The sequence below is a fragment of the Mustela nigripes genome, chromosome 2, assembly GCF_022355385.1.
Source record: "Mustela nigripes isolate SB6536 chromosome 2, MUSNIG.SB6536, whole genome shotgun sequence".
Taxonomy (NCBI): Eukaryota; Metazoa; Chordata; class Mammalia; order Carnivora; family Mustelidae; genus Mustela; species Mustela nigripes.
Window position 1 is genome coordinate 135,660,631 of NC_081558.1, and position 72,089 is coordinate 135,732,719.

Here is a 72,089-nt window from a genome sequence, read left to right on the forward strand (position 1 = left end):
ATTGCTAGAACTCATACAAGAATTCAGCACCATGGCAGGATACAAAATCAATGCACAATAATCAGTTGCATTTCTATACACCAATGATATAACTAGAGAAAGAAGAATTAAGGAATTGATCCCAGTTACAATTGCACTAAAAACTATAAGACACCTAGGAATAAACCTAACCAAAGAGGTAAAGGATCTATACTCTGAAAACTACAGAATACTTATGAAAGAAATTGAGTAAGACACAAAGAGATGAAAAAACATTTCATGCTCATGGAATGGAAGAATAAACATCATGAAAATGTTTATGTTGCCCAGAGCAATCTACACATTCAATGCAATCTGTATCAAAATACCATTGACATTTTCTACAGAGTTGGAACAAACAATATTAAAATTGGTATGGAACCAGAAAAGACCCTGAATCACCAAGGAAAGGTTGAAAAAGAAAAACCAAGCTGGGGCATCACATTGCCTGATTTCAAGCTATATTACAAAGCTGTGTTCATCAAGGCAGCATGGTACTGGCACAAAAACTGATACATAGGTCAGAGGAACAGAACAGAGAGCCCAGATATGGACCCTCAACTCTGTGTTGAAATAATCTTCAACAACGCAGGAAAAGATATCCAAGTGAAACATGATAGTCTCTCCAATAAATGGTGCTGGGAAAACTGGACAGCTATATACAGAAGAATGAAATTTGAACATTTTCTTACACATAAAGATTAACTCAAAATGGATGAAAGACCTCAATGTGAGACAGGAATCCATCAAAATCCTAGAGGAGAACATAGGCATTAATCTCTCTGACATCAGCCACAACAACTTCTTTCAAGATACATCTCCAAAGGCAAGGGAAACAAAAAAAAAATAAACTTTTGGGACTTCATCAAGATCTAAAGCTTCTGCATAGCAAAGGAAACAGTGCATAAAACTAAGAGGCAGCACACGGAATAGGAGAAGATATTTGCAAATGACACTACAGATAAAGGACTGGTATCCAAGATCTATAAAGAACTTCTCAAACTCAACACCCAAAAAACAAATAATCCAGTCAAGAAATGGGCAGAAGATGTGAACAGACACTTCCCCAAAGAGGACATACAAATGGCCAACAGACACATGAGAAAAGTCTCCACGTCACCTGCCATCCAGAAAATACAAATCAAAACCACAACGGGATACCACCTTACACCAGACAGAATGGTTAAAATTAACAGGTCAGGGAACAACAAATATTGGCAAGGATGCTGGTGGGGCATGCAAGCTGGTACAGTCACTCTAGAAAACAGTATGGAGGTTCCTCAGGAAGTTAAAAATACAGCTACCCTACAACCCAGCAATTGCACTACTGGGTATTTACCCCAAAAATACAGATGCAGGGAAAAGAAGGGGCACATGTACCCCAATGTTCCAGAATAGCCAAACTGGAAGGAGCTAAGATGTCCTTCAACAGATAAATGGATAAAGATGTGATTCATATATACAATGTAATGTTACTCAGCCATCAAAAATACCTACCATTTATATATCAACATGGATGGAACTGGAGGGTATTATGCTAAGTGAAGTAAGTCAGTTGGAGAAAGACAATTATCATATGGTTTCACTCATATGTGAAATATAAGGAATAGTGCAGAGGATCACAGGGGAGCGGAGGGGAGAGAAAACTGAATGGGAAGAAATCAGGGAGGAAGCCAAACCATGAGACACTCTTGACTCAGGGAAACAAACTGAGGGTTGCTGGAGGGGAGGGGGGTGTGGGATGAGGTAATCCAGCGACGGAGATTAAGGAGGGCACGTGATGTGATACACACTGGGTGTTATAGGCACCTAATGATCACTGAACACTACACCAAAAACTAATGATGCATACATTTGACTAACTGAATTTAATTGAAAAAAAATAGAAAAATAATAAATAAATTAGTAAGTAAAGAAAGAAAGAAAGTTATAAACCATTCTTCTTTAGTGCTGCCTGCAGAAGTGGCTGACATCTTCTACTCACCATCATCACTGCCCTCAGACCTCTGATGAAGCCCAAGATTGTTAAAAAGAGGATCAAGAAGTTCATCCAGCCCCAGTGAGACCAATATGTCAAAATTAAGTGCAATGGGTGCAAACCTAGAGGCACTGACAGTAGGTTGCACAGAAGATTCAAGGGCCAGATCTTGAGGTCCAACACTGGTTACAGGAACAAAAAAACAAAACACATAGTGCCCAGTGGCTTCTGGAAGTTCCTTGTCCACAACATCAAGGAGTTTGAAGTGCTCCTGATGTGCAACAGATCTTACTGTGCAGAGACTGCTCACAGTGTCCCCTCCAAGAACCACAAAGCCATGTGGAAAGCAGCCAACTGTCTATAAGAGTCACCAATCCCAATGCTATGCTGCATAGCAATGAAAATTAAAAGCTTATGTGCATGTTGTATTTGTTAATAAAATTACATTAATTAATTAATTAATTAAAATTCTAAATAAAATTTTCAGAGAGATGGTCTTTTATAAATGTGCTAGGTTTCTAATACAAATTATAAAACATGTTTGTTTTATAATAGTCCTACATGGTAAGTAAAATACTTCTTGCAGGAAATTAAGCATTTGATAATTTAACAGTTTCAACCCTTTAGGGAAACAATTAGAGTAGTGGAGAGGGATTTGACATATTTATGAAGATGTAACTCTGTCTTCTCACTAGTACAACTTGTGCAAAAGCAGCGGCCTCCTTGGCTGGCAGAACTAGACTGAACACGTTCACGCTGTTCATGTTGAGATCAAAATATCCCGCTACTATTACACCTTTTTTTTTTTACATACTACAAAAGTACTAATGTTTATGACAGAAAATCTGGAAAATGGAGAAAAGCAAAAATAAAGACAATAAAAATCACCCATAATGCTTCTATCCAAAGATAACCACTGCAAACCTTCTGGTACATTTCCCTCTGGTGTCCATACTAGGCACACCACTAACAATAATAAGAGTCCGGGGGAAAGGAAGTAATGGTCCATCCCAAACCACAGAGAAAAAATAACAGTCAACAGGACATACGTTTATTTAATAATAGGAACATTTTTTTTTTTTAAGATTTTGTTTATTTGTCAGAGAGAGTGAGCACAGGCAGACAGAGTGGCAGGCAGAGGCAGAGGGAGAAGCAGGCTTCCCGCCGAGCAAGAAGCCCGATGTGGGACTCCATCCCAGGACGCCGGGACCATGACCCGAGCCGAAGGCAGCTGCTTAACCAACTGAGCCACCCAGGCGCCCCAATAATAGGAACATTTTTTAATATTTACTATTCTATGATTGCTTTTATATAAACTTGTATTGTTGCTCAATTTCATAGCTGATCTGTCCTTATTTCAGAGTCTAGAGTGCTAACCATTACACAGTGGAACCCCTGATCTGTCCTTATTTCAAATGAATCCTGTGTAGCATCTGTTTATCAGTAAGCAAATTATTCTCTCATTTTTCTAAAGAATCCAGCAAAATAGTCCAGACAATAAAAGCCAGCATTAGGCATAACTCTATTTCTACTCACCGGTCACCAGACATCACCATTCTCATGAACCCTGCCTTCACCCCCAACCCCATCAAGAGCACACCATAGTGTCACTCTCCTCCACTTCAGGCCAGGACCACTCTAGGCCAGAGATAACATCGTCATTACCCCTCAGTGCTTCAACCTCAATTCACAGCCACCCCTGTCAAGCCACAAATTAATATTATTTTCATAACTGATCTCTACGAGAAAATTGATATACTGTCATAGAGTGATTGAGTTATTCTGTATATCTAAAAGACAGAGGTCTCTAATATGTACATGCTTTCGATTATTTTAGAAATGCTACTCTTTGACTAGTATACCATGTATTATTATTTCTATTACTGTCCACCCAAAGCTTAATCTATCTCAGATAATTAAGTTGTATTTTATTTTATTTGGGGAAAAAAAGGGGGGATCAATCTATATCAATGTGCAGTATCTGTAACCTACTTTATTATTATTTTTTTTGCAACACTGGGATCATTCTGGTTTTGTGCTTACTGTTTTGTAACATATTGTTTTGGTTAATCAGAAACAGAAGTAATTAGAAACATAAATAAGAAAGCCAGTAGTTCTGAAAAAGATCTTTCACATGCTAATTGACCATTAGCATAAATTTTGAAGGAACTTGAATTTGCCTTCAGCAAAACTATACTTTTTCTTTACTTTACAGTACTAAAATAATAAGATGGTATGTGTTTCCATAACAAAACAAATACAACTGAGAAAAATTACTTCCTACTAAGTTTTTGTAGTTTTAAAAGAAGATTAGCCAAAGAACACAATGCTTAACCCAAAGTAGCAAATATCACAAAGTGGAATTTCCTGTACCCTAGAAATGGAAGAGATTCCTGGACAGGGCTTTCCTATGGCCCTCATATAATATCCACAAGGGACCGTCCACACTGTCTATACATAAATCAAATTCTGACATCCAGAACTAAACTGGGTGAAATTCTAAGAGTGCACATTAATATCTCTGGACACAATGTGTGACAATATTAATGCATTCTGGAAAACAAGCCTTCCTTCTAAAAGATGCATAGGCACTCAAATTATGCAAAATCCATCAGGTTGACATCAGAAAGCCACAAATGAATCAAGTTACTAAGCAAGAGGAATGCTATACTAAGCAAGAAGAATGCTAAAGAATATTGACTAAATTTTCATTGTTTAGCACAATTTAGTAGGAGATCACTGAAGTTTCAAATGGCAATGTGTTGGTTTTAGCCTATATGAGAAAGGTGGATATCTGAATGATTCAAAAATTAAACAATGGTTCAAAGGAATGTTTTCTATTTACTAAAATTTACCATAATGCATCTAATGTTCAGAATTGCAATAAAAATTCTCAAAGAGAAGCTAAAAAACAAATGTTCAAGTTTATTAAATGTTCCTTTTGCTCTTTACCACCTATTGCACTTACAGCTTAAAACCCAGCTAGAAAAATATTTGAATACCCAAGTGGTTATTGTAGAGATTCTGAAGGCACTAAGCTATGATTTCCTCAAGTGGAAAGTGTCATTTGACAGCCCTTACAAAACACTACAAGCATAAAAGTGGAAGGCTGGAACAAGCAATCTGCTCAGTCAATCTCCTAGACAGACTTCTCTGCTCCTTAAGGTAAGATTATTTGTCAAACCATTAGTCATGCCTTTAACCTGTTCAGTTCTTTTGGTAGTAGTGCTTCTGATATTCTTTAGATAATCAGACTTTTGAACAGAAAATTATAAGATACTTAGACCAATTAAGTAGACTTTTCCATCTATCTATAAAATACAGTATTTGCAAGTAGTTAATTACATACATGTGTTCTACCACAAATGTCATCTGCCTTAATAGGTGAGAATAATGGTAACATCTGTAGCCATCATATAAATAGAGAATACAAATAAAGTACGGTCATAAAACTCTCTCAACATGTTCTGGTTATACAGCAGTACCATGTTATCCTCGTTTTCATTCCCTCCAACAGTTATCTGATTTCAATTATGAGAAGCTGACAGAGAAAGACAAGATTCAACAAAAGATAAATATATACACAAGTAAAATGATGTTTAATATCTGCTCATTTTCAATGCTAGAGTTGTATTTATCAATGTAGTCTCTGTTGATTCTTACTCCAACATCAGCTCTGCCTATAAAATAATGACAGGCCTGTTTTCATTAGAGGTGTCAGTCTCATGGTTTGTTTGGTTTTTTTTCTATCATCATGTATCTTACAGTATCAGAGAATACTGTAATAATGACATGGGAAGAACACGATTAAAAAACTAAAGAGTGGGGGCACTTGAATGGTTCACTTAGTTAAGCATCTGCCTTTGGCTCAGGTCATGATTCCAGCGTTCTGGGATAGAATCCCAAGTCTGGCTCCCTGCTCAGTGGGGAGCCTGCTTCTCTCTCTCCTCCCTGCTGGTGCTTTCTGTCACTATCTCTGTCTCTCACTCAGATAAATAAGATCTTAAAAAAAAAAACAACAAAAAAAAAAAACCCTAAAGAGTGACCAGGTAGAATAAATACACTGCAACTATACTTAATTTCCACCAAACATGAGTATATTTCTGTTTTCTGTTAAATTAGACTGGATTGCATGGAGCACTGGGTGTGGTGCAAAAACAATGAATACTGTTACCCTGAAAATAAATTAAAAAAGAAAATTAGACTGGAAGGAAAAAGAATCCACACAGACTGTAGTTCTGTTGCTTCATTGCAAGAACATTTCAAATATAAAATGGAAGCATTCTCCGAGGGAAAAGAATCATTTCCTTCTGCTCTTAGAAAAACATAGTCCCCTAAACACTGTATCAGGATATTTCCCATCATATTCTTGCAGTCCAAATCACTGAAACATTCCAGTGTTCATTCAGCTCCCCACAGGTTTAAAAGAAGAACCCACTGATTCCACTTTCCAGCAGCAGAAGGGGGTGGGGTGGCCCGAGGCCAGGGTGGCTGGCTCCATAAAACATTTAAAAATAATCCTACTTGCCAAGTTCTCTTTATTTACTCAAGTTCATTTTCTGTACCACTTTCTAGTATCCACAGAGCCCAGCCCTATTCCTATAAAGAAGCTAAAAATTGTGTGAAAATATTTAAAAAAAATTAATCATTCCTTAATTTTGTTCCAGGGATAGAAGTCAGATACCCTAAATGGAAAGATAAAGCTTTTCCATGAAAATTATTCCTCTTGAAGGAAACAGTCATTCAATTTTAATCTTTTAATTACCTTTACCTTAATTACCTTTAAGTACCTTTGCTTATTAGATTCATTATGGATTAAAGAAAAAGAATAAACACTTTATGACTAAAAACAATGCACTTAGTACTAGTCTCCATGGGGATGTAAAAAAAAAAAAAAGTAAGAGGGCCTTCCCTTTCCCCTTAATGAGCCTACAGAAAAGATAGAGAATAAAATGCAACCAGATATTGCTAACTCTCAGGTCTAGTCAGTCCAGCCTAATGGCCCAATCAATCTGTGTGTCCCCCCTCCCCGTCACTAGCAATTGGTTTAAAGTCAAACAAATGTGTAAGGACGGCCAAACTTAAGTCTATCTAGAACTTTGGCTATGGGGCCTTTATCTGGGGTTGCCAAGCAGGCAGGTTCATTCATGTATGCATTCAGCAAATCTTTGTTAGATATCTACCCTTTCAGGTACCCTTCTAGATGGCAGATGTAAGCCCACAGAGGAAAACAAAAAGAAGGGAAGAAGGGAGACAGATGGTTGGAGCATCTGGATTAAGTCATGCCTAAAGTCAGATCAACCCCTGGACTTTTTAGTTATATGAGTCAGTAAATATCTTTTTAGTTTAAGGCAATCTAAGTTGGGGTTTCTACATATGCAACCAACAGTCCCAACCAGTACCCCCACCCCCACCCTCAGAGTCTAGGATTGGTAACTGGAATAAAATCTCACCTTCTTCTACTGGAGGCTTGCCTGCACCCAGTTATGGTCATAGACATAAAACCAGTTGGAATAGTCTCATGGCCCACTCCTCACCCCTTCCTAGCATTTCTCTACCTAATTTGTAATGACTCTCCAACTGTTAGACGGGTCCTAAAAATTTGGAGGTAACCTAAATTTGGAGGTGTCACTACCAAGACACCTCCTCCTACCTCTTATTCAAAACATGAATGCTGTCTTACTGCCCCTGGCTAAGAAATCAACCAGTCTCTGGTTAAATAGTTCCAAAACAGAAAGCTCACTACCTCAAGCACCATGTGTCCCAGTAATGGACAGCTTCTCTATCTGAGAAGTGTCATTATGATACCAAATAAAAAATTTCTCTTCCTGAAATTTTCATTGCTTTATGCTATTTCTGCTAAGTGAAGCAACAAAGAATAAGCTCCTTTCCTGTCTACTTGTCAGCTCTTCAAATATTTGAAGGCAATTAGCATGTCTCCCACTAGTATGTATTTTTCTATAGTTCCTTCAGTTATTTCTTAAAATACATAACTTCCAGATCCACTGATGTCCTAATTCCCCTTGTCTAGGTACACTCTAGTTTGTCAACAGCATCCCTTTTATAATGCTATCCCTCCCATCCACCCCACCCCACATCACACCACCCCTGAATGACCCTTGTGGTTGTCTGAAAGGCCCAGAAAACTATGGGCAAATAACTTCCCAAAGGGCTGAACACTGCATTTATGACAACAGATCTTAAGATTTCACAGGTTCTTTTTCTTAACCATTTTAGTATAATTCCTAACACATTCAGAAAGTTTGTGACATTGAAGGTCCTAATGATCAAAGCTTCCAGATTTTTTCCCAAGAACCTGCTGTATTGAGGATCTTTCTTCTCCATTCCCATTTTGGTGAGGGGTAGTTAGGTCTTTTTTTTTTTTTTAGCAGGACCCTAACAGAATTGTTCATCACTGTAAAGCCAGAACCTGAACAGTGTCTAGTACATGGTAGGAATTCAATAAAAGCCAGTGAATTAAATAAATCTCAATTTCAAAAACTCTCTCCATTGCTATTTACTTAATTTTTGAATCAGTCTTGAGATTCAGTTAGCTGAGGTCATTTGTGGTCTAAACTCAGCATTAGTTATACTTCTTAATTCATGCTCCCTCTAAATTTAATAAGTCTGTTTTGTTTAGCTATAGCTAAGACACTGATGAAAACACTGGACATGTTGGAGCCAAAGTTAGAGCCCTTTATATTAGCACTCAGCAAGACACACCAGTTAAGGTGACACTGAGCCATTAACCATATACTAGGGCTGAAGGAGCTAACTTGGGTTAGAGTTCATCATCTCATTCTTGGAAAGCTTTAAAAAAAAAATGCTTTGTTAATATCAAAACACAGTAGTCAGTAGGCTGAATTTTATTATGACAAAAATTTTCCAATATCACTAATTTCATGTGATTCAACCTAATTGAAAGTACCTCTAACAGCTAGCCAATGTTTTATTCCCTTAGAGAATCTATACTGGTTCTATTCTACCATGTGCAAAATCTATTGTTTTCTACCTCAGAGATCAAGATACTTGTCAAAGTGTTCTCCAACTAACAGCTCACCTGTTCAGTTCCTTCTTCACTTAAGTTTCCATTTGCTTGAACTTAGAGACCAAGACCTATTCAATGTAACCAAAAGGTTGTCTATGAATGCCTATGTGTATCTTGGGCTCTCCTCCCATTAGTGCTTTACCATTTATCACCTGAAGATGATTCTCTCTTTTCCCCAAAATAAATCCCGATTCCTCCTCAGTAGGTAAATGACATTTTGCAATGCCTCAAATTCTGAATATTAAGGCATTTCTATAAGTGTGTAGCAAGTTGATCTTGCTAATGACTGTTAACAGTACTAAGTCAAATGACTGTTAACAGTACTAAGCCAAAAGAAAGAAATTTCTTAAGATGGAACTGTATGTGACAAATATTATTGAGCATAGGTCCAAAGCTATTGAATATGTGATTTTGAAATGAATGCACCAATACATGGAATTATTTGAAAGTTATATATAGATTATATAGACATTTATCTGGAAAATATTAAGAAAAAAATTAGGTATAAAAAATTGTCTCAATGATTATCATTTTCAAAATCAATAGAAGCTGATTACTAAAGCTATATCCCATAATATTCTAATGTGATCCTGGCTCTTAAAAATGTAAATGGATTTTTAAAGTATGACATCCTGTACATGGTATGTCAGGTATGTCATAGAATTCACTCTCCTAGTCTTGTTTTTTGTTCATTTCGTATTTTGTAATTGGTGACAGTGGTCAGAGATGAAGACTGGAAGGAAAAAAACATCACCATCATTGGTAACATCACCAATTTACTATTTTTAAATACATGAAAGCAGTTTCAAAAAGCAAGTCAAATCTAAGATTTAATCAGGTGAAATATCAGTATTAGCATCTACTATTAAATCAGAGAAAAGGAGATTTTAAAATATCTAGAACTAGAAACGAGAATATTCTTAAAAGAGAACTTAGACAAATGAACTTTAGCAACAAAGATTCCAAATGAGACTTGTAAAAAGTTATTCCCTTGAACGGGCAGTCCAATCTGAACTGGGAAAGCTTCTACCACATAATTTCAAAAGTCACTTTTCCTCCCAGGAAAGTAATGCTGTGCCTCTGTACTTGGGGAAGCAAGCTTTTTCTGGACAGCACATGCAAAGTTTGCTAAGCTGTCAATTATTTGTCAAGTTTTCCAGTTTGTAGGTTCTCCAAAGCTCTTTGCTTCTCACCCACTTTGAGCCATATTCTTATGTCCTTGCTCATTAACAGTAACAGTATGCAATCAGATAGAGAAGGATGACCCTCAAGCTCTGTTGATGTAATTTGCAGAACCAATAAAATAGGCACTGGGGTGAAAAAATGAATATACAGTTTTCAACTAGGCTTTAGGGATCAAGTGTGGATTTGAGTTTTTTGATAACTTGGAAACACTGTAGAACATCTTGCTCACACTTGGTCACCTTTTTTCCTTTTTTTAACTAAAATTTTACTTAGTTAACATATGATGCAGTATTGTTTCTGGAGTAGAATTCAAAGATTCATCACTTACGTACAATACCCAGTGCTCATCACAACAAATGCCCTCAATACCCTTCACCCATCCAGCCCATCCCCCCACCCACCTCTCTCTATCAACTCTCAGTTTCTTCTCTATCTTTAGGAGTCTCTTACAGTTTATTTCTTTCTCTCTCTTTTCCAAAACCCTTCCCATATGTTCTGTTTTCTCTCTTAAATTCCACATGAGTGAGATCGTATGTTATCTTTCTCTGATTTAGTTCAGTTAGTCTTTCTCTGACTAAACTAGTCTTTCTCTGACTTATTTCACTTAGCTTAATACACCTTAGCTCCATCCATGTCATTGCAAATGGGAAGATTTCATTCTTTTTGATGGCTGAGTAATATTCCATCCTGTATATATTGCATCTTCTTTATCCATTCGTCATTTGATGGACATTTGGGCTCTCTCCATAGTTTGGTTACTATTGAATAATGCTTCTATAAACATCAGAGTGCATGTACCCCTTCAAATATGTATTTTTGTACCCTTTGTGTAAATACCTACCAGTGGAATTATTCTAACTTTTTTGAGGAACCTCCACACTATTCTCCAGAGTGGCTGCACCAGTTTACATTCCCACCAATAGGGTAAGAGGGTTCCCTTTTCTCTGCATCCTTGCCAACACTTGTTGTTTCTTGTGTTGTTAATTTTAGCCATCCTCACATGTGTGAGGTGATACCTCACTGTGGTTTTGATTTATATTTCCCTGATAATGAGCAAGTTGAGTATCTTTTCATGTGTCTGTTAACAATATGAATGTCTCCCTTGAAAAAAATCTTTTCTTCTGCCCATTTCTTACCTAGATTGTTTTTGGGGCACTAAATTTGATAATTTTTTTTGGATTTTGGATACTAACCCTTTATCCAGTATGTCATTTACAACACTGTGGAGAATTTTGCTCACCTTAAATTGGTCAGCTTTTATATTTAAAATATCTAGGTTTACTACTGCTTCGTCTTTTCAGAGAGTCAGGAAGCACATGTTTGGTCTATTGCCCTAAGTAACTTTCCAAAGGCAACTCGTTGAAAAGGATTTGCAGCTAGAACAAAGGTGACAAGATGACCTTTGCTGGCTGCAAAGACCTTTGTCATAATAATCAGCTGCTTTCTGGTCTGTAAGAGAATGATTCTTTTGGCTTTCATTTTATTGTTTCTAATATCAGGTCTCGGTCATTATAAATATTATTCTGCAAGTCTGCAAAGAACCAGGGTTTGAGTGATTATGCCCTTGAAATGGCCCAGACCTTAGTTTCAACTGGAAAAGTCAAGCTGTATATTTTGGAGGAAATGTTCACACTATTGGTAAATTAATCAATAAAACTGAGTTTCAGATAAAGATGTTAATCCTTATATATTTCCTATTTAAGCTTGTGATGCAATTTGCCTCAAAAGAGGCCCTCACTATAAATATTCTCCCAAGTTTTCCCCAAAAGACTGTGGCCATTTACTACAATGTCTATACAGTGAAAAAAGGAAATATCCAAATCTTTCAAAAATTACTAAACACTGGCTCTGAAATGACACTAATTTCTAAGAAACCAACAACATCACCATAAGCTATATGTGGGGCTCATAGTGCATATATGATAGATGGAGTATACTCTTACATAAATTTCAAATTACATTGGGTCCATCTCATCCATGGACCTACCTTGCAGTTATTCCTCAATTTCTAAATGTATAACTGGAATAGACACATTTGACAAATGGAAGTATGTCTATGGGGTTAAAATTATTGGAACTTCCCCTCCCTACCAAGACAGTAACCCAGGGGGAATTTCAAAGATTATTGCCACCATTAAAGTCTTGAAAGAAGTGATGGTGGTACCTATCACACATCCATTTAATTCACCAATGTGGCCTGTGCAGAAATCAGATAGATTTTGGAGAATGACTGTGGATTATCACAGTCTTAATCAAGTAGTGACTATAAATGTAGCTGCTGACCTAGATGAAGTATCTTTACTAAAATAAATAGTCTGTCACGTGGTATGTAATGCCTTTCCATAATAATTTGCAAAGACCATCAGAAATGGTTTTACTTCAAAGGGAAGACAGTATACCCTCATAGTCTTGCTTCAGGGAAACTATATTTCCTAGCTATTTAAATTTGTGATGAAATTTACCTCAAAAGAGACCATAATTTCTCGCTATAAATTCCTCCAAATCTTCCCCAAAAGATGTATAGTCATTTGCTAGAGTGTCTGCACACTGGAAGAAAAGGAAATACCTAATAAATTTTCTTGCTCTGTGCCATAATAAAACACATAAAGATCCTGTTTGCCTCGATGTCCCACTAACTTCACACTACACTGACAAGATTATGCTGATGGGATCTAATGAGCAGGAAGGAGCAAGTATTTAATGTCTTAGTAAGACATATGGACAATAAACCCTGGAAAATTTCAGAACCCCAACACCACCACCTCAGTGAAGTTTTTAGGGGTTTAACAGTCTGGAACAAGTTGAGATATTTCCTCCAAGATTAAAAATAAGCTCTTGCACTTCATACCACCTACTACCAAATAAAAGGCACAATGATTGAGAGGCCTTTCTTTAATTTTGGAAGCAACATATACCACCACATTTTAGTGGCTCTCCTCTAGAGAGCCACACACAAGTCTACCAATTTCAAGTGGGGCCAGAACAGGAAAAAGCACTGCAGTAGGTTCAAGATGCAGTACAAGCCTCTCTACCACTTGAACTTTATTATCCAGCCAAGCAAATCCAATGACAATTGAAATCTCTGAGGCAAATAGGGATGTTGGTTAGAACCTCTGGCAAGTACCAACAGGGGACTCACAATGCAAGCCAATAGGATTATTAAAAAAAAAAAAAATGCCCTTTTCTGTAGATAACTATTATCCTTTTGAGAAAAATCTTTTGGGTTGCTACTTGGCACTGATAGAGACTGAAAACTCCTAACCATAGGACAGCAGGTGAGCATGAGGCCTGAGCCTCCTATGATGAACTGAGTGCCATCTAGTCATAGGTTAAGCATGTGCAGTAGCAATCTACCTATCATAAACCAAAATGAAGCAAGTTTGGAAGGTATAAAAATGTTGTTCTTGGAAAGGCAGTCTCATGAGCACAGTCTTTTGACCTCTACCTAGTAGCCAAGTTAGAATGGGCCTTAGGTCTTGAACATACCCTTCTCAAAACATAAAGAGCTCTCATGCAGCCTGCGCTGGGCTTACTGCCTTGTGTGGTATTATCTTTTCCTGTTTTAGGCTCTATGTCTGCTTGTTTGTTCTCCTTAAGTGTGTGCATCAAGAATTATGTTCGCAGTCGGCACTGCGCCATCGTTGCTCGCCAACGCCAACACCGCCTCTAGCTTGCCAAGCTCCAGCCAAAGGAGAAGGGGGTTACGTATGGAGATTTCTGTACCGTGGCTCCTATAAAGCAGAAAGGCCGCAAATCGACCCGACCTGTGGTAAGGCAAAAAGGAAGCAACTGGCTATGAAAGCCGCTCGCAAGAGTGCGCCCTTTGCTGGAGGGGTGAAGAAACCTCATCATTAACAGGCCTGATACTGTGGCACTCCGTGAAATTAGATGTTATCAGAAGTCCACGGAACATCTGATCCAAAAACTTCCTTTCCGGTGTCTGGTGTGACAAATTTCTCAGGACTTCAAAACAGATCTACACTTCCAGAGTGCAGCTACTGGTGCTTTTCAGGAGGCAAGTGAGGTCTATCTGGTGGGCTTCTTTGAAGACACCAACCTATAACATATCCATGTCAAATGTGTCACAATTATGCCAAAAGACATCCAGCTAGCACACTGCATATATGGAGGACATGCTTAAGAATCCACTATGATGGAAAACATTTCATTCTTTAAAAAAAAAGAAAAAAATTTTCTCTTCTTCCTTTTATTGGTAGTTCTGAATGTTAGATATTTTTTTCTCATGAAGTCAAAAGGTAGCTAAGTATATGATTGCAAGTGGAAAAACTGGGGACAGAAATCAGGTATTGGCAGTTTTTCCATTTTTATTTGTGTGTGAATTTTTAATGTAAAAGCAGGGACATAAAACATTAATGCAAGACAAAATGTTTCAGCGAACACATTTCAGCAGTTCAAATTTATAACAATTATAAATAAACCTGTTAAATTTTTCTGGACAATGCCAGCATATGGATTTTTTTTAAAAACAAGTACATTTCTTATGACCGCAACTAATGGTGTTTGTAACATTTTTATCATACAGCGGATCCACCCATTCACTACAGTCTTCTGAGTTGTCCTATATCCAAGTACATGTTTTTAATGTTGCTCTCTTCTGTGCTGTTCCTGTAAGTTTGCTACTAAAATATATTAAGCTTTACAAAAAAAAAAAAAAATTGTGTGCATCAATAGCCCAAAGGCATGGCCCTAGCTTTCAGTATTTCAGATTCCATGGTGTTGGGGAAGAAATCCTTCTGCTAAGGCATGATAGAGGTGCATATAAGACACTCGCCCTCATTGGCTGCCAGGGAAGCCCCTCGCCATGAGAAGCACACTACCAGAGCTAATCCTGCTCTGTCCCTTCTCTATGTAAGAAAAGCACTGTTCTAACCAGTCCATAACAGTGTTGTTCTTCCTTGGTGACTCCAATGGCTAAGATATAGTGGGATAGAATTGTTTGAGTTCCATTTTTGGTGGCTGGCATTTGTGATGATCTTTGCTATTATCCAAGCAATTGTAGTCCTTCCCTGGTATTGGTTAGCAGTATAGTGTTCTATTCAACAAGCTGTATTAACAAGTCACTCAGACTTTAACACAACTCTAGCTGCTTTGCCTTCTCTCTCTCAACCCTTGGCTTCCTATGATGCCAGTAACTGAGAAAGATATTTGTGTTCCACAAGAATTCCCATACTTATCCACTATAGAGGAAGCTCTTGGTAATCAGATGGCAAAATGATGCCAGTCATTCTCTTTCCCCAGTTACCCCAGGGCTTTCTCACTGTGACCATGAACAAAGTGACTATGGGGGCTATGCATATGCTCAACAACATGGACTTTCCCTAGAAATGAAAAGGCTAAGTGTGATTAATCTGTTAAGAGTTGAGATTAGCCTTGACCACGAGTTAAGGCACCATTTTCCAGGAGTACAGACTACTACCAGGTGGCAGGTTGGTTACACTAAACTCCATCCAAAATGGATGGAGCATAAATTCATCATCACTGCAAGAGACATCTATTCTGAATATGGATTTGCCTGTCCTGCTGAAATGGGAAGGTGGCAGTGGAGCACTACAATCCATAAACCCAAAGAATACGTTATACATAGTCATAGCATTTTCTGTATTGTTGCTTCTGACCAATGAACTCATTCTGCAGCAAAGTGCAGCAATGGGCTTATACCCATAAAATAAACTGGCTATTGAAAGGTAAAGTAATTTACTGAAGACTCATAACTTAACTAGTTAGGACCCTACACATGGGAAGGGATCCGCTTATTACTATAACTAATAAATCACTCCCCAAATTGTTGCTTCTTGTCCTGGCAACATGAGCTCTGCTAATTTGGAGGTCTTAGTTCACAAGGAGGCAATGCTTCAAGCAGAGGGCACAACAATGGTTTCACTGAATTGGAAAATGAGATTGGCCATTTTAGGTCTGTGACACTAAACCAACAACAGGAAAAAGAAAGAAAGAAAGAAAAGAAAAGAAAAGAAAAGAAAAGATTACTCTTCTGGCTAGAGTGATTGATCCCAATCACCAAGGGAGAATTAGGCTGATGCTACAAATGAGGGCAAAAAGAACTCTTTCTGGAACACAGGAGATTCTTTACAGTGTCTCTCCATATGTCCAAGAACAACAGCAAAGCTTAATGTAAAAACTACAGCAACCAAACAAAATGCAGGATAATTGAGAAGTCAGTCTTCAGGAAGGCGTGGGTTACTCCACCAGATAAAGAACCCCAACCACCCGAGGTTCTAACAGGAAGGAAGAGGAAATATAATAACTGTAGTAGAAAAAAGAAGCCACTGGTATCAATTACAGGCTTAACACCATTTAGAAAAACAAGATTTAAAGTAGCTTTGCATATTTTCTCTTTGCTTGCCATATGTATGTGTATATTTATATATGCGAACAATATTCTTCTTCTACCTCCTCATCTTCATTTTATATATGAGCTGTTGGAGGTTAACTTTACAATTTCATTTGTAAGTAACAAAATATTCTGTGGGTCTTTGACAGAATTTTCTTTCTTCTTTGATAGAATTTGATGAGTAATGAATATAGTCAATGATAGATACAATGACTGTTAAGGCCGTGTGTCCCCTCATTTTGGGAAAAGGATAAGATCTTCTTCACTTGGGGGCGCCTGGGTGGCTCAGTGGGTTAAGCCGCTGCCTTCAGCTCAGGTCATGATCTCAGAGTCCTGGGATCGAGCCCCACATAGGGCTCTCTGCTCAGCAGGGAGCCTGCTTCCTCCTCTCTCTCTGCCTGCCTCTCTGCCTGCTTGTGATCTCTGTCTGTCAAATAAATAAATAAAATCTTTTAAAAAAAAAAAAAAGATCTTATTCACTTGTAAGAAGGGTTTGTTCATTGTTGTACGGAAGTTCAAATGTGTACAGAAGAGTGTATATGGAAGCAGAGTAACCAAAGAACTATACTGTAGCAATTATCAATGTGCTGTCCCTGAGGAGCAGATAGACCCATTATTGCCTCTTTTATGATACTGAGGTCTGTAAATATTTCTCCTTTGTCAGCTGGCGTAACAGGCTTAGTCACTTGATGGTTCTGGAGGCATAGTGAAGAAGGAAGCAATTCCTATTCTAGTCTGGTGTGCTCCTCTCATAAAGGTCCTACAGCATACATGGCCTCACTAGCATCTACTCCTATGACATAGGCAGCTTCTCCAGCACCCAGTTCCCATGATGTGTAGCATCTGGTAGTCCCCAGTGGCCAAAAGCTTTCCCCAGAACCCCATCAGGCAGCATCACATATGTCCATGAATGGCTTTCCCCAGCCTCCCTCTGGGTCACCTTGAGGCGAGTTCCAAGGTATGGTACCTTCCTATGGATGCTTTCCTAAAACTCAAAGGGCTTATTTCCAACAATTCTGCCAGCACAGCACAGCACCTAAGTTCTTAGATAAAGAAAGAGTGGGAGGGAGGGGCAGAGGGAGAGAGAGAATCCTAAGCAGGCTCCACGCTCAGCATGGAGCGAAACATGGGGATCAATCTCATGACCCAAAGATCATGCATAACCTAAGCCAAAATCAAGAGTTGGTCACATAACCATCAGCCACCAAGATGCCCCTGAATGATATATGGTTTTGATCCCTGTCTATTGTAAATATCCATATTAAGGTAAATTTTAAATGATGTGAAGCAGATATCTCGAAATATGACTCTACAAGCATTTTTGTTGTCCTCATCATCCAACTGATGTTCACATCTTTATTAGCTCTATACACACCTTGAAAAGGTAAAGAGCATTTCTTGAGCCTCTAGCAAAGGACAGGAACTCAATCCTCATAGAAAACCTACTACTGACCCATTTTATAGATGAGAACACTAGCTAGGGGAGCTTAAGCCATTTGATCAGTATCAAGTAGCTAATAAGCAGCCAAGCTAGAATATGAATCTTGGTCGTCATGGTTCTAAAGTCCAAAGAATTCTATAACCATGAAAAACAAATGAGAACAGAAGAAAAATAATCCAAAAATAATACTCTGCCCCTAAAAATGAGATCCACTTCAATTCAACTGTTCAACATTTGTCTGTTTATACTAAAGTAACATTTTAAGATGGCATCAAACCTTTTGTTCCAGAAATTCTGCTTTAAGGAATCCAAGTAAGCAAAGTCAATAAGGTGCAAACGTTTATGAACCAAAAACATGGGCAAACCCATATGTCTGTATACAGGTTGAATAAGTTACGGCACAGACCCAAAATCAAATATTATGTAGTCACTAAAAATAAACTTTTCTAGAAGTTTCAATGAAATAGAAAGTGAAGAAAATCATAATACAGAACACTGTAAAATGTAAAATTAATTATATAAACAGACAGCACATATATACACACATTATTTTTTAAAAAAATAAAAGGTCAGATTTACACAGATTAGTTCAGCCTAATGGGAATGCAAAGAAATTTTTTTTCTGTACAGTTGTCTGTTTTCTAAAATATCCATAGTAAGCATCATTATACTTATAATAATAAATGTAAGCTGTTCATAATAAAGTACTTTTCAAACTTTCTAAATAGGCAAATATTTTATTTTCCAAATAATTATTCTATAGGAAATAATTTTAGAGATGTGTATTTTTATTTATAAGGAATATTTACAAGACCTATATTCTAATGTTAGTTCAATTAATAGCCAAAATTTCCATTATCATATACAAAGCATGTATAAATTTAATCATAGCCCTCCTAATCAATTTATATATATGGACAACATCCTAGAAAACCTGACCTTAACCCATGATACAGAATTCTTATTTCAACTTCTGAGAACTGTGATAGTAAGCTCCAAGTCTCTCTCTTCAGTTCATTTCCTTGAGTTGAATTTTTGTTATAAAGAAAAACCCAGAAACTATTCTCTATGCCTGAATGCAGCCTTTCTCCCTGTTCCCCCTGATAATGGCATTCAGCTCAGGGCAATAGATTATGATAATTTAAACCACACACTTATTTTAATTACTTTCCACATTGTCCATTTGCCATCTTGTCAGAACAATGTATGAATCATAGTGAACAATTAGTGCACTGGAAGAAAAGATGTGCAAAGCTAAATGAAAGCCTAGCTCAGTTAGTTGCTCAGGCCAATGTCATGATGATTCTGACAGTCCCATTTCCTTAAGACTGAAGCCACCAAATTACATTTGACTTGTTCTTCACGAGAGAGAAGGTCTACTGATTCAACTACCAAGAGCTTCCTCTCACTTTTCCTAGGTTTTTGAGGAACCACACACAGCAAAGCCATGTACTAAGAAAACTTCTTCAGGACTAACCTAGGACTTACCTTCCCATCTTCACGTTGCCTAGTGCAGCCCCTGCACAAAGCTGGTATTCATATATGCTGAGAAGATTAACCTACATGGCGTACTCCTTTGGTGAGGGAGAAAAGCTGTTTGCAGCAGTCTAGGATTTCTTCCTTGTTCTCAACAATAAAAGATCAATGTGTTTATGTCTCGTGGAATATGCAATTGCCAGCTGACTGGTTTAGTTCTAAGAAAAGAAAGGCTTTGTTGCTTAGGTTTTCTCAACTGGGAATAAATTCTATTTTTGTAAAGCTATAGAACCATTGGGCTTTTTCTGGTGGCTTTCACTTATTTAATTCAGGAACCATGAGCAAGAGAATTTTTACTCTGTTAATATTTGGGATTCTAAATAAGACCTGGATATGAGTAAATAACTAGCCAAAATGGCAACTGAAGGGCAACAAAACCCTTCCTACTGAAACCTTATTATTGATAATCTTTCCAGATTCCAATAAATTACTCCACTGTTTACTGCTTTGGATTCAATCCCTGAAAGCATCTGATAAAAAGGCAAGAGTATAATCTGAAACCTGGTGATTCACAGACCTGTACCCCTGGGGATAAAAATATATGTTTATAAAAAATAAAAAATTAGGGGCGCCTGGGTGGCTCAGTGGGTTAAAGCCTCTGCCTTCGGCTCGGGTCGTGATCCCAGGGTCCTGGGATCGAGCCCCGTATCGGGCTCTCTGCTTGGCAGGGAGCCTGCTTCCTCCCCCCTCTCTCTCTGTCTGCCTCTCTGCCTACTTGTGATCTCTGTCAAATGAATGAATAAAATCTAAAAAAAAAATAAATAAATAAATAAAAATTAAAAATTAAAAAAAAAATGAAATAAATAATAATATATTGGCATGAAACTTTATAGTTTTGTTCTTATAAACTTTTTAAAAAGATATTTAAATTATATACTTTTTAGGATTTTATTTATTTATTGGCACAGAGAGAGAGAGATCACAAGGAGGCAGAGCAGCAGCCAGAGAGGGGGAAGGGAGCCCAATGCAGGGCTTGATCCCAGGACCCTGAGATCATGACCTGAGCCAAAGGTAGGCGTTTAACCCACTGAGCCACCCAGGTGCCCCAGTTCTTATAAACTTTTAAATTCATTCTGAATGTGTTTTAGAATTATGTGTGCTGGTTAAGCTTGGATTTGTTACTAGGAAGTGATATGCCCTCTAATAGAGAGTTGTTTGTGTTCTGAACCAGGTTTATGAGTTTTGAGCTTCAGTGAAGCGGTTAATGAGTACATTTAACCACTGTACTTAAATTATCTGAAAATTTCAACTAGCACCTGGCAAGATGGAAGGGAGAATGAAACTATCTTAGTTGCTAAGAGAGATTACAACGTTATCCCACTGATTGGGAAGAAGAGTACCTGGGAAAGACAGAGATGAAGGCCCCACCACTATGTTACCTTTCCTTTTGGCTTCTGTTAAAAATGGAAAAGAAACTCTAAAGGGAACTAGGTTAGAATTATGAGATAATGGCTTCATTAGCAGTTATAGCACAGTTAATGAAATGATTCACTAATTTGAAATGGTCATAGGTACTACAACATGGAATTTCAAGAAATTCTGGAGTCACACTGGTCTACCACAGCAAAGAATAGCACCCAACTCTACACCAACAGTAAATTCAAGGAGTGGCTGTAACAAAACTCTCGGGTAATTTTAATTTTTCCAGAAACCACTCTGGAGTACTCTGCAGATACCTGCCTAGTAAAATGAAGAATTTCTGACCACCTGCTTCATAGTAACACCACTTCCTGGCCTTACACTTCACATACTTTTGCTGACTTCCATATCCAAGTTGACCAGAACATGAAGCATAAAGAAATAAACCTTTATGAAATACTGAAAAGGCAACTTTAACAAAATGATAGAGAGATAGACATAGAGATAGAGACAGAGAACACTAAGAAGGCTGGAGCTTGAAGAAAGAGAAAAGAGGGAAGGGGTTATGGCCTTCTAGGAATTTTCATCTTATCATTGAGGTCCAATTCAACTGCTTCCATCTTTTGAAGACTTCCCAAATGTACCCCCTCACCACCACAATTAATTGACTCCATGTTTCTGTAGCATTTCCAGTATGATTCCTAAGAGCAATTTTGGTCTATATTGAGGTCAGCAGATTTTCATAAAGGGCTAGGTAGTTTCTGTTTCAGTTATTCAACTCTTCCATTTTACCATAAAAACAACCATAAACAATATATAAATCAATGGGCATGGCTGTGTTCCAATAATTTTATTTCCAAAAACAGGTGGCAGGATGGACATGGTTTATGGACCATAATTTTCCAACCCCTGCTTGATATCATATTTATTTCTGTATTATCTCTCACTCATCCTACATATTCCTTGACAGCTTATCACATGCATATTGAATCCTCTGTGATTCACACACAATAAGTGCTATGGACTGAATGTTGTATCCAGCCTCCGCCAAAAAAATCCTGTGTTGAAAGTTAGTCCTCAATGTGATGGTATTAGGACATGGGGCTTTTAGAAGATTAGGTCATGACAGTAAAGTCTTCATGAATAATATTAGCACCCTTATAAGAAAGATCCCAGAGAGCTTCCTCTTTCTTCTTTCACCCTGTTAAGACACAACAAGAAGACAGCCATCTATGAACCAGGAAGACAACTCTAACCAGATACCAAATATGCCAGTGCCATAACTTCTTAGAACTGTGGCAAGTTAAGTTTCAGTTGTTTATAAGCCACCCAGCCTGTGGCATTTTTGTTATATGCAGCTAAATCAACTAAGACAGTAAGGGATAAATAAGTGTTTTCAGAATATATAAACTGTCAGAAGCTATAAGAAAAAGCATTGTCTCATGCCTTTCTGAAGTCCAGATCAACAATGACTATCAGACTTCTCTTATTTATAGCTGGGAGCAGAATAATTCCTCAGCAATTACGAGCATCAGTTTAAAAATTCATAGAGAAGTTCTTCTATGACCCTGAATATAACACAACCCCTTTTAAAAAGCCAGAGGTGGTATTATAACACCACCTCCCATCTCCAGCCCCTCAAACCTTTACCACTGTCCCTTCTACATTTCAATGTCCAAAGAGCATTCTTTGGCAAAGACTGACAAGATAAGAAACAAGAAATTTTGGAGAGGTTGTAGAAAAAGGGAAACCCTCTTACACTGTTGGTGGGAAAGCCAGTTGGTGCAGCCACTTTGGAAAACAGTATGAAGGTTACTCAAAAAGTTAAAAATAGAGCTACCCTGTGACTTAGCAATTGAACTACTGGGCATTTACTGCAAAGATGCAGATATAGTGAAAAGAAGGGCCATATGCACCCCAGTATTCATAGCAGCAATGGCCAGAGTCGCAATGCCCTTCAACAGACAAATAGATAAAGAAAATGTGCCATATATACAATGGAGTACTACTCAGCCATCAGAAAGGATGAATACCCAACATCTGCATCAATATGGATGAAACTGGAGATTATACTAAGTGAAATCAGTCAATTAGAGAAAGACAATTATCATACGGTTTCATTTATTTGTGGAACATAAGGAATAGTATGGAGGACATTAGGAGAAAGAAGGGAAAAATGAAGGGCAGGAATCAGAGGGGGAGACAAACGTGAGAGACTATGAACTCTGGGAATCAAACTGAGGGTTTTAGAGGGGAGGGTTGTGGGGGAATGGGTGAGCCCAGTGATGGGTATTAAGGAGGGCACATATTGCATAGAGCACTGGGTGTCACCACAAACAGTGAATCATGGAACACTACATCAAAAACTAATGATGTACTATATGGTGACTAACATAACATGATTAAAAAAAGAAGAGTATTCTTCATGACACAAAAAAGAAAAAAATATAGATTGAGAAAATCAAGTTTTTTGCTGAACAATCAACATTATGCTAACCACTTTTAAACTGTTCTCCCTATCACAAGAATATTTTCTTCCACTACTGCATGCCTAGGTAAGCAAAACAAAACTGTACTAGAAACTTATTTAAAATACTGTAGAATGACGTTTTAAATACAGTTTCAATAAACTTTAGGACTCAATACTATAAAGACTTGAAATATAGTGACTCATTAAAAAAACACTCCCACTTAGAGCCTTCTCTAGTGGCCAATCACAACTTCGGGCTGCTTTGATTTATGACATTGGCCACTGTGGCCCAGCCATTTAATCTTATAATCAACATCAATCATCAATTTTTATTACAACATTTTGCAGGCTGAGCAAAAGATATTTCTCCTGAGGACAAATTAGGCACCCCAGAGTGACTCTTGCAAATAAATATTTTTGGCCATAACTTGCTATGCTACAGTTCACTCACAGCAATTCATTCTATAAATGCCACAAAAGCCAAAGGCAAGTGTATAATTTTTAAAAATTAAAAAAAATGTCCAAAGAGATTCATATAATATAATGGCTATCTAGTGACTGAATAAAGAGTTTTAGTTGTTCAATGACAATATGTACATTCACTTATGCCTCCAATGGTTGTCATCCAAAAGATATTAAGTGTGTCCAAATATCCTTCAAGACAGATCATAACTCACCATTAAGATGATGCAAGGCCCTATTAGGCTGACAGGCAGACTTCCCCTTTGGTTCAAGGTGTTCATCTCTGAGCTTGCACTCAATAGTGAAAAAGTAATGGCTAAACAAAAGACACTATGCAGAATGGCTAATTGCCAGATATACCACCAATAAATCAGCTGGACCCCATTAATAAGTAATGGCGCTCAATTTTCTGTTAATTCAGATACTCCCTGCAAACCCAGGGAGCTCTTTAAAAGTAACTGCAGTAATAATTTCCCTTTATGTAAGTCAAATAAAATTATCATTTAATCCTAGAATTGTATCCTGTAGAAATAATCATTATGATTAATTATTAAGTATTTCTCAGCACAGATTCTAGGAAACCAGAGTCCTGGGTTCACTATTCCAGTGATCATTGATAATTCCAATTATCAATATGCATGCAGCTTGTTGTCTCTAACTTCCCACGGTGCTGTTGATAAAACAGGAAAGTGCAAAATATTACATAAATAATATATAAGTCTAGATTTAATCACTATTGACGATAAGAACAAAATAGTTTGTTTCATCTGACAATCTCTATGTGCTTACTTGATTCTCCAGATTTTTTCATGTCTGGCATAAGAGGGATACAGAAAAAAGTGTTTTTAAACAAGAAGGATATAAAGTGCTCAACAGGGAACCCAAGGGTTTGCTGTTAATTTCTGTGAAGTGGAAGGGGATCCCTTAATCTTGCAGTTTTTCCTCCAAAAAAAGCACTCCTATATTTTGCTTTTTTTTTCTTCCTAATGGGCAGAAGAAATGATGAAATACTGTCTCTCCCTGGAGAGTAACATGTTCAGAGCCAATCTAAGCAATTGCTATGACACTGGTCAAAAATACAGTTTAAAAAAAAAAAAAAAAAGCTTGTGTTTCTATAGCATCTTTTTTCCCCCTGCATTACTAGGATTTTATCTCCAGCAAAGGATTTCAATGTCAACACTTGAAAATATCCTAGCTTTCTTGCTGCGAGGAACCAACAAGAGGATGTATGCAACAGCACTCTGTAGAACAGTAAAGTGCCATATGCATGCTGGACATGTGTAGGATATTATTACTAATACACTTTAGGAATAATAATAATATGCACTTAAACTTTCCATAAAAGTAGCCCTCCACAGTCTATTAATCCAAGCCCCTGTCTGCAGCCTGGTATTAATATGTGCAGCATATCCTTTGAGAGCTATTCTAGACTGAATGCATACATTTAGAAAATATAATCACTCCCAAATTATAAATTATGAATTATTTTTCAAAAGACTACAGTGGCTATTATAATGGGTAAACATATTTAAAGAACATTAGAGTGTGGTGCAAAGACAATGAATACTGTTATGCTAAAAAGAAATTAAAAAATTGGTCATGACAAAATTGAAAAAAAAATAAAGAACATTAGAGATTTTTAAAAACTGTATTAAGAAATGTCACAGTGATGGGGTGCGTGGGTGGCTCAGGGGGTTAAGCCTCTGCCTTCAGCTCAGGTCATGATCTCAGGGTCCTGGGATCAAGCACCACATCGGGCTCTGCTCAGCAGGGAACCTGCTTCCCCCTCTCTCTGCCTGCCTCTCTGCCTACTTGTGATCTCTCTCTGTCAAATCTTTTTAAAAAAAAAAAAAAGAAGAAATGTCACAGTGATTGTTTTGTTGGTCTTCCAAAGACTGAGTTGAGATATATAAAGATAGAAAGATAGATATTGAGTTATCAGAGCCTTCTTCTTTGCAAATTGACCAAATAGCATTTCCCAAACTCATATTTTCCTGGGTCTTGTAAGACGACTCCATCTTCCCCTACCGATATGAACCATGAAGATAACTCAATAAAGTCAGTGCTTGGAAAGACACTGGGATCCAGGCAATGAGAATTTCTAGCACCTAAACCACAAGAATTCCTGCTTGTTTTAGTGTTACTTTCAGTACCCAGATATTTTTAAATAAATACATAAAAATTTTCTCACTTTATCTTTAGTAATTGAAATCTATTTTTAAAAGGATCAGGACCTTTTGTCCAAATTAATAACTAGCTTATAATGTGCATAAATTTGCTTAATTGAGTTGGAAGGCTCAAAGTCTAAATATATGAGATAAAATAAATGAATTACTGCTACAACTCTAAAGTGCATTTAAATTCAATGTTCAAGACATGAAGAATATTTTCCTATCATTTCTTAAACCAATCAAGGTAACATTTTGGGTCAGAGAAAATAAATATTCATATGACAGTTCCTATTGTGAGTTCCTATAGATGGAGGTTACCAATCCAGGATGAACTTAGATTTCTCTACAAAGCTCAGTGAAGAATGCAGGTCCTCAGTCTTGGGACAAGATCACCATAAGCGCATAGGTCATTATATGTACCCAGAACATCCCATGTCCACCAAAGCACCAGTTTTTCCCATCACCAAACAAAATCCTAGGAAGACCTGATAGACTATGAGAACTACACAGATGTTGCCAAGTCCCCCAGTGATTTTGTTTCATGCCTGCTATATTATACATTATACATTCCAACACTGCACCAAAGAAACCCACTGGTGACATAGACATAAAGAGCTACAATTTGCATAATTTTTCCATCAGAAGCAGAGTTTCCCAAACAGTAGCAAATGTGCCATGATTTTAGATAAAACACAAACGAACCTTCAAATGAAATTAGTAGTTACATATTTATTTTCAGGGACATTTAAAAAATATGACTATCAAACCAACTTCATATTTTTATTATTTAAGATGTGACTATTCTTAAAATTTTTAAATTCAAATATAAGTTGACACATTAAAAATTAAAAATTTAAATTTGAATTTTAGAATTTTAAGAATATAATAGTAGATGGATATGGCTTAAAAGATGATGATGGTTTGCAAATTTCTGAATATTTAGAAGTGCCAAGGCCTTTTGTTATTACTAAGAATGTATTCATTTTTAATATTTAATGTTAAAGATGCCAAAAGTTTAAATTGAGAAATTTACAGGTGTAAGCAGTCCTGGGGAATTTTCCCCCTTGGGGTCCCTTAATGACCTATTCATTGATAGGGTGAATATGAGTAATAATCCTGATATTTGTGTGCTAAGCTGTGAGTACAGACATTTACATATATAACATATATGTAAATACAGAGACATTACATACATTTCTCTATATAGAAACATTCGAGCTTAAAACGGTGGTCATGCACAATGCAGGCAAAAAATTTTTTTAGTTCTCAATTTTTTAAAAAATTTAAAAGGTTCCTGATGCCCTGCTGGGCTGAGACCTGGGGCAGGTGTTCTGATCCTTCCCAAGGGCTCATCTGCAAAACAGGGACAATAATAATCCCCACTTTAACAGGTCATGGTCAGGTGCAAAGGAGTGATTTCTAAAAAAGCTTTTTAAATAAATGTGATTGTGTGTGTGTGTGTGTGTGTGTTTCTGCATGTGTCTGTGTGTGTCTGTGTACACGTGTGTGTGTATATATATAATTCTATTATTATTATAACCTTTATATGGGAAGGTCCACAGTTTTCCAAGAGGATTTAAAAAAGAAAAGAAAAAAAAAAGACTTCTCTGCCCCTAATTTTAGGCTGCAATTGAGCTCACCTCCAGGGAGTTCAGGAGCAAACTGCAGGGCCAGACCCATATGCTACAGCACGTGCACTCAGCAAGAGTTACCCCCAAGAGTCACCTAGGGTCAGCATTTGGCTTCCCAACACCTTCACCTGCAACAAAGTCTGCAGGACACTGAAGCACAGAGCTCTTCCCCAGGAAGACAACAGAGGACTGCTACAGAGGATCAATCAGTGGCACATGTGGACCAGGCTCAGTGAGGGAGCTCCTGAGGTAGTAAGGGTTACAAAGGGGACACCGAAAAATGTGGGGGCTGGGGGGACGCTGTGTCAAGGGTCTCAAACTCAATTGCCTTCTGAGGCTGAACAGATCATAAACAAAACCAGACAAATGTGGGCAATGCTGAACTGGCAAGCAAATCCATCAACTAAAAAAGCAGTCATTGTCCAGTACTAGCTGACTGTCATCAAATGAGACATCGTTTCATTTGTCACCAAATGAAACTGACTTTTCAGGAGAAGTTGGAAGTCATTTTTATGTGAAGTTCCCCACTTACTAAACAGGAACTAATTCCCCCCAAAATGTTAAATCCTCTGCAAGCGAAATAAAAAACAAGTCTGTGGGCCACTAGCCATTCTAGAGCTGCCATTTTGCTAGCACTATAGTGCCAACCCAGAAGACAAAGGGAGAAAAACCAAATCACAATGAGAAGACTATTTTTAGGCACTTTCTAATGTCACACCAAAACAAAGATAGCCAGATTGTAAGCTAGAGCTGACAACTCCCTTACAGGAGTGTTCAGAAGCCTGGCCAAAACGCTAGATTTCATAACCGTCTGAGAAAGACGTTTACCAGTGTTTTCCTTTGGCCCGGATCAGTGTAGTACCATTACCCCCTGCCGCCACGGCCCTGGATTTTGAAGTAGGACGACAAACCGAACACCGCTGCAAGCATGCCCCTCAGCCACCTGGCTTCCTAATGAAGAACTAACAGACTGCATTTCCCAGCCTTCCCCTTAACCTCTGAGATTCGGGTCTCATTAAAGACCAGGCCCGAAGGATGGCCGGCGCGCTGGCAGCGTGAATGCAATGACGTTCACCGGTTAACTCCCGGTCAGGCAAAGCTAAATGGGGCCGGCTCATCTCTTGCCCTGCACATTTCACTGCAATTGGGGGTACTCCGGCATCCAACAAAGAAGTTTCTGAGAATACCACAGCCGCTGCACACCTGACCCCAACACCACACCCGCTCTCCCAGGACCCGTTATTTGTGAACAGCAACTTCATGACCTGCCTCCGTCCTGGAGGATGCCTTCCTGAGCGACAGGCACACAGAAGTGTGCAGCCATGAACTTCCTCCTCCAAGGCAACTGCAGCCACGGCTTGTGAGGTGGAGGTGCTCTCCGCCCTCATCCTCGTGCGTCGCGCCTGGCGGCGGAGCGCGAGCCCTATTCGCTGCCGCCCCTCACTCCCACAATGCCCGGCACCCGGCGCAGTCCGCAAGGGCCGCCGGGAGGACTGGCTGCCTCCCACGCGAGGAGGCGAGGCGGGGCGAGGCGATGTCTTCCCTCAGAAACGGAAACGGTTAGTTCCCCTAATCTTATGTGTCTAGTATGTAAGAGACGCAAAGGTTTTGTGGGCTTATCTGTCCTGGTGAACCAGCAGAGCTATTGGGAAGATCATGAGATGTCTGTGCAGGGTTGTTAAGATCAAAGCTATGAAACTCGAAAGCATTTTCCCAAGTATTTAGAGGACAGATATTCCCCCAGTTCTGCAAACCCTACTTAATCCAGTTTAAAAAAAAAAAAAAAAAAAAAAAAAAAAAAAAAAATATATATATATATATATATATATATATATATATAATAAGGTATCAGTTGTACTTAGTTTACATTTCAGCTATTAGGTAGTTCCTTACACACTATATGCTAAGGAATTTTTTTTTTTTTAAACTGGTGAGTTGTTGTTGTTGTTTAAGCATATTTTCTAGCTTAACAGATCCAGAAACACTTTCAGTTCTACTTTTCAACTGGTATTGCTTACTAAATGCAAGTTGTGATGTATGTATGCATATGGACATATATACATATCCTAGTCTAACTGTATTTTAGAAATACGTCCTTAACTCTCAATGTAGACTCAAAAAACAATAGCACTGAACAAATATTAAAGCTCAGTCTTCCTAAACCCTTTATGAAAGAGAGAAAGAAAGAAAGAAAGCCAATATTCATCGGGAGAACTTTACTCTTCAGGAAACACAGGTGGATAGGCTTAGGCAAAGAAAATATTATAATCACCTATTACCAGGAGAAAGCTTTTAAATAAGGAAGAACTTGCCCTACTGGGTAAAGCAAGTAAGATTTAAAAGTCCTGGATGATGGGGTGCCTGGGTGGCTCAGTGGGTTAAAGCCTCTGCTTTCAGCTCAGGTTGTGATCTCAGGGTCCTGGGATCGATCCCCTCATCGGGCTCTCTGCTCAGCAGGGAGCCTGCTTCCTCCTCTCTCTGCCTGCCTCTCTGACTACTTATGATCTCTGTCTGCCAAATAAATAAATAAAATCTTAAAAAAAAAAAAAAGTCCTGGATGAAAAAGGCAATTACAATGAAATATCATCCCGTGTATGCTAGGCTCAGGAAAAAGACATGCAACATTGTACAAAAATCCTACCAACATAGGTATGTTAGCACCAATTGGAGAAAGCTGAACAGACATCTTCCTTCACTCAGTTCTCTAAACAGAGACAAGACCAAGGAATGGGGGAGGGACTGTGGAAATGATTCTCAAAATCAGTCCTTCTTTCTTTTTTTTTTTAAGATTTTATTTATTTATTTGACAGAGATCACAAGTAGGCCGAGAGGCAGGCAGAGAGGAGGAAGCAGGCTAGCCGCCAAGCAGAGAGCCCGATGCAGGGCTTGATCCCAGGACCCTGAGATCATGACCTGAGCTGAAGGCAGAGGCTTTAAACCACTGAGCCACCCAGGCACCCCCAGTCCTTCTTTTTCAATGACTGAAAGCCTCAAATCTGACAGTACCAGCTCCCTTTTCTAAAGACCACCACCTGGAATGAAATCTGTCTCATTCTGTGAGTGAAAAGGCTTTCATTATTACTGACAGATTTTTTTTTAGTGTGTTTGAACTCCCAAAGACTAAGCAAGAAATCTCTTGCCAGCCCAATTGAGATGCAAGAATAGTGCCTCCTTGTACCTCCCATGGTCTGCTGCACAGCCTCCTGTGTGACCATGTCCCAGCCCATAGGACAGCAACTGGACAGGGTAGAGGGAGAAAAGTACAGGGAGGACACCTGAGCAGAGCTGAGGGTAGTGTGTCTGAGAATAAGCCCCACAAGTGGGGCATGCTAGCCTAGCAATCCCAGAGCAGAAACACCTGGAAACCAAAGAGCGGCACAACAGGGTCGTAAAGTGCTCTTACAATGCCAGTCCTGTAGTTATCCAAAAAAAAAAAAAAAAAAAGTTGGGGTAATCTTACAAACACAGCTTGCCTGTCCCCAGACCCTCTCTATAATCTGTTTGCTGCCACTCTCCTGACCCCCAAACAGCAAAGATGAGAATTCATGTTGGCAAAGCTCAGGATCCAGGAGTTGCTATGACCTTCACTCTGAGAAATGGCTATAGAAACAGCAGCCTGGGGATAGGGAGGGGGCATAATGTTAAAGCAGCAGCCAGAAAGCAAAGAAGGAATGCTGGAAGGCCACATTCCTCCTGTCCCTTCATTCTTCCTGAGAGGTACCTACACAAATAACTAGCCAGTCACTTCCCCAAACAATTTAGTTCCCTGAGTATTGTTTAGTGCCAGGTTACATATTGAGGGGACAGTTCTTTCTGAGGGAAGGGGGAGAGTGTTCAAGAGAAGTTTTAGAACACAGGCAAAATTGAGCTGGCCAGTAATAATGATGAGGATAACAACTAAATGTACTGAGTGTTTACACAGTTTAATTAATATGTTCAGTGCTTATGGGATTATATAATGTAATATAATTATAAAATGAAATTGACAGGCAGGAAAATGCATAGAGAAAGCATTGCAAGAAGGAACAGCATGAGCAAAGGTAAGGAAGAGAGAAAGTGTTGTCACAGTCAAGAAATGATGAGGTGAAAGAAATAATGAATAGGTAAGAGAAGAATTGGGGCAGGGATAGCAAAATGCTTCCAAGAAGCCCTCCCTTGTGGCAGTTTCCCATTCTGATTACTGCTCTGTATATAGTCCCTTCCACACTTAAAATGTTCACTTTGCAGGATGTGCCTGCCAAGATTATATTTGGCTGGAAGTATCAGATACCTAAAATAACAGACAGATGGCAGTTTATTGCTCTCTCACATAGAAGCCCAGAGGTAGGCTGCCCAAGGCAGTTCCATAAACACAGCACCCCAGGCTCCTTCCAGACTTTACTCCTCCATTCCTTGGTGAGGCCCTCATCTGCAAGGTCCAATATGATCACAGGAGCTCCAGCAGTTACATCCACATCCAGTGAGCAAGAAGAAGACATGAAGAAGAGGAGTCAAAGGGGACACGGTGGACAAATAAGGATCTCAGTAGCTGTCACAAAACAGTTCCTCTTACACAGCATTGTCCAGCCTTAGCACTGGCCACATTTATCTGCAAGGGAGGCTCTGAGTGGCCATGTGCCAGCTAAAAACTAGGAACTCTGTTACTGAAAGAGAAGAGGAACATAGATGCTGGGGGACAAGTACCAGCCTCTCCAAAGTAATTTGTATCATCTTGCTTGCCTCTAGAACATTTTCTTTTTTATTAACATGTAAGGTATTATTTGTTTCAAGGGCCTAGAATATTTTCTTTGACTCAACTAGATCACAACTTCCTTAAGAGTAAAGACTATCTTCTACTCTTTAACACATTTAATGGCACCTAGTACATACCAAGAATCCAATAAATGATGTAGAAAATAAATTGATGAATAACAAATTAAACAAGAAAATTCATAAAACCTTGGTAGACTCTACTTTCATGGCTGAGCTACACACAAATAGTGTGACCATATCATAATGAAACTGATTTCTTTTTCTAGTATGTATCATGGGAAGATAAAGACTTTAAGAGCCATAATCATAATATCAGTAGAAACAGAATTTTTTTTAATTTTTTATTTTTTATAAACATATAATATATTTTTATCCCCAGGGGTACAGGTCTGTGAATCACCAGGTTCACACACTTCACAGCACTCACCAAAGCACATACCCTCCCCAATGTCCATAATCCCACTCCCCTTCTCCCAACCCCCCACCCCCAGCAACCCTCAGTTTCTTTTGTGAGATTAAAAGTCACTTATGGTTTGTCTCCCTCCCAATCCCATCTGAAACAGAATTTTTTTTAACAAACAAACCAGCCCCTGTTTACCCAAAGCAGAGTCTTTATTGTCAATGCAATCTTTATAGCCCCATGAACACTGTTTCACAATAACCAATTATGTTGAATTTTCCGTCTTCCAAGGGTTTATTTAGAATTTGGAAGCATGGAAAGCATCCAGAACCAGGTCTGATAAATAATAAGCTAGATCATCCAGTATAATACATTTAATTACATTAATAATTATATTATTACATTTTTAGATAATGGTAAAGTAACTGGGCCAAATATCTCACATGCTTTAAAAATACCTGAGGGACAAAGAAAATAAAAGAGTACACAGATTGTGAAAAGCACTGAGTAATTTATAGAATTGTTTTGGGTTTTTTAATCACTGAACCACTATATTGTACACTTGCATCTAACATTGGATGTGAAAATAAAAGCATATTCATGATAAAAAAAATAATTTAAAAAATTTTTAAAATAATATTTAAAAAAATGCCTGTGGGAAGTAATTTTAGGAGGGCAATTCCGAAATCTTTTCAAGAATGATGAATTACTGGGCGCCTGGGTGGCTCAGTGGGTTAGGCCGCTGCCTTCGGCTCAGGTCGTGATCTCAGGGTCCTGGGATCGAGTCCCACATCAGGCTCCCTGCAGAGCAGAGAGCCTGCTTCTTCCTCTCCCTCTCTCTGCCTGCCTGTCTGCCTGCTTGTGATCTCTGTCTGTCAAATAAATAAATAAAATATTTAAAAAAAAAAAAAAAAGAATGATGAATTACCTAAATGTCACAAATAGTAGTTACTTATCATATTTATTATTTCAGAAGAATAATAATTCAGACATAGATAAGCATATTAACATGATATATATATTTATTTGTCCTATTATTAATGAACAGGATTAGGCACTATAGATAATGTAAATTAGATTTTAAATTTAAATTTATATATACATATATGTTTATACATATACCACACATACATATTATATATAATATATATAGTATAAATATAAATATTATATGTGATATATACTATATATACACACGCACACACATATATATATATTTGCACAAATACACACACATCGTGTCCCCCTATTATCTGATGAATAGGATAACTCAGAATGGATAAACAAAATATTTACCAGTCCAGACCCTCCATAATGTAAAGCATTTACTGGGCTCAACTTTACTATACATGGTAACTAAAAAGCAAACCAAACCAAACAAATAAAAAAAAAAATACTCTGGTAGGCAAATACAAATACAATAACAATACATAATTCGTTTAAATCATGTAATAATTTTTTTTCAGAGAAACTGAAGGCAGTTTACAGACATCCAGTTTTCCTTGGGGAAAACAAAGGCCACATCTCTTCTGCCAGCAATTCTTGGCTGTTCATGCAATGCTGAGCCATTATCTGATCTGTGGAGAATTTTATATTAACCACAAGGAAAAAATTGAATCAATAATGTTGCTTAGAGTGGACACAGCACTTCTCATCTTCCTAGCACTTTACCAACATTGATGAATTAAACCCCCCACCGTCCCAGTGAGACTAAAACAGAGAGTCCTACTCTTTCACTCGGGGAAGGAGGTAGAGAGAGGTCCAATTAGCTGCCCTCAGCAGTGTGGGGAGTTAGGGTCAGGGCCAGCGCTGAGGTGAGAACTGCCTTGTAGGGGAATGAACACTACACCCAACACACTCAAGCCTTCCACCGCACTCCTCATACCATCCTCAGAGAACAGGCTTCAAGCTCGGGCGCCCCATTGTCTGAGGCAGCGTGGAGAATGTGTTTTCAAGTCAAATATCTATCAATCAACACACATTGATTTTCTTTAATTATCTCCACAGAGCAGACTTGATTCTGAGGAGCTTATGTGATTTGAAAAATGTATCACCTATTTGTCAGACATGTATAATTTATGAAGTCCTTTCACTCAAGGCCTATAGTCCAAAGCTGGCAATTTGTGAGTTATTAACATGTTATTAGACATACCCTACTAAGATTTGCAGACTTTCAGCCCCTTACACAAAGGTAAGAGAAACGCTACATAAATTTTCACTTTTACTATTAAGCTCAGAGCATTCTGATTTTAACACCACCCTGTGAATCCTTTTCAAGGAACTACATGATAAAAGAAAACTATCAAAAAATGATCCTTACTTTAACAGTCAAGCTCTTTGATTTAAAACAGGACTCCTTCAGATAGACTTCTACTTTCCTAGACTGTGTTTCAGTACTTTTTCCCCATGCCTAGTGCTTGCCAATACTGATATTAAACTTAGAAGAAATGCTAAGGATTTTTTATTACCCATCTATGCTCCTGAATTGGAGCACAGATCATCTGCTTTACAGGCACTTGACTTAAAAACAATGATTAAGGGACGCCTGGGTGGCTCAGTTGGTTGGACGACTGCCTTCGGCTCAGGTCATGATCCCGGAGTCCCGGGATCGAGTCCCGCATCAGGCTCCCAGCTCCATGGGGAGTCTGCTTCGCTCTATGACCTTCTCCTCACTCATGCTCTCTCTCACTGTCTCTCTCTCAAATAAATAAATAAAATCTTAAAAAAAAAAACAACGATTAATACTTCATGATTCCCTTTACATTAGGTGTCACTTACTAAATACTAAGTAACATTTAATTTAGGGATGTCCAAAACCTATGGTAGGAATTTCCATTAGTCTGGTAAGATAATTAACTTTATACCTATTATTGTCTTATGATAGCAGAATAAATAGACATATCACCATTCATAAAGAGGGATAAGTAGGTGTTAGGGTGCAACCTGATTCATTTAATCTCTACAATTCTAATTTCAGGTTAGTGAGAGTTAATAAATATGTATTGATCATGTGTCCTAGGAACTGTGGGGATTGAGCAGAGAATGAGACCAACACAGACCCCAGAAAGGGGGTCAGGGCCAATGACTTAAAGAAGCACCTAGAGCTTAAAGCTGAAGGGAGATGAGGGATAACAGTAAACCAGGCAGAGCTGCTGATCTGTGAAGACCCTGGATGGAGAGAACAGGGAATATGATAGGAGAAGACAGAAGTCCAATAGGTAGGGGAGAAGCCTGGGTCCGGATGCTGCAGGGCTGCAGGTTGCCGGGGGCTTCATTCTAAGGATAACAGGAGGTCATTAGAGAATTTTGAGCACACAGGTGGTAGAAGTCAGGGAAGAGCCTCTGGGATATGTGAAACAAATCACTGTGAACAAAAAGTCCCCGGTTGCCCAACTCTTTTTCAAAGCCAATCTCGAATCCAAGTTTGAGGTGATGTTTTTAAATTTAATACAAAGAAAAGGTCACCTTCTCCAAATGACATGAAGTAAACCCAGACTACTAGAAGTTGTTTTTCACATGCGATGCTATTACATCGCTTGGAGGTTGGTTGGAAGAAAAGGGAGCTAATAGGGACGGCGGATGAACTGTTGTATTATTAAATATTTCCCATTTGTGAAAAAGCATAAAGAAACAATAATAAGTACCCTCATGCTCACCAGCAAGATTTAGCTACAGTTAACAGCCTACAAATACTGGGGTTTTGTTTTTTGAGAAATCATACATTATAGATGTAAACTATTTCCCCTATGTATAACTTCCCTTCCTTCCTCAGAGGTAACCGTTATTCCAAAATTCTTGTGTACCCTTATTCTACATTTTATTTTTAGTATTATTATAAATGTGTATATCTATATATATGTAGTATTGTGTTTTGTTTTTGAACTTTAAGTAAATGATTTCATACTGTATATATAATTCTGAAACTTGCTTTTTTTTCACCCAATGTGTTTTTGAGATATAGTCATATTGATACACATAGTTCTAGCTCACTCAGTTTAATTGCTGCATGAATATTGCATAATCGTAGTATAATATATTCATCAATTCTCCTATTGATATTTGGGCATTCTTTTTTTTTCTTCTGATCACAAACAATATTGCAGTAAATATCTTGTCTTTATCTATCTCCTGATGCACATGTAGGAGAGTATCCCCAAGGGACAGTATCTTTGTAAAAATGTTTTAACACATTAGAGAAAAGTAGCCCACTAAATTAAACTAATATTCTAATTACTATAATGACAACAGTGACAGTGATATGTTTAGGTTGCTGGAAATAGTTCAAAGTCACCATTTTCAGCAAACATATGGGAAAATATATGAAATCACTATATGGAGATGAATGGACATGTAGAGGTCAACCAGAACTTGGTCAAGTGTTTAATTCAGTGACTGAAGCTCTGCAGGGTCTGATCTAAGCTGAAAATCTGTTTGAAAAGAGCTGAGTGTTTCTAATTTAAGACACATGCCAACTAGACCTAAATAGCAAGGAAAAATGGGAATAGATGTACCGAGAGAGAAAAAAAAAAATCTTGACAGGTTCAGGTTAGCTTCTCACTGAACAAGTTTCCCATAACCCCTGAGGCTCATCCAACATGAAGAGTTATACAGAATTAGTTGCAGATGGATGACATTTTCAAAGTCTAATTTCATTTAATTTTTTTCTTTCCAAAAACTAACAGTTTAGGGCCAGGCTGGCATCAAGATTTCCATCACATCTTACTGCTTGCTGTTTTTTTTTTATCATCACTCATCAACAATATTCAAACAACCACCTTGTCAGAACCTGCCCTCTGGCTAAGTGAACTGAGAATGAAAAATCCTTTTAAACTGAACAGTAGTCTCATGTGGGCAAATGGCAAGGCTTCAGTTTGGAAGAAATTAAGTACAGGATCCATCCCCTCGAAGTTGGCTGAGGGTGAAGGTCTTCGATCTTCCCACATGCCTACAGAGTACAGAGTAATGCTTTCAAACAGCCCTAAGATGCTCCACAAATTGAGCCCTCAATCCTGCCACCACTCAGACCACCACTCATCATGTACTTGCTATCAGAGGAGCACAGATATTTTTTATTTATAATGAACTTGGAGATAATCTCATTTGAACCCCTTGTTTTGCTGAAATGGGAGCCCAGCGGTATTAAATGTTTTGTCCAAGCTCACACAGTAAACTGCTGGCATACGAAGACTCCAGATCTTCCATTTCATGCTCTCTTGTCCTACATTATTTGACTTGCACATAATGCTAATACATCATAACAGTTAAAAATACTCATTCTTTTTAAAATTTTCATTCACCACATATTGCCATAACTTTTCAGCAAGAGTATTTTAGGTCTTCAGTAGAAAATTCCTGTGGAAGATTATATTAACATTCTCAATCATTTGCTCTGCCTTTCTGTGAGAGGATTAAACCTCCTTATTGGCATCAGGTTTGACTGGGTGATTTACTCTGACCAATGACATGTGACTAGAAGTGAAGCATGCTATTTCTAAGCAGAAGCTTTAAAAGCTATTTCATGTTTCCTCTATCTCTCTTTTTCTCTCTGCTATAAGATAAGCATGTCCCAGATTGGGACTACTCCTTCAGCCTGGATCCCAGGATGAAGAAGAGACACAAAGAAGACCTGAACCTGACTCACAATTAGCACATTGTGAGTGAAAAACAAGACTTTGTTATTGTAAACCAGTAAGATTTTAGAGTTCTTTGTTATTGCAGCATAATCTGGTAAAAGCTGGCTCTTACAGTTACCAACAAAAGGCAAAAACAACAGGGGTGCTTGGGTGGCTCAGCAGGTTGAACATCTGACTTTTGGTTTCAGCTCAGGTCATGATCTCAGGGTCTTGAGACAAAGCCCCACATTGGGCTCCATGCTCAGAGGGTACTCTGCTTGAGATTCTCTCCCTCTGCCTCTGCCCTTCCCCCTGCTTGTGTGCGTGCGCACACACACTCTCTCTCTCTCTTTCATTCTAAAACAACAAAAAAAAAATACATTTTTTAAGAAGCAAAAGCAAAAACAAAACGGTCAGTTACCATAAACAACTCAAAAAATTGTGAATAGAGAGACTAACACAATACACTATTTTTAAAGATGAGAACAAGCCAAAATTCATGTTTTTTCTTTTATGTATTCACTTCCACATTGCACAGAACTTCCTTTCCAAGAGCAGTGTGAAAAGTTGGTGGTGGGATTACTCCCGGTGCTTTTTACTTATCCTTCTCAGGAATGCACATCTCATATCAAAGGTAACAAGACCTTGCATGAAATTAAGATTACTCTAAACTGTCCTAAATTGGTTTAGAGCTCTAAATTGGAGGTTCAAGAGAAGGAGCCAGAGAGAAGCCCAACACCCCCAGAGTCAAGGCCTTGGAGGATGAAGGCTCAAGCTACTTCTCTTTATGCCCATTCATGATGGTAGTCATCCAACAACCACTGTCTCAGAAACAAGCCCGTTATTGTCTGTATGAATCCAGCAATAAAGTCCATCCTGCTGGGATGGGAGAGGTGACATGACCCTCAGCAGAGCAAGCCACTTGTCTCCTTCCCTTCTAAGAAAGTAAACAGAACAATCCCTCATTCAGCTAAGATCCACTGAGTATATATTATGTGCAAGGCACGGCTAGGCCCAAGGATACAAAGAACAAGACAGACAAGGTCCCTGACCTCAATTAATTTACATTTTAGTAAGAAACGCACAACAAACAAGCAAAAGAATAAACAAACACAGATTTCATTAAAGACAAACAATATGTATGTAATATGCACACACGCACACACACACATAAAGTAAACAAGGAACAAGGTCTTATAGTAAGGGATTACAACACAAATTGTTTCAGATAGTAAAAAGCCCTCTCAGAACATAACATTTTAGCTAAAATCTGAAGGATAAGATGAATTCAGCCATGCAGAGAAAAAAGCTATGGTAAGTGTGTTCCAAGCAGTGGGGGCAGGAATTGTAGAGACTCTAGGGCATGAACTAGCATGATATGTTCAAAGAACAGACAGGCTTTCAGGGAAATGGCCCTGTGATTTGAGTCCTAGGACCAAATGCAACATCAGAACAATCTGGACTAAGGGAATGTCAGGGAGTAGACTATGGGGAAACAGTCCCATTTACAGAAATTATGAAGAATGTTGAGCAGAGAGACAGATTTGGTGGCGGGGGTGGGGGCGTGGAGGAGGAAATCAGGAGCTCACTCTTGGCCACACTAGGTTGATAAAATCTGTAAATATCCAGATAGTGCCAAATGGGCAGTTGGATACACACGTCTGGAGTTCAGGAGACAAAACTGCGCTGTGGGTATCGATTAGGCAGTTATCAAGATATATTTAAGTGGCATGAAAAAAACAGGTTTCACATACTGTTTGGGTATTATTCTTATAGAATCACAGATTTATTTTTCTCAAACCTATAACAAGAAAGCCAAGAAAGGGTTCTAATGGCTTCTGACTAGAAATTAGGTTTATGAATTTATGTAGAAATAGAGTTACGGAATAAAGTTAGTGAGGTCTTCAACAGAGCAGGTTGGCATGCAACAACTTAGCTACATAAATCCAATCTTCCACCCTGACATATTCTAATATATACAATTTCTTATAATAGACACATAGTGAATAAATGCAATGCCCCACAAGAAATATGTAAAACAAGCTTTGCAGTAACCATAGCCTCAGGGTTAAAGATTATATTCCATAGATGATCACAATAAAACTCTGCAATAAAGAAAGAAAATATCCCAGGAGATTTCTTTACCTTCCCAGCAAATAAACCAGCTAGAAATTCAATTTCACATAGAGAAAAGCACGTATGTATAGATAAAACCTTAAGAGGAGTTTTAACCCACCTGACTAATACGGTTTATTCTTTGTGCATTTACGTAAGTATTTGTAAATATTTTCCAATCTTTTCCCTTATCTTTGGAGCAAAGGATAAGGAGAAGCTTGGTCCTCTGCATTCTCAGATACATTTATGTCAACAATTATCCCTTCTATCAAGAATTCCCATTCAACACTCTTACTAAATTCCATGCCTACAATTTCAGCTACCATGTTAGTCAAGGTTGACTCAAAATGTCCTGGGCTATGCCAATTTGCTTTCACAATGGACTGAATAAAATCACCTTGAGAGTAAATATAGACATGGAAGGGGACAAGGTCTGGAACTGGGCCCTGAGGATCAAGTTGATGAGGGCAATACAGTGAATAAGACTGAAAAGAGTGAAGTAGGAGGCATACTAAGGCATTATCACACCAGAGAAGTTGTTCTAGGCATTTGTTGTTTTTGCTGCCTGGTATTCATTCCCTTTCCTGTAAGAAGACCCCTTATGTGTTTTAGGAGAGACACCGCTCCCTCGCTCTAAATATACGGAATTTGGATGAAGCCAATTCTCTCCACTGGGTCAGAGGGTTGGAGCATTTAACCAAAGCCTCCGCCAATCAATGCGGTCACAATGGTTGGTTCAGAGATAAACAAAGAACTTAAAACAAGACAAGAGGAGCGATCAGTGCTAATCCCAGGAACTCCTGGCTGAGGCATAATTTTTCCTGCTGGATTTGCACATCATTAAATGAAAGAGCGGTCTGTGACAGCCATCCTGTCACTAAAACCAGAGAGTACATATGAAAATGAAGCCAATTTGGAAAAAGTGAGGCCAGGAAATATAGAGAGAAAGCAGTCTTGGTATCACATCTATAAAGCCAGCCTTATGAGGTCAGTGATTATAAGAGCAATAAATTATTGTTTTACTTGGTCACCTTTGGCATGGGTTTCCCTCACCAGGAATGAAATCCTGACTAGTGAAGAAAACTGTTTCAGTGACTGCAGCATATGCTGATTAGAGATTTAAATGGAGTCAGAAAAGTTCCCATAGGATTTGGCAACATGCAGGCTAGTGAGAGCCTTGACAAGATCAGCTGCAGTACAGGGGCGGGTTGGAAACCAGATTTGAGTGGTCCTGTGGAATGTCCTCCCAGCACATGCATTATTAGTCATGGCTCCCAGCTGGTATAACGGAGCAGAAAGGGCCCTGAACAGAGAATCGGGACATCTGGAATCAGACACAGCTCAGTCATTAACCATCTACCTGAGCTTGGACAAATTGCTCATTTGAGAGTTTCCTCATCTATCAAGTGATTACACTTGCCTGGCACCCAGGGGCCCCTAAGGCTCTAAAAATCTTAGTATGTTCTTATTTTCAGCAAATTTATTCTGTTCTGGAACGTAGGGGAAGAAGTAGTCATCCAAATCCACTCGGGTCTTAGCATTCTCTCCTCTGCTGCTAAATTAAACTCTCCTTGGCTCAATCTTCATTTTGTAGAATCATTTCACTGAATGCCTTATCATTTTGGTTGGCTTGTGTAGACCACAAGGGTGTGCCCCTGCCTCTGGCATTCCAGTCTGAGTCTCTCCTCTGTGGTCACCCATGGCTGACACATCCCCAGTATCCTCTTTGTCTTAGGGTCTCATGCTGGTCTCAGAGTTTACTGAAGATACTAGTAATGAGCTCCGCAGTATCTCACCCAGAGACTTTTACAGGTCTTTTGATCCTCTGAAAGGCAAAGATTTTTGCTGAATAAATCAGCTTTCATTCTTGTCAAAGTCTTTTCTGAAGAATGTTGAATGTGCATTGCTCTTTACTTCACAACGCACACTGGTCCCATCGCAAACTCAACTTTGGCCATGAAGGAAAACATACACAAAAGGTCAGCAGTGTTGAAATGCATCTTCCTGGGGCACCTGGGTGGCTCAGTTAAGCCGCTGCCTTCGGCTCGGTTCATGATCTCAGGGTCCTGGGATTGAGTCCCGCGTCGGGCTCTCTGTTCAGCAGGGGGTCTGCTTCCCTTCCTCTCTCTCTGACTACTTGTGATTTCTCTGTGTCAAATAAATAAATAAAATCTTTAAAAAGAAAAAAAAAAGAAATGCATTTTCCTTATTTAGTGCAATCGGGAGTAGAAGAGGAGAGGTTAATTTTCCAACACGGTAACATACCGTATATATCAGCACTAACAATCAGGTTTTATTTCCCTGAGTCAGCTTTAAAAATAATGTTGACTTTTATGGTCGATACATTATAGATCACCATATTTATGTCAGAACATATTGGCATGAAAATAAATCAATGAAAATATTAATACAGGAGCCTCATGTTTAAATGAAACCCCTTGCCACTCCAACACCTTCCCCTCATATTTCACTGTAGTACTTTCTGAGACCTCACCTCTAACATGTTTTACTGAACATGACATCAAGCCCTGTTTTCATTCTCTATGACTACTGTTTTTAATCTGTCTTGCATATAATAAGGTTCAAAAATATCCATTTTGTTCTTTTACCATATACATACATAACTGCATTCCATCATTAGTAGAACTATCAACTTAAATTTATGGTTTACGTATGAACGAAATATCTCAGAGTCAAAGCTCTGACAGGCATACTATTAATAACTGAAACTCTCTGTGTTGGAGACCAGCTTCAAATATTATATTTGCTATCCACAATTGTTTTAGAATCATGAGAAGTTTCTATTATAAGTATGTGGTCTAGAAAGCAAGTTTATAATTTAGACATTATTAAAGAATGCTTGGTGAAAATCCATTCTCATAAGTGGGTCTTCTCTTTCTGAGTAATAGTGAATACCTGGGTCAATCAGATTCTCTTGGAACATTTCTTTGGCTCTGTGCGCAGAGTTAGCCATCTGCAATAGTAGTAGAAGCCAAAGGATGCCCAGAGGGAAACCGGAGTCAGAAGAAGCAAGGAAGAAGCAGAAACTGACTAGAGAGAAGCAATAAAATAGAAAAATAATAAACAAAAGGATGAAAGCATTGGTTGGTAGCAACAGAGAGTAAAGTCACTGGGGTCGTCCTTAACCCCTCCTTCACCTCCATATTTAATCATCACCAGATCACATTCATTTACTTCCTAAGTATCAGCTGAATCCATCATTTGTCTGTTGCCACCCTTACCACTCAAGCTAAAGCTACCATCTTTTCCCTCTTAAACTAGAGCATATGCCTCCGAACTACTTTACAATTCTGCCTGTTCTCCACTCTTCAAAAAGTATCTAATCTAATGCTGTGCATTTCTCATACACTTATGTGTACACACATATACAAACATTAAACCCATTAGTGGGGCAAAATCACTTAGATCTATGTGGAAAGCTAATATGCTAATATAGGGGAATATCTTTATGACCTCAAGACAGAGAAAGATTTTTTTTAAGATTTTATTTATTTATTTGAAATAGAGACAGAGCACACGCTCAAGTGTACAAGCAGTGGGGAGGGGCACAGGGAGAGAGAGAAGCAGACTTCCCACTAAACAGGGAGCCCTATGTGGGGCTCGATCCCAGGACCCTGAGATTATGACTTGAGCTAAAGGCAGATGCTTAACTGACTGAGCCAACCAGTCTCCCCAATAGAGAAAGATTTTTAAGCCAGACACAAAAGCATAAGCCATAAAAGAAAAATTGATCATTTCAACTATGTTAAAATTTAGAACTTCTATTCCTTAAAAAATACATATAATACATATATACACACACGTCATTAAGCCAGCAAAGTCACAGAGTAAAAAAAATATATATATATATATAAATATATATATATATATATATATATATATATTTATAATAAGAATAACTGGAAAGACTTATCCAAAATGTGTAAATAACTCCTAAAAATCAGTAACAACAAAAATAAGACAACTCAATATAGAAAAATGAACAAGAAAAAACTGGAAGAATTGCTTCACACAGATAGGGAGTCAGATACAGCAAGAGACCCTCTTTCCCATGCAAAAGCAACACAGAAGTGCATGTAAAGGAAGAAGCCAACACCTTATAGGGCAGAAGAAAAATGGGTTTGGAGACAATATGCATTCTCTTCAGTGTGTTTCCTCTTTCTGATGTTCTTCTCCACTCAAAGGACACACTCACCACCATGGTCTGGCCAGTGGGAGATAGAAACTGGTAGACAAATGCCTCCTTTCTTCTGGCCCTGGGAGAACCTTCTTTGGATATGGTTGATTCAAGATGACAGTCTTTTGGGATTGAGCACTAAGTTGCTTTTTGTGGGGGCCAACTCAATAACCCATCTTTGAGTCCTCCTATTAGTTCTCCCTCATTCACCAGGTAATTCCCCTTTGTCCCTCACTCTTGCTCCCTAGGACTGTACTTCTAATAAAACAGTTGCACACTAAACCTCCACTCTGCTTTCTGGGAGACTCAAGCTAAGACAACAGCATTCTCCCAACTCCCCCATGTGCTCAGTGTCCACAGCCATTGTGGATTCTTTCTACCACTGCCCCCCACCTTAGCAACACCACAGCAACAGGAAGGGCTCCAGTGATGGACAGCATGTCAGCATGTTACTGATTTTAAACAGCAATCTGAGGGGAACTTGCTGCCTGAGGGTAAGTGTGGATGGAAGAAGGGGTCCTCAGATGCAAGCCCTCCACTCAGCAGATGCCTTAGGCAACTTTCCCCACTAGTCCTAGAGCCCCAGGCTCTGCTACTGATCTCTGCTCTTGCCCCAAACTAAACCAGCTTTCTACATTTCTTGACACAGAACACAGGGAAAGACAGACTGAGTTGTACTGCATTTAAAGATATTTGTCTGATGCCAAATGAAAGGAAAATGAAAAAGTCTCATAAAGATCCCCTTTCAAGGTTGTGAGCCCAAAGGCAATGATGAACTTCTACAAACACAGGACAATATAGCTACAGTTATTTTTACTACAACATTAATGTTAAAAATTCCAATTTCAAAGTTAGCTTGAGGAGATCACACAATTGTACAGATGGGGGAAAAATTATTTTTTTAGTAGTGATTATTTTTCTAGACAAAGTAACATCGCTTTCAGAGCAGCCACCTAGGCTGTTGTGACATTACAATGTCAGAGCAATGCTTCCCAATCACTCCCCATGTTTACACTAATTTGAAGCTGCCAATTATGTCAGATCCCTGTCAACAGAAAACAAAAATGTGCAAGCTGCTATATAAATTAATTATTGAAATTAAGTATTCACTGTCTCTAAACAGTCCTCTAAATTATTTAAAGAATCCAGTTTGCTTTCCTTGAAGGAAAAAAAAAAGCCTTTGGATTCCAATGTTTTGGGACAACTGAAATATGTAAGAGGAATCCAGGTACACAGCTGAGGAAAGCCTACAGTATAAAAATATAGTAAAAAATCATTAAATAGCTAATGTCAGTGCCTTTTATTTTAAGACTAGGATATAGTTTAAAACTGGATAGAAGGCTGCTATATAGGTCTTATTCTTGATAGGCTTTTTAAAATTCTATTTATTCTGTTCTCTCTTTGCCATTATTTCCAGATGATGCTTTTTTTAAAGTTTTTTATTTTTTATAAACATATAATATATTTTTATCCCCCGGGGTACAGGTCTGTGAATCACCAGGTCAGATGATGCTTTTTAAACTAGGGTTCTGTCATCTATAACAAAGGCACTACATAAAGTTACTTCAGGGATGACCTGCTCTTTTATTTCCCTGTCTTCTTTGTTGTATGACTTGGGGGTTAGGGGAGAGAAAACATTTCCTGGAAATGTGGGAATGAGCTGAGTCTCTGCTTTGTAAAAGAAGTCCAGACTTTCCCCAAATCATCACAGATAGGACTTCCATCAGCCTCTCTGAACCTCAGCTCACTCAGCTGTAAAATGGGGGGTGAGGGGGAATAATGCCTGCCACATTGCCTGTCTCACGAGATCTTTTTAAAAATCAATCACAATATCAGGCTGCTTTTGGCTGTCTGTATCTCCATTTCATTGTGTGAACCGAGCATAGTAACTGTAGACACAAGACAATTAAGAGGTTGTTTGGTGGGGTTTCCTATATGTCCTCAATGAATTATACCTCATCCACAGCTGCTATTCCTGGACCTGAGCCCAACCCCAGTTTCTACTTCCTTCCGCGGGAGGGGGTGGGGATTGTAACCAGTTGGTCTTCATTGCCACCCACTGGTCTGCTGGCCAAATAACACCAAGTTATCTAGTGAATTTGAAACATAGGAAAAGTAATTCAAAGTAAACCACCAACCTTCATCCACCACCTCATAGAATGTACCTGGGGACCTCATTTTTTTTTTCCAAAAAAAACTTGTCAAAAAATCAAATAATTACACTGTGGTATTCATCTCTGTAGCTTATCTTTGTAAATTCATCTGTGTAATTCATCTTTGTAAATTAAGAAATATACATATTAATCAAAAGTTTTGCAGAATAACGTAAAAATGAACTTTTACTGTCTGAAGGTATTTATGAGACTCTATTAAGTAGTTCCATCTGTTTAAGCAAGAAAATTCTCCAGATATAGGTAAAATATTAAATATTAAGATTTTAAACATGTATAATACAATAGTGGCATTTTAAAATGAAAATGAGCAATGCTCACTCCTTTGGCCTAGAATCTTTTTTAAAGATTTTCTCATTCAACAATCATTCCTCCACAATCAAAAGGCAGTAACATAGGGGTGCCTGGGTGGCTCAGTGGGTTGAGCCTCTGCCTTCAGCTCAGGTCATGATCTCAGGGTCCTAGGATCAAGTCCTGGGATCAAGCCTCACGTTGGGCTCTCTGCTCAGCAGAGATCCTGCTTCTGCCTCTCTGCCTACTTGTGACCTCTGTCTCTCTGTCAAATAAATAATAAATAAAATCTTTTTTTTTTTAAGTAACATTTTGTCGTTACTCAAATTTATTCGTAACTTTTCCTTTTTCTGAACTCTTGAAATATGTATCTTATAAACTTGTTAAAGGAGAGAGAACAGTTCTTTCATCATAGGTGTGCTTTTCCCTGGGGGATGATAGCTATTTTAGGCCATTAAGATGACGAAGATTTCCCCAGCCCTTTTGAAAGATGTCCAGTGTGATACCGAGATCACTACTGCTCTTGGGAAGGCTTGATGAGGCCCCTGTCTGTACAACAGGGGGCCACAAAGAGACGCAGGCTCTTGGAGACTCACAGTGGGAAGACCCTGGGCTCAAGGTCAGAAGCTGTCATACCCATTTAACTATACACTGGGGACAGCTGCTTCATTCTTTCCATAAGGCCCATCTTCCTGCTGAGCCCATTTAAAAGAAACAAATTCCAACCCTAAATTGTGTCAGTCTTTTTGAAAGCTCTTGGGGGAAATGGTGATAAAGAGGGGAAACTGTATATTGCAGTACACACTTTCCAAAAGTGTGGACTTCTTAGAATTCCATTCATCATGGCAGATGCTCCCTCAGTTCTCATCTATTCTAAAACCCCAGCCTGCCTCTCCTCCACTCCTTTCCTTTATTCTATGAATAGCTACATGCCCCTTCAGTTCTGCATCCCAGTGAATGGGAGAATTAGGAGTTCTAGGGAGGACAAAAAAAAAATCCAGGGGTGACACAAGCCAGGAAAGAGAGGCTTCTGGGAGGAGGAGGTGGTCAACACTGTCAGGGCTTTCAGCTAGTGAATTAACCCTTTATGACCTCACCTTTTTCTTCTTCCTCTTCCTTTCTCCATAATAGCAACCTCAATGATACACTAGTCTAAACACGATAAGTGTAAGTTCTCTACACTTATCCCTTGACTAAGATGGTCATCCTCTCACCTGAAAAGCTGTCCCTCCACAATAGGTAGGTCTTGAAGTACATATACAGTATCTTAGCCTGCTCAAGCTGCTGTAACAAAATACCAGACTGCGTGGCTTAAATAGTGGAAACAGTTCTGGAAAGTGAGAAGTCCCAGATCGAGAACTGCAGGGTTTGGTTCCTGGTGAGATCTCTGCTTCAGGCCTGCAGGCCACCTTCTCACTAAGTCCTCACATAAAGTCGACGCTCTGCTGTCCTTCATTACAAAGACACTAATCCTACAGAATTAAGGTCTCACTCTTATGACCTCATCTAACCTTAATTACTTCCTCACTCCAACTTCAGTCACATTAGGGGTTAAGGGTTCAACACCTGAATCTGTAGGGATTTAATTCATACCACAGCAGAAGGTAATAGCCACAGAGAAAAAAGGACTTTCTCCAATTATGGGGTAGCAAAGGCACACTTGCCTTCCCATCCTCCCACACAAACAAAAGAGCTCAGGTTTTCAGGGTACCATAGTCCCGAGCAAAAGAGGGAGGAAGGTGTGAGAAGAGAGCTAAAATATGTTGGGTTTCTCCCTTGCAGCAGGCCAGTAGGTGCTGTGTGCCTTTCTTCTAGCTAATTCTCACGGCAACCTCACCTCACAGAGAGACTGTCTCATTTTTATAGCTGAAGAGACCACAGCTGAGAGAGACAAGGTGGCTTAGTTCAAACTGCGCTAGTGGTTCCTGGCAGAGCTAGATCTGAGCACTTTCCACCATGCTACAAGGTGCTCTGAGGGAGCAGAAACCCACAATCCACATCAAGAACCAGCATACTATATTAGAGGGCCTAGTGAGCCCCATAGAAGGGTCTTCTCTGACCCTCAATTTCCTCAGCAGTAACCTGGAGCTAATAATGCTTCCTCCACAAGGTTGTTCTGAAGATTAAATAAGCTCACAGTGTGAACTAACTGGCTGAGCCTGCACTAAGCCAAGTTGGTTCCCCACTTTGTCTTCCGAGAGCCTACACCAAGCTGGGAAGGCAGCTACGCCGAAAATAACTAGGCATTTGCCAACCCCCCACATGAAAGATTACGGGGAACAAAATGAGAGAAAACTACATTCCTTTTACTCACCCAGCCAAAAAGCTTTGCTCTCCTTAGTCAGGTAGAGTGTAAAGCCAGTTAACAAGGAGGCGAGCCCTCTGGCAAGCTGCGGCCGGAGAGCCACTGTCCCCCAACCTCAGAACATCAGGCCCAACCTTCAAGCTTTAGGCTTTGGCTCAGGCCCTGGCCTCACCACCTACTCACTCCATCTCATGGACACCCTCGACTCCTCCTCTGGTGCGTGCCCCATGTCCATGCAGTTCTGTCCTTCTTGTCTCAGCAGCATCTCCAGAGACCCACCCTCCCCACCCCGCACGGCCTCACTTGGGGAAGTGAACAACCCTCACCTGCATACACTGCTACAGCTCCATCACAGTCTGGCGGCTCCAGGCCCGGCTCTCAGCTACTATTGGGGATCTTCCTCACACACAGCCCATCCCATCACCATCCTGCTGAAGAACACCCACCCTCCTTCTTGGGGGCACCCCCACGCTGGCTTCCCTGCCACTCCAGGAAATGCAGAGGCCTTAAGCTCCACTGCCTTTCGTGGGCTGCCTCCCCAACCCCAAGGAAGGCCCCTCACCCTTCTTTGCCTAGCTAGCTCCTCTGTTCTTTCCCCAAGCAGCTCAAACGGCAGCTCAGCAGAGAACTGCTGATCCTGCTGGTCTTCACAGCATTTTGCTGACCATTCTTCACATTGTTACAATTAGCTGTATTGGTTTCTGTCTTCCCCACCAGACTGAAATCCTGGAGAGTAAGAGCTGTATTTTATTCATCTTTGTATCCCTAGTGTCAGACCCAATAGATGCTCAATAAATGTTTGTTGACTGACAGAGTGAATGAGGTCTCTGTTCCTTTTGTTGTGAATAAAGCTCTGTGTTACAGCTTATAGTCAGCCCTTGGTAACGCTGTGCTATAGCTTTTGGTCAACACTCAATCTATGCTAGTTACCTATTTGAAACCTTTCTCTCTTGCCCTGTATTAGCTTGTCTTTCTGAATGTCAAACCCTAGAAATAAATTCCTTTTCATTCCTATAGGCTCCATGGTGGTTGGCTGACCAACCCACTGGCTTCCCAGCGTAACAGAAACGTGCAGGCTCCACACACAGTTTCCTCTGCTATCTGGATCTGCCTACTGCATCTGCTTCCTCAGCAGAGATGGGAGTACGGAAGAATCTGCACCTGACCTCATGGCTTAGATTTGGTTTTGGATGTTCGGGATGCTGAGGTGGTTAATAAGCAAATCAGCCTCAGTATTCAAATATGCAGTTAAGAAATCTCGAAAGAGATACAAATCCAAATGCCCTTGGAGATTTCCTGACTCTATGCAAAGGATTCTAGGCAGAGGAGTCACAGTGCTTGAGGTTGTATGCCCTGTTGAAATTACAGCACCTCCCTGCAGCATGTGTACTTCAGCTTCCTATCACATCCCAGCCTAGAGCAGAAAGCATATAGGATAGTGGAAGGCCAGCCCTTTGGACCTGGTAAGTCTATAAGCCCTGCTTTAAAAGACTCCTGTGCCCTTGGGTTTAATTTTTTTTTCTTCCTGGATCTGGCCTATGTCAAACAAGGACTCTGACCAGACTGGGAACACAGAGTGGAATGACAGATCAAGGGAGAGCCTAAGACACACGCAGCCAAGTTCATGATGCTATGCTGCCCATTTTGTTTCCTTCCAGGTAAAGCACAAGCAGGAGCAGCTGTGCTCCCAGAGGGAGCATCCCAGGAAATGGAGACGCTGGATACTAATTTCTCGAGGGACCAACAAGTCTGCAAGTTCTCGGAGGACTACAAGCAAATCTACCTGTCCCTGACCTACAGTATCATCCTCATACTAGGGCTACCCCTGAATGGCACGGTCTTGTGGCTCTCCTGGCGCCAAACCAAGCCTTGGAGCTGTGCCACCATCTACCTGGTGAACCTGATGATAGCTGACTTGCTTTACGTGCTGGCGCTGCCCTTCCTCATCATCACCTACTCCCTGGGTGACAGGTGGCCCTTTGGGGAGCTGCTGTGCAGGCTGGTGCGCTTCCTGTTCTACATCAACCTTTATGGCAGCATCCTGCTATTGACCTGCATCTCCGCGCACCGCTTCCTGGGCGTGTGCCACCCACTGCGCTCGTTGCCCTACAGGAGCCGCCGACACGCCCTCCTGGGCACAGCCACCACCTGGGCCCTGGTGGTCCTCCAGCTACTGCCCACCCTCTTCTTCTCCCACACAGACTACATCGATGGCCAGATGGTCTGCTACGACATGACCGGCCCAGAGAATTTTGATCAGTTCTTTGCCTATGGCATGGTTCTGACACTGTCTGGCTTTGCCTTTCCTTCCTTGGTCATCTTGGTGTGCTACTCGCTGATGGTGAGGAGCCTGATCAAGCCAGGAGAGACCCTCAGGAGGACAGGCAATGCAGCCCGGGCCAAGTCCATCCGGACCATCTTGCTGGTGTGCGGCCTCTTCACCCTCTGCTTTGTCCCCTTCCACATCACACGTTCCTTCTACCTCACACTCCGCTTTCTATCTTCACAGGACTGCCAGCTCTTAATGGTGGCCAGCGTGGCCTATAAGATATGGAGGCCTCTGGTGAGCATGAGCAGCTGCCTTAACCCAGTCCTGTACTTTCTGTCGGTTGGGAATAACAGAGTCAGGCTCCTCCAGGAACTCAGGCATAATAAGGTGGGTGAGCAACCAGCTGGAGCCAAGGGAGAGAGACCCAGGGATGGCCAGATCTGGGTACTGACAAGATGAAGTTTGGGGAAAATGAGCTCCAAGATGTTGATAATGACTTGTTTGAACACAGTCATGTGGTATCAGGAGAGGGGCTCAAGATCTCTGAGCAGTATCCTGCTACAAAGGATTTTATACTGATGTTAAGAGATTGTAAAGGAAGAGTATGGAGACAGCCACCAACACAAAGGAAAACTTTCTCATTTTAAGCAGAGCTGGAATTTATCTCTTATCACTCAGGCCTAAGCTTGATCATCACCTCCTCAGAAGCTCCTACCCACCCTAGTTAATACTGACCTCTTTCCCCATAACCCAGTCACTATTTCCCTATCTATTGTCTTTTTAGCACTTATTAGTGCCTGACCTTGTTAACTGGTTTACTCATGTACAGTCTGTTTCTTCCCCCTAGAATTAGGTTCCAACAGGACAGGGACCTCATCTGTCTGACTGCTGTACCCCTAAGGCACCTCCGCAGCAGGGCCCAGCACACAGTGAGTGTACAATCGACAGGAGTGGAATGAATAAGTAATGAGTGGATGCATGGATAAGTGAACAAAGCCCTTACCACGGAAAAGCACTTTACATGCAGTAATTCATTTGTTCCTCACAACAGCCCTTGGAGGTGTGAACTACTGTTAGCCCCATTTACAGATAAGCAAAGAGCCTTAAGTAACTTGCCCAAGGTCACCCAGCTGCAGAATGGTTAGATCCTCATGCTGGATGGAAGCTTTGAAGCCAGGCACTGGCCTCTTAAGCACAGGCTCCTAAGACGGACGCATATGGCCCAATCCAAACGCTGGTCAAGAGCCAGCCAGGCGTGCCTCGGCAGCACCAGCTACTTGTTCACGTCAGCTTAGCTCTCACATAGCTGATCGCAGGTGCAGACCACTGGGTATACAGCGTGCGATCTTTCACTATCCTTCTTAACCAGGGTTCTAAGGTTAGAATAAAAGCTCTGCAGGGCAAAGTGGGAAAAAAAAAAAACAGGGCACCACAAGTGCATGAATGGTGATTCTCATTCTTATTTGAACATAATGTTTATGACAGAAAAGTTTTACCACTGTATTTAATCATAATATGATGTTCATTCTTAAAATATATATATAAGGGGACACCTGGGTGGCTCAGTTGGTTAAGCTGCTAAGCATCTGCCTTTGGCTTGGGTCATGATTCCAGGGTCCTGGGGTTGACTCCCACATCTGGCTCTCTGCTCAGTGAGGAGCCTGCTTCTCCCTCTGCCTGCCATTCCCCCTGCTTGTGTGTTCTCTGTCTCTCTCTCTCAATCTAACAAATAAATAAAATCTGTAAAATAAATAAATAAACAAAAATCCATGGTAATCTGAAAAGATAACCTTAAAAACCTCTCATATTTGAACAATAATGATCTCCAGGGAGTTCTCAGATCTAAACATACATTATTTAATAATTCATTATAATCTCCCTATGAGGAGGTGGATAAGCCTTTTTAATAAAAACCAAAAAATAACCCATCATTACTACCCCACTCTAATTACAGGAAGTCTCTGAGTAAGCCACGTATATGTCTATATTATAAAATTTCATTCTAAAAGTGCAGTTTATTGCTTTCAAAGGCACACAATAATTAGAACTAGATAAAGTATCGCCTAGCAGAATTCTTTAGGATAATTAATTTAATGAATAGGCAAGGATGTTTTCTAATTAGTAGGTCAGCTGTTTCCACATAAGTGTCTCTATAGCAGCTAAAAGAACTTAAAACTGTTTGCTCGTTTGAATATTCTCAGCTCTCTTGCTTCTATTATTCACTTTTGTCCCTTCCTTTGCATAGCACACATAGAAGAGTCAGGTATCCAAAAGTCCCAATTGTCACACCTTACAAATTAATACGGTTTACATTACTGGAAAAATGGTGCACGAGACTCCTCAATAAAAACATAAAGCCATCCCGTGTGTCCCCTTAGCAGTTACCTCGAATGCACACTAGCCCGCCAACCCTGAAGGTGGGAAGAAAATTAATTAGAATCCTCAGGTAACATCACCTTTATCTAAAAAGCACGTGCTTTAACACCCTGATCAAAGTTTTCCAGCCTTTAGTCTTTGTTAACTTAGGTGCTTGCAATTATTTCTCTGATCTATATAATGTTAATTTTGCTTCTGCAGAGTCTTCCGACCTACTTAACAGCAAAGTATAAGCATCCATTTTTAACTTAGTTCTGTATAGTTGGGATAAAAAAAGTTTAACTTGGTTGACATCACATCCTGGTTTTCAGGGACGATTATCTCAAGACAAAAATCAAACTAGACTACTCCCTTTGGAAAAAAGACCCACTTGTAATGGGAGCTGGGAACCCAATATAGGTCAAGGGGATGTTCCCAACTCCTCTGTAGTCACTGAAAAAAAACTCACCCCCAGAAGGTACAATAAGACTAGAAGAAACAAAAGTTTTTTTCTGGATCTAGTCATCCAATGCCTACCATCCTGATAAAAGCTGGGATCTTCAAATATGTTATTGCCCTGGGCCTCAAGAATCTTGCAAAATCTGTCTGGCTGTTCAGAAAAAAACTGAAGGTCAGCAAATATTACCATGTTCCAAACAGCATGACTGGGGCAGTAGCAGATACCCGTATCTTGGCTGTAGCCACATACAAAAGTGTCAAGCATGGGGCCAGCCCTTAAGGACATTACAGACTATTGTAGAAACAAAACTGAAATGTTCAACAGCAATATGAACATTAATTCAACAGTTTCAGCAGCTACAGAAGAAACCATGCCAGCTGTTGATTAACCAAAAATAAACAGTACAAGCAGTACATATTAGGGAAGAGCAGGGGTAAGAATACTACTACTGACCGAGAGGGCCATGGAAGGCATCATGAGCATGCAGAAGGCTGGTGAAATTTCAATTAGCACAATTTCCCAAACAGTGTTCGAGAAAAGGAAAATCTGTGAGAGCCCATGCTGGGGCTTGAAGAGGAGGAGGATAAGATAATGCTGGAAAGGTGGGCTGAACTGTGATCACAAAGGCCACCCCAGAGCCGGCTAAAGAACCACTCAAGGCACAGGGAATCTTTGGGGGCATTTAAGTGGAAGAGGGAGAGGATCAAAGCTGTGACCCAGAAACTTAACCTGGCAGCCTCCATGTTTTGAATGAATTAGAGAAAAGAAACAAAACTGTCACAGCCAACTTGTGTGAGGCCCTAACTGGCCTTCCTTTCCTTCAAAGCCAGCCTACACACCACCTCCACATTTTCTTTAAAAGAGCATTTTTCTTATACAACATTCTCCCCAGCTCTGTCCGTGCCTTCTCTATATCCTCACTTCTACAGGACAAAGCCCAGACTTCTCATGCAGGCATACTACACCTATCACAGTCCAGTCCCAGCTGAACTTTTCAATTCACAGCTCTCCTGCCACACCATGTGGACTTCTACCCCTCACATGTTGACCACTCAATACCTTCCCCCAAACCTTCTCCACGTGCCTAAGTACCCTTCCTCCTCTAGATGCCATCGGTCTCACTCTGCACTGCTAATTCTGCCATTGCCTTATCACCGTGGAGTTGAGGATGGTCTCCTTTCTCATTCCAGGTCTGTTTTCTCTCACCCACTAGTCCATTTTCCAATCTATACAACATGCCATGTTAGCAACATTTTGAAAACAGTAGACACTCAGTAAGCAATGATGATGCTGATAATGAAGAAGGCAGTCCACATTTAGAAGACCACTGCAGTGATCCAAGCATACAGATAATGGGCTTGAACAGAACTAAAAAGACTGTAAAACATTAGATAGAATTAAGAGAAATAAAATACTCCTTTAGACGGGTGGTAAGGAGACAGAACAAAAATGACTCTGAGACTCCAAGCCTAAGGAATCAAAGGAATGATGAACTAGCATATAGTAGGCACTCAACAGTCAATGGGCAAAGAAAAAGGAAGAGGGGGAGGAAGGGGGGAATCTGTGCACTGCAGGGGAGAGTTCAGATTCAGACAAATTAAATGTGAGCGGCTAGGGAGGCCTCAGCGGGAAATGCAGGATGGAGGTTCAGAGACAGCTTAGGCTCAAACTCAGTTTACAGTTAACCATCCAGGGAAATATTCAAAGTTGAAGATGTAAAGAGTACCACTGATAAAGAACGAAAGAAAGAATGAAGGACCTAGGAGATAAGGGAACCATAAAAGTCTTGACAGGTAACACAGGGATAGGAGGTGGTGCTGGATTCTAGAGTGCTAGAAAATCAAATGAGGGAAGAGTTTCAAGAAAGAGAGTAATTAACCAAAGATGTCGCATGAAACAGACGAGTCAAAGAGAATAAACAGCGGTCTCTCAGAAAACAATTCAAATGCCACCTCTTCCAAGAAGCCTTCCCTGACCCTGCATCGAACACCCTTTCCCTTCTTCCACCCACCATCCACACCCAAGAAACATCTCCCCTTCTACCAAGAAACATCTACCCTTCTACCATGTATGAGCAGCAATATTTAAATCCTCTTACTTCCCCTCCTACAGGATCTAGCAGACTTCAACATATGGGTACCCACTAAATCTTTGTAGAATAAATGAACACACAGCAAATGATTCTCCTGTGTATGCTTTTCTGGAATTACTGCCTAAATCCAATTTATGAATGTGTGCCTATAAAATTAAATCATAAGTTGTCTGGGATTTATTTGTTCCAACACTCACCAACTCCAATTCAAAGCAATTCCAGAATACACAACACCTGTAAGCATGCTCACTTTTTAGCCCATGTTTTAAAAACAATAAAAAAGAAGGGAAATGTTTCACAAAGTTGTTTGCATAACTTAACCTAACCTTATAAAGTTATGTATTCTCATTATATTTTACTTTCTTGTAAACCAGCCAAATCTCTTTAGTATTCCAGTTTCTCAACTTTTTGTTTTGTTGAGATTTTTTTTTTTTAACGTATCAAACAATTTCAAAGGTAATGGCCTTAAGAAGAAATTCATGATGAGAAACAGAACTTATGTTCTTGCAGCTAGCTATAGCTGGGAATGTTTAAAGTGGTTTAACCATGAACAAAAAGCAAAAAGAGCCACTTCAAGAAAATTAAAGAATCACAGAGTCTGAGAATGTTCCACTCTGCAAGTAGAGAATCACACTAACAACGAGACCTTTATAAAGTGTTATCCTCACGATCAAAAAAACAAAAAACAAAAAACAGCCACTAAAGACTCCTCCTTATGTTTTCTTACTTTATAGCCTACTTTCTTGCAAGAATAGGCTACACTTCTTTAGTGTAATTTCTACCATGGATTCATACTCCAGATCATTACAAGCTGGTGGTTCTTTCCAGTTAAATAGCCCCACCATCTACTGAAGCTGGAAACTTGGGAGTCGTGCTCAATCCCAGCCTCTCCCTCATCTCCCATAATCACGTTGTCAGTTCAACCTCCCAAGCATCACTAGAACTTGTTTTTTCCATATCCTGCTTTAGTTCAAATTCCCATCAACTCTCGTGGGCGTCACTGTTCCAACCTATTAAACATCCTCCTGACTCTAGATCTGTTCCCTCAACCTCTACTTCATTTCCTGCCTTCTGCTCCTAGGGTCACCTTTCTGAAATGTAAACCCTCTCTTAATCCCCAACAGAAGTATCTTCCAAAAATTCCCGTTTTCTTCCAAAATTTTCCATTTGCCTTCAGGATTAAAATCGTGCTGAACACGGGGGCACCTCTGTGGCTCAGTGAGTTAAGCCTCCAACTCTTGGTTTCCACCCAGGTCATGATCTCAGGGTTCTGGGATCAAGCCCCAGGTCAGGCTCTGCACTCAGTGGGAAGTCTACTTCTCTCTCTCCCCCACCCTGTCTCTCTCTGCACTTGTATACACACTCCCTCTAAAATAAATATGTAAGTCTTTAAAAAACAACAACAAAAACAAAAAACCATGCTGAACACGGAATGAAAGGGCTTCACCAACCTGCCTCATAGCAAAACTTTCAAGCTAAACTCACCCGGCATCCCCTTCATTCCATTTTCATTACCAGCAGGCTCACTTGGGATTAGCTCCATGACCTCTTGCCCTCCCCACTCTCTCCTCACTCCTTCCCTGCTTAGTGAATCATCCTCCTTACTCTTTATGATACAGTTCAAAGACTATCTCTTCTGGGAATCTTTGACGTATTCTAGGTCTTCTGAACCCCATTAGCCATCACTCTAGGACAGTGCTCATCACATTGTAACACAATCACAGAACCACTGATCCTTTGCCCATTTCCCCATGTATCCACGCAACTCTTGAGGAAGACAGTCTACATTTTCCACATCTCTCGACAGCCACCTCCAGTAAGGAACTTTAGGTTCAGTGATGCCAGAAACAAATGATGACACAGAAATCTATGCATATGTTATATTATCAAGCTTCATCACACTGTTACAGCATCATGCTTGGTTTTTCCCACAACTGCTTTCCTTTGAATTATAAGATAATGTCAAACATACATCCCAATTTCAGAGATGTTTAAGGTGAAATATTATAGTCTATGAGATACAGCATATTAAGTAACATGATCATAAAAACTTTATGTAGCCATCAGACTAGAATAGCATTTTCCAGGTTCAAGTGCAGAAAATAAATCAAACTTAATTCTTAAATGAAGATATCACATGTATACTACCTTAAAATATTGTAATATTTTTTCCTATGAAATGATCACTGAGTAACTGTTTGTTCTGTATCCTAATTGTGGTAGCCTGAACACAAATCTCTACCTATTAAAATTCACAGAACTGTAAAATAAAGTTAAAGCCATGGAAAAAACTTCTAAACATCCACTAAATATGACTGTCCTCTTAGGCCCATTCCCCCACTTTCCATCCACCAAGTCTGTACTCCACCTCCAAAGACCCCACCAGAACCCAAAGAAAACATATTTCTCCTCTGACACTTTCACTCCATCTATTGATCAGCGACCCTAAAATCTGTGATAACCTGTCTCCAGGCCCATCTGCCCACTTCCTCTGTGTTCCAGCCCAGGCTTCCTTTTGCTAATACAGAGCCTGTTCTCCTTCCAGTCATTTCTCTCCCGGCGCAGCTGCTGCTCAAGCCCAGCCGTTCTCTCCTCAACCTCCTCCTCACTCACTCCATCAACTATCCAACTCTTGTGCACTGTACCCTGTGAAATCTGGGCTCTAATGCAGGCAGGAGGGGGAAAAAAGAAGAGGGGTTCACCTTGCATCCTGACACTTGTATTTACCTCTTCCCCAGGGCAGGCAGGATCTGCTTGGAAAGGTTAAAAACTAACTGAACATGATAAGACAGAGAACCCTGAAATAGTCAGATTTCCCTCAGAAAACTGAACAAGCTTCAATATTGGGGGAGGAGGGGAGGAGTTGGATAAACCTTGCAAGAAGCTTAAAAGTGTCATCAGCCCACACTTTCATCTGTTCGTGAACAACCCACTGTGTCCTAGAAATTTCTCAGCATGCTCTATTTATTTGCCAGAGTGCCCAAAGGAATCTGAGCAGAATCCTAGGAGAGCCATCCTCTCCAATTCATCAACTAAATGCAAGGAATGGATGGATATTTCTCTAGACAGTGTTTCAGGTCATCACCCACCAATGAATATGTATCGAATATGTGGTAATCAACCATATCCGTATGTTTCATAAATTAAGTACATGAGTGCTAGAAGAAACTCTAATGATACTCCATTTTGCTGATCAGGAAATGGAAGCACAGAAAGTTGCTACCTACTAAAACTTAGGACACAAGCATAGATGATCTTCTTCAAAGAGACAAAAAAAAGACACACTCCTATGAAGGACATACTAATCCCAAACAGAAATACCACTGATTTTCATTACACAATTAATTTGCAAAGATATGGGGGAAAAAATCATTTTAAGCTGAGTGAGTTAGGCAGGGTCACTGACAACATGTGGTACTGATAAAGATCCACCAAGGAGAAGACATGACCTTATATAGGAACAGCTCATGGGACTATGTGGTAATAAGTTTGTAAACAGTTTGGTTGTCTGGCCTACCTGCATGATGTCAAGGACTGTTCAATATTTCCTACAAAAGATCAAAGTTTCCCCCCATTAACCTCTAGAGAGCAAATCTCTGTTCGGGGCCTGAACTCAATTTTCCCCTGGTGCATTCCAAGAACAAGTAAATGGAAGAAGCCAGGGAGTATGAGGCTGAGGTTGAGGCAGTCCAGAAATCACAGATAGTCTGCAGACAACTTGAAGCTGTTCTGTGCCACCAATGAGATCAGAAAAAGTGTTATTAGCCCTTACTCCATTCTCTGTTCTGTTTTGTCTCTCAAGGCTCCCTTCACATGCAATTTTTTTCCAGTCAATGCAAATTCTATTTCTAACTCAGGGGCCTGTTAATTCCCACCTACATCTCCAAAGTTCTTTGAGAAACACTATCTGTTACCTTCCTCCTTTCTGAAAACCAACTACCACTTTCCTCAAAGGTAGCGCTCAAACTTGTGTTGAATTTTCTTCTTTGTGGGATTTTAAAAGCTTCTACTACAGTATTTACTGTTGAAAAATTAGAAAATATAAATAAGCCAAAAGAAAGTCTTCATCCAGAGGCATTTACATACATATCCTTCAGACACGTTTGTTTGTTTTTATAAAAACATCAGCATTCTGGGGGCACCTGGGTGGCTCAGTCAGTTGAGCATCTGACTAGATTTTGGCTCAGGTCGAGATCTTGGGAGTTGTGGGATCGAGCCCCAAACCGGGCTTCACATTCAGCACAGTCTGCTTGGGTTTCTCTACCATGCAGGCAGGCTCTCTCTTTCCCTCATAAATAAATCTTTAAAAAAAAAAAAAAAAAAAAAAAAGCAGCACTCTGAGTCTTCATATAATAATGCCATCATTCCATGTCAATGCTCTCTAATGAAACCATTTAATGACTGTTTTAATATTTCACTTAAAGCATATGATATGATGTAGTTAACAAATCACCTATTCTTATAAATGTGGGTGATTTCCTAGTTTAGGCTATTATAAAGCAATCTTGCTATGAAAATACTTTCTTAAAATACATTTATGTGTATATTTGTCTGGTGGTTCTCTTGGGATAAATTAGTAGAAATGAAACTGCTAAGCCAAAAGGCATGAAGCCCACCATCATCCCCTTTATAGGTCTTTTTATTCATATTGTCAAATTATCCTCCAAAAAGTTATTTCATTTTATTCTTTTTATTTATATGTCATTCAAAAAAATATTTATTTTGTGCCTACTTTCGCTAGGAACTATCAACACAATCATCATGAACATATTAGACACGGTCCCTGCCCTCACGGAGCTTACAATCTAAAGGAAGAGAGAGACGCCCCCACCCACACTATTACAAATTCTTCATTATAAGCTGAGGTCAACAAAGAAGGAAAAATATGGGGCTTTTAAAAAATCACAAAAATTTTAGAAGAATTTGATATAGCCTGAAGGTCTGGAAGAGTTTCCCTGGGAAAAATACGTCTGAGCTGGGACTAAGGTTTCTGTTGTAAATCATGGAAAACCAGGTTGTAGAGAATCCTGGATGAAATATTCTAGGCAAAGGGAACAGCAAGGACAAAGCCCCTGAAAAGGCAAGGAAGAGGACCCATCTGAAAAAATGTAATGAAGCAGCTCATTATGGCTGAGGCACAGAGGCGATGGAAAGAGTAAGGCAGGGGCCAGACCACACAAGCCCTCCAGCAGCAGTAGCAACTGGCTTCTTCCACTCTCACCAGCTGGTAAAACCAACATTCAATAATCTGGGCTACAAAAGTCACATGACAGTCAAAGCCAAAAAAACAAACAACTGAATAATGACACAATAAAACTATAATCAGAAAAATGGATGTAAATAAACTTGATCTGAACAAGGAATGTACTTTCAATCTGTTCCAGAACTTTCAAGCATACAATGTTATGTCCTATTTTGAACAATACAACTAGCTAAATATGACAGTTTAACAGTTGTCTAAAATACCTGCATACTCCTGGAGAGCAAAACACATGAAAAATTCTCTGACTTTAATATATAATATGCTAAAACTAAGTCAATTAAAAAGTTTTTAAGTTTGTCAAAAGAAATTTTACACTTGTATTTTATTTAACTTGGAAATCATACATGTTACTTAGGTTCTACTCTGGAGAAAAAAGTACTCCATTGATTTTCAAAGACAAATTTTCTTTACTCTGACGTTGATTATCTTACAGAAATAGTCTTCCAAATAAATAAGACTTAAAATCAGTATTTTAGTATTTTTTAAAATAAAGTTTTAGAAGACAAGTACTCCTTTTGCAGTGTTTTTATTCAGGTATATATGCAACTATCATAATTTAAAGGACACTTTTTAGTAATTAATTAGACTATAAGAAAAAACTGTACAGAAAGTTTGTACCATAAAATTACATCCCTAAGTGATCAGTGTCCTCAGTAATGGAGAGATAAAGAAGCTCAAGAGGGTCACTGCTCAGCAACCTCTTATAACTAAAGATAGCAGAATACAATCTGCTATTTGTAAAAATGAAGAGACTGCATAAAAGATATCTTTCAAATATTCCCTACAGAAACATGGAATGCCTATTAAAATGACATTGTTTATTCTGTATAAAATATCCCTTCTACCCTCTCAAAAGCTTTTTTTTAAGATTTAAAAAAAAAAAAAAAAAGCCATATCCTTAAGAAACATCTTCTGAAAATTATCTCAATGCCAGATCCAAGTTTTCCATTATTTACTGTCCTTACCAAAGTTCACCTGCATATTCCAGAGGAACTTTCTAAACTTTACTGTTGATTAGCCTAGTCTAAAGTGGAATTCATTAGCAATAAATAATACATAAGACACAAGCTAAGATATTCCTCACAAACATACTTTGAAATAGGTGCTTTTGAAATATAAATATAAATTTCCAGACCATTATTATTCCTGATTAAACTCTAGATTTAAAAAAAAAAAAAAAAAGTGAGGTTTTCAGACCAATGATGTGTGCAGCTCCTCATGACACAGTCATTCAAGTTTCTCATCTGCAAAACACAATGCAGTAAATTATCAGAAGGGGGGAAACAGCAGCCTCATCTGGTGTACAAAATAAAAACCATTAGCATTACAAAACACATACTGCCAAATTTTAAAGGTTGCACACTTTGCTGAATAAACTCTTTAAATCCTCTTGATTATAAAAGTAACATTAAGATCAACATAGAAAACCTGGAAAATAAAGAAAAACAAAAGGAAAAAGTATGCAGGCACATGTATTTCTTATTTATGTACTTGTATATAATAGGAGAAATACTGAAAGAAAAAAACCCCAATACTAACAATTCTATTTGAATGGTAAGGTTACAGGCATACTTTTTCCTAAACAAAATTAGAATATTACATTTGCATTTTAATCTTTTGTCTACTTAACATGTAGCATGGTAAGCAACTCTGATTTGGTGCAGGGAGGGAATTACTTCTGACTTTTAAAATCCTCAAACATGGTTTTAACAATATATTATATGGATGTGTCATCATCTATTTAACCACTTCCCTACTTTGGGACACTCACATTATTTCCAGTTTTTTGACATAACAAACAAGACTGTCATAAAGATACTAAAAACCTGTAACATTTCTGATTATGTTCTCAAGATGTATTTCTAGAATTACTATGTTAAAAGGAAATTTGAAATGGCCAAGAATCACCTCCCAAAAAATCCTTTGTTCTACAAGATTTTAACCTATATAAAATTCACAAAACTTATAGTTACATAGTATATGTTTACAAATAAATGTTTTAAGTCATAAAAAACTGAATATCTGAAAAATCAGAAATCATAATAACAGGAAATAGAATCACTATTACGCTTTAGCATACACTCATTGAAAAAATAAGTTTAACTTAATGCCACACTAGATACTTAATTTGTTCCAAGTCAAAGAACAGAATATTAGTACCGGGGGAAAATGAAAAGTTATCTCAAATAGTTAAGAAAAACAAAGGATCAGACAATGGAAGGGTAAGCCCAGAACATAAGTTTAGGACAAAGACCTTTCCTCTAATAAATTACAAATACAACAGGTCTCCCTTTCTCAAAAAGCAATTTAAAACCCAGTTATTTTTCCCCCTTCACTTTAACCTTTGATATCTACCCTATTTAAATTTTCTACAAACAAGAATTTTGTAGTAGTTCCCAGATAATCGTTAGCTCTCGAATCTCAAGAAGACTAGTTTCTTAAAAGCCCAAACCTCGGAGCGCCTGGGTGGCTCAGTGGGTTAAAGCCTCTGCCTTTGGCTCAGGTCATGATCCCAGGGTCCTGGGACTGAGCCCCGCATCCGGCTCTCTGCTCTCTGCAAGCCTGCTTCCTCCTCTCTCTCTGCCTGCCTCTCTGCCTACTTGTGATCTTTGCCTGTCAAATAAATAAATAAAATCTTAAAAAAAAAAAAAAAAAAAAAAGCCCAAACCTAATACTTGCAAATAAAATGCTAATGTTTCAGATTTGCAAAAGGAGAGAACTTTTCTCTTTCAGTACTTACTCAGCATGAGAAAGTTTTATTTCTTCCCTTTGTCTTGCAGAATAATTTAGGTTCCCCCCTAAAATACAAATAAGCATAGAACTTTTTCTATACAACTATTAAAAATAAAATTCACACACACACACACACACACAAGCATTGGTATACCTTAAAGTAACAGAAAAGGCAATGGGAGATGACAAAGAAATGGTTTATCTCCTGGGGCCTTCCCAAGGGAAAAAATGTTTTTTAAGAATCTTTATATGAGGGCGCCTGGGTGGCTCAGTGAGTTAAGCCTTCGACTCAGGCCATGATCTCAGAGTCCTGGGATCGAGTTCCGCATCGGGCTCTCTGCTCGGCAGAGAGCCTGCGTCCCCCTCTCTCTCTGCCTGCCCCTCTGCCTACTTATGATTTCTCTGTGTGTCAAATAAATAAATAAAATCTTTTTAAAAATTTTAAAAAAAGAATCTTTATATGATACAAATACAAATAACCACTTCTTAATTTGAGCATTTTTTTTTAAGTTTGGATCTACATACTTCTTTACATCTTGTTAACTCGGGCATTGTATAAATAATCAGCAAATAGTGGAAATTAAGAGAAAAGAAAGGAAATGACCTAAAATCATTTAAACAGCAGGTATACACATTTTACTAAGTACCTAACAACCTTTAGGGGCAACCTCATTAGAAAAATTAATAAGAGTAACATCAAAATCTTATACAGAAGAAAGAAGTACAAATGCATTTAAAAAATACTAGCAAAAGAAAAAAATCTGTAACACCTCATTCTGTATCAAACACTTTCAACCTTAAAATACAAACTATAACTATAAATTTGCTTACTTATTTTTTTATTAACATAAAATGTATTATTTGCTTCAGGGGTACAGGTCTGTGAATTATCAGTCTTAACGTAATTCACAGCACTCACCTCAGCACATACCCTACCCTGTGTCCATAGCCCAGCGACCCCATCCCTCCCAGCCCCTCTACCCACCCCCCACTTCCACTTACTAATTTTTTTAAATATGAAACAATAACACAGTAATGGCTTTAGGTCATTTTAAAACTGCCATACCTCCTTATGCTAACATAAAAAGAACATCTAAAATTTTCTATTACAAAACTTAAATTGAACTGGCCAGAAAGAATATGACAATGATTTAATAAGTCTGAAGTTCCAAAATGCATAGTTCTATGTTACATAATGAAATGTGTTTCCATGAACATATGAACAGATTGTCATTATTACATGAACTAAAGCACTGGCCTCTAAAGAGGCATGCAGACAATCCAGGGACCCCACAAGATGATCCACTATGGTTGAAGAAGAAAATGTCTGAATTCTACTTACCTCGGGCACGATTCACCACATAGAGTAAGACCACAGATAAAAGTGACACTGCAAGTGAAAAAATCACAAGGTCCTTAAAAAACATGTACCTCTTCCCAACAATTCCTATGTAATCATAATTACAAAGTAAAACTCAGATAAATCTTCATTGATTGGCATTTAAAAATAAAAAACACTATTCCCACTATATTCCAAAAAGTACTAAAAATTATTTACACACCATTTTTTCCCTGTGGGCTACATGAGCCCAGGGATTAGCAGGACCAGAAAAAAAGCAGCTGAGAGAAGGGAGGGAGCTGATCCACCCGGAGATCACCCCTGCTGCTCTTTACTCTCCAGTTTAAGTGTTAGTTCTCCTGGTACTTCCAAAAACTCCTGCCAGCCCCCGACTGTTTATCTTTTACAGAGAACCAAACAGAAACAATCCTTTGAGGATTTTAAGTCTGAAAACACCACGTCCATTTTACAATTTAACCAAGTGTTAGAAAGTGGTCATTTGACTCCCAGAAGCCCAGAAAGCCCAGAGCCAGTAGAAACCTCAGAAAGTCATGGCTTGTCTTTTTACCTTAACAAGGCACACTAAATTTACTTAAGGTTAATATGGCAACAAAAACATTTTTAAATGGCATGGCATTTGGTTTAAGAACCAAATATATAGAGAGTTGTGGATTGAAATTAAACCACACGTCGCAGCATCAAAGAGACATACACTTCCATGACCTAAGTATTTTGAATTCTACATGACTCACTTTTTAAAAACAAATAACGTATTTTTAAAATTTGATGTGCTTACTTCTAAAATTATGGGATAATAAAATGTATTCAGACACATCATAAACCACATTTCAAGTATAACTGTCTTTTATTCATGTAAATGTAAATGATAAAATCATTGCTAGGGTTTGCCATTTTAAACACATGTTAAAGCATAAAAGACAACTTGATATGTTTATAAAAATTTATAAGATGAACACAACTATCTGTATGGTGAAGCCTACCACAGGAAAAATGTTAATTTATTTTTGTAGTTTTCAACAGTTTCCTTATACTTCCTATTTTTAACCAATAAATCATTACAGGTAAATGTTAAGTAACACGGCCAAGAATAAAAGCAACATAAAGTTGCCTTATGGATAAACCATGAGCACTCACACCTGAATCCTATCAATGTCCACACACTCACACCAGGGACATACTTACCACTCTTTAAAATGGATTCACTTTAAAGAGGATAATGTTTTCTAAAAACCATAAATATCTAAAATAGAATACGAAACAGACTCTACTACTACTTTTAAAAATAAGAATCTCCTTAAAAAAATGCCTGTGAATCTTCACAGAACCAGAAAGCCACCAGCTGGGAAACTCTGATGCACAGACTAAGAAATAGGCAATCTGGGAGATACATCTTAGGGATTTGGTTTAAAAGAGGGAAAAAGAGAATAATAACAACAAAAACCCAGAAGTATAAATGAAAACATTGTTATCCATTAAAAGAAACTAAATGTTGCCATATCACATACTTACAAGAAACACAGGCAATGAAGAAAACTTCTAAAAACAAATATCCCCGAGTATCCAATATCATGCCAGCAATGATGGAAATGATTGCCAGCCCAAGATTCTGAATGGACTGCATGCTATAATTCAAGAAATATAAAGACACATCTTCATACACACAGTAACAATTCACTTTTAATATTAGTATCTATAAATGACATACTATTAGTGTTAAGAGGTGTTTTTACCTAGGGACGACCTGATCAGGTATTTTCATCCCATGACTATTTCTGCTACTAGATGTTATGCTCAGAGGTAAGGGAGCCTGTCTTATTAAATGCAATATAAGCTCAACATTTTCCTGTTGATTGAAAGTTAAGAGCTAAGCGAATACCAACCATGGGTGCAGTTTCCCCCTTTTGCCCTTTGGGTCAAACACCAGAACTCAAACTTTTCACTAAGAAGCCCTCAGATAAAAAGGCAGTCAATGGCAATGTCAGAAATAACTTCTGGGTTAGCTTAATCCCAACTCTCTTGCTGGAAGACTGGGGCATTTCTGTTGCCACAATAATATCACAAGTAGGTTAACTGACTTTTCTGGTGGTTTCCAGGTTCATAGCTGTCCCAGAAGCACAATGATGACTAGGTTCAGGAGACCTGGAGTTTCATATGATAATTAAATTGCTATAGCAGAGAGACATTATGGTGTAAACACTTACAAGCCATATGCAGTTCCCAGCTGGTGTTCAGGAACTACAAATGCCACCATCGGCCACAATGCACAAGCAAGCAACGAATAAGAGAGTCCCAGGAGACACTGCAGAAAGTGACACAGAAAAATGTAAAAGTCTTTTAACATTAACCAAAAGGTGATTTTCCTTTGATGCAGATTAGCCAGAGTGACATAACAGCAAATATATGAACATTCATGCAAATTTTATTGCAATTTTGCTAAAATTCATTTGATAGAAAGAAGTCTAGACACTAACAGTATCCCTCTAGTGACAAAACACACTATCTTAACCATTTTATATTATATGCACATATAACTTACTGGTCCCAGGGTACAATCAAGGACTAAGCAAGAAAATAAAGCTAATTTGCAAAAAGTTACTACCATTGTTTCAGGCAAGGTAATTTTCCAGTATTTATTAACTACAAATTAAGCAATCAAGGCAACATCACACCAAAGTCCATTATCTTACTTCAGATCATCAACACCGAACTGGAGGGCAAGGCAAAAAACTATCACCTAATGCTGACTTTTTCTTTAGTTAAAAAAGAAACCTTGTGGGGCACCTGGGTGGCTCAGTGGGTTAAGCCGCTGCCTTCGGCTCAGGTCACGATCTCGGGGTCCTGGGATCGAGTCCCGCATCGGGCTCTCTGCTCAGCAGGGAGCCTGCTTCCTCCTCTCTCTCTCTGCCTGCCTCTTTGCCTATTTGTGATCTCTCTCTGTCAAATAAATAAATAAAATCTTTAAAAAAAAAAAAAAAGAAACCTTGTGATTTAAGTTTAAATAAGATCATCTACACCTATCATACTGGCAAAGATTGAAATTGGGCCAATGCCCACCATAGCTAGAATACTAAAAACACACACACATTCGTATATTATTGGTAAAACTATAAATCGGAAAGAACTTCTTAGAGAAGAAGTTTCACAATGTCTATCAAGATGTTAAATATGCAAAGCCTCTGCTACAGCATTTATACCTCCAGGAATCTGTTTTACAGAAATTTTACTAAGTGTACCACAAACATATATACTCAAAATATTCTTTTATTAATAGGTAAGAACTTGAGCCTGTGGTCTTTAAATTGATATTCTAAAGGACAGTAACAAAAACCTGATGATGAATTCATTATCACTTTTTAACCGCCTAAAGGTCAAAGACAAAAGAATGCAAAATCATGAACCCCGGGCTGACAGACTTTTCTTTTTTTTTTTACGCGCCACCTATGATGGAAGAATTTTTTTAAAGAAATACAGGAAAATAAATGGAACTGGTAAGCAATTTGGCTTTTAAAAGACTACTTTATTTCAAATTCTATTTCAGCATTGAGATTACTGTGTTAAATAAGCCAAATAAAATTTAAAATATCTTATTCATTAATAATTAACATTTATTTACTTTAAAAATAGTTATTTTGTAGAGACTGCAATCACAGCAGAACTCAAACTTCTCACTACTGTCTTGTTCTTCCTACTGTCACAAGCTCTGTTTTCAGAGGAGCGGAGTATGGCTCCTGATGTAAACTTGACAGAGTCCTCCCCGAAGCCCTGTGCCCTGTGAGCGTCCGCAGTGACATTACCATAGCAATCCAAGGGTTCCACAACGTGAAGGCCAGCATGATGTGGGCAGCAAGAGTTGTCACCACGGCACACAGAACCCAGATGATGTTCTTTCCTGTTTTATCCACCAGGAGCCCAAATATTGGGGACATGGGAGCTGATATGACATATACAATACTGCCCAGAAAATCAAAAGATATTTAATGAAATGTATCACAGCTACCAAAAAAAAAAAAAAAAAAATCCAAAAATTTCCTAAAACCATTAGGCAAAGCAAATCCTAGCTCGTTTAATTAAGCTATTCTTCTAAAATTGTCATTAGTAAACAGAAATTTAAATATTAAAGAGTGGTCCAAGATTTCTTCGATTTTCCATTAATGCATAGATGGTCTCTCAGGATCGAGTGGCAATATGCTCTTGGTTTCAGATTACAGATGTTAAGTCACATGCCTTGCCTCCTAGAACATTTGCTTATAATTAAAGATGCACACTATGCACACAATAAGCACTCAAGAGAATTAATGAAATACCTGTTAATAGCACTTGCTGCCTGGGAAGAAAATCCAAATTTTTCTGTAAAGAAAACTCTAAAATACAGAGAGAGAGAGAAATAAGCACTTTAGAGAACTATTCTGTTTTTAATAATTAAAGGCAAAATGAAACTAAATAAAAGTAACTCTAAGTTTACTCAACTTTTTCTTCTTAATACTGTTTTCCCACCTTATATAACATTCATCTTTAAGCAACTGGCACTAAAGCTTTAGGGTTTACATAAATATTTCACTAGTTAAATAAAATACGCTGATGTGGATTTTTTTCATTTTATTATTCTTTCTTAAAACATTTTATTTATTTGAGAAAGAGAGATAGAGAGGGACACAGAGAGCACAAGTGGATGGGAAGCACGGAGGGAAAGGAGAAGCAGGCTCCCACTGAGCAGAGAGCCCAATATAGGGCTCGATCCCAGGACCCTGGGATCATGACCTGGGCTGAAGGCAGACGCTTAACTGACTGAGCCACCCAGGCACCCTGACTTTTTTCATTTTAAATAAGCACCAAACAGTATGCATAACTTTTCAGAAAACCAAATGAATTATTACAACATAAAATTAAGAGTGCTTCTTTTCCTTAAAGTGGGACTGGACAAGTTCTTTGCAAAACAGAGTTTCAAATTATTGAAAACAGTCTGAATTTAAAGGTTCTGATTATAAAGACACACCCCTATAAACACACTCACACACTGCTCTGTTCGAACAGCTGCCATTGGAAAGGAAGAGGTAAGTGGTAACACAAAAAAGAATTTGATTTTGAACCCTGGCATAATTACAGTCCTAGCAAATGGAAATGTGCCCAGGCATAATTAGCCAAAGTACTGTTTCCATTCTCAAGAATAGGCTTCCAAACAAAAGAATAAAGAGGAAATTAAAAAAAAAATACCCATCTGTTACAAAGCATTAAAATAAATCTACATTAGGCATCAAAAACTATTAAGTATTTCATCAAAAAAATAAAAAAATAATGAAAGTTATTATGCCAAAGAGTAAACCTTAAGATAAGAAAATCAGTTATATCCCAGGATATAAAATAATTCCTATTTAAATATAATCTATAACCAAAAAATCAAGACTTATAACTAACAAAATTGTATTTGTGTGATTAAATTCTCATTATAATTTAGCCAACAAAAATGCAATGCTACAGAATACTCACTTCCCAAGTCCGATAAAAGGGAACACTGCCACATAATAACAGACACAGATGATAAATATCAGCCAGAGGGGTAAGGAGAAGTCCTTCACATCAGTTAACTTAATAACTTCACCTTGAAAAGAAAAGGAAGAAACTATCAGCATAATTTTGCATAACTAGGTCAATATTGTTTTTATCATGTGATTAACCTTTGCCATCCAGTTTATAAAATACTTTTCTCAGTAAATTATTGGAACATAGCTTATGGGAAAACTTAAAAAGACATTAGAAAAAATAAAATCTAATATTAGTGTCTACTCTCCTGCTGTCTTCCAGGAACACTCATCATTTTGCAAATACACAAAGTGCAATCAAGAATGCAAATTCTGCCAAAAGCACTTAAGGGGAAAAAAAAGTACCCCAAAATTTAGATAAGTAGGAACAGATTAGAAAGTAAAACATGCATTAAGCCTCACTGGACTTATAACACTACATTAGGAACTTAGCTCGTTATAAATTATCTTCAAAGGTCTGCAAATCCCCAAAATCCCCCTTTTCCTGCATTTAGACCTACCTGTTTT

General features: G+C 38.9%; 1 protein-coding gene and 2 pseudogenes across 5 annotated transcripts in view; 2 read left to right on the forward strand and 1 right to left on the reverse strand.

Annotated features, from left to right (window-relative positions):
• Positions 1-11,798: 11,798 nt before the first annotated feature.
• On the forward strand, positions 11,799-14,370 carry LOC132010536 (histone H3.3A-like; annotated as a pseudogene).
• Positions 14,371-29,120: 14,750 nt separating this feature from the next.
• Positions 29,121-52,233, forward strand: LOC132010537 (somatostatin receptor type 1-like; annotated as a pseudogene).
• Positions 52,234-61,989: 9,756 nt separating this feature from the next.
• Positions 61,990-72,089, reverse strand: part of MFSD1 (major facilitator superfamily domain containing 1) — a 22,801-nt gene continuing 12,701 nt past the window's right edge. For 3 of the 5 annotated variants that reach the window (XM_059391661.1, XM_059391658.1, XM_059391660.1), the window contains 8 exons: positions 72,083-72,089; positions 71,530-71,641; positions 70,350-70,406; positions 69,840-69,996; positions 68,247-68,344; positions 67,555-67,667; positions 66,028-66,075; positions 64,689-64,750 (listed from right to left, as the gene is read on the reverse strand). The exon at positions 72,083-72,089 is cut by the window's right edge and continues 92 nt beyond it. In XM_059391661.1, the coding sequence (XP_059247644.1) occupies positions 64,689-64,750; positions 66,028-66,075; positions 67,555-67,667; positions 68,247-68,344; positions 69,840-69,996; positions 70,350-70,406; positions 71,530-71,641; positions 72,083-72,089 (654 nt within the window). Of the gene's footprint in view, positions 63,197-64,688; positions 64,751-66,027; positions 66,076-67,554; positions 67,668-68,246; positions 68,345-69,839; positions 69,997-70,349; positions 70,407-71,529; positions 71,642-72,082 lie in introns of those variants that run through there. The other 2 variants (XM_059391657.1, XM_059391659.1) reach the window with 1 other exon arrangement.